This window comes from Grampus griseus, assembly GCF_964374135.1.
Source record: "Grampus griseus genome assembly, chromosome: 11".
NCBI lineage: Eukaryota > Metazoa > Chordata > Mammalia > Artiodactyla > Delphinidae > Grampus > Grampus griseus.
The window spans coordinates 55,095,340-55,158,188 of record NC_139005.1 but is presented as its reverse complement, the minus strand read 5'-3'; the positions used below and the strand labels follow the sequence as shown (position 1 = coordinate 55,158,188).

At 38.6% G+C, this 62,849-nt stretch overlaps 2 protein-coding genes across 5 annotated transcripts in view; both read right to left on the bottom strand.

The window, feature by feature from the left end:
- Positions 1-2,198: 2,198 nt before the first annotated feature.
- On the bottom strand, positions 2,199-28,174 carry MDM2 (MDM2 proto-oncogene). Of its 3 annotated transcripts, none has more exons than XM_082665576.1 (12): positions 27,827-28,174; positions 27,257-27,325; positions 27,051-27,135; positions 24,270-24,344; positions 22,038-22,171; positions 19,742-19,791; positions 16,260-16,327; positions 16,034-16,130; positions 12,038-12,198; positions 8,184-8,339; positions 7,070-7,147; positions 2,199-5,398 (listed from the first exon to the last, which is right to left on the bottom strand). In XM_082665576.1, exons 3-12 carry the CDS (start codon positions 27,129-27,131, stop codon positions 4,823-4,825), a joined length of 1,476 nt encoding a protein of 491 aa, XP_082521702.1. In that variant the 5' UTR covers positions 27,132-27,135; positions 27,257-27,325; positions 27,827-28,174; the 3' UTR covers positions 2,199-4,822. The 3 variants fall into 3 exon arrangements, with proteins under 3 accessions (XP_082521702.1, XP_082521701.1, XP_082521703.1); XM_082665575.1 differs by having other exon boundaries at positions 27,890-28,174; XM_082665577.1 differs by having other exon boundaries at positions 27,997-28,174.
- A 32,703-nt stretch (positions 28,175-60,877) lies between these two features.
- SLC35E3 (solute carrier family 35 member E3) overlaps positions 60,878-62,849 on the bottom strand; it is a 17,133-nt gene continuing 15,161 nt past the window's right edge. For both annotated transcript variants that reach the window (XM_082667004.1, XM_082667005.1), the window contains one exon: positions 60,878-62,849. This exon is cut by the window's right edge and continues 565 nt beyond it. The gene's annotated coding sequence lies outside the window, so the exon portion shown is untranslated.

Below are 62,849 nucleotides of genomic sequence, written 5' to 3'. Positions count from 1 at the left end.
CTAATTCTAAAATTTGTATGGAAACACACACACACAAAACCCTGAACAGCCAAAACAATCTTGAGAAAAAAGAACAAAGCTGGAGGTCTCACGCTCCTTGGTTTAAACTATACTACAAAGCTAGTCATCAAAATAGTATGGTACTGCCACAAAAACAGACACATAGATCAATGGAACAGAATACAGAGTCCAGAAAGAAACCCACACACTTATGGTCAATTAATCTATGACAAAGGAGGCAAGAATGTACAATGGGAAAAAGACAGCCTCTTCAATAAGTGGTGTTGAGAAATCGAGACAACTATATGCAAAAGAAACTGGACTAGGCTCTCACACCATTCACTAAAATAAATTCAAAATAGATTAAGGACTTAAATGTAAGACCTGAAACCATAAAACTTCTAGAAGAAAACAGTAGTTTGCTGTTTGACATTGGTCTTAGTGATTTTTTTTTTTTTCTTTTGGATGTGTGTCCTCAGGCAAGGGAAACAAAAAGCAAAAAATCAACAAATGGGACTACATCAAACTAAAAAGCTTTTGCACAGCTAGAGAAACTATCATCAAAATGAAAAGACAACCTATTGAACGGGAGAAGATACTTGCAAATGATATATTTGACACGGGGATAAAACCCAAAATATATTGATATAAAGAAGTCATACAACTAAGCATCAAAAAAACAATCCTATTAAAAAATGGGCAGAAGACCTTAACAGACATTTCTCCAGAGAAGACATACAGATGGCCAACAGGTACATGAAAAGACGCTCAACATCCCTAATCATCAGGGAAATGCAAATCAAAATCACAATTGAGATACGCGTCACACCTGTCAGAATGGCTATTATCAAGAAAACAAATAAGTGTTGGTGAGGAATCCTTGTACATTGTTGGTGGGCATGTAAATTGCTGCAGCCATTACAGAAAACAGTACAGAGTTCCCTCAAAAAACTAAAAACATAGCTACCATATGATCCAGCAATCCCACTCCAGGGCATATATCTAGAAAAAACCAAAGGCACTAATTGAAAAATTTACATGCAGCAGAACTTCGCTGGTGGTCCAGTGGTTAAGACTCCACACTTCCAACGCAGGGGTCACAGCTTCAATCCCTGGTCAGAGAACTAAAATCCCACATGCCTTGTGGTGCAGCCAAAAAAAAAAAAAAAATGTACATGCACCCCAACGTTCACGGCGGCACTGTTTACAACAGCAAATATATGGAAGCAACCCAAGTGTCCATTAGCAAACAATGGGTAAAGAAGATGTAGTACACACAAACACACACACACACGGAATATTAGCCATAAAAAAGAATAAAATCTTAACATTTGCAACAATATGTATGGACCTAGAGAGTATTATGCTAAGTGATAAGTCAGACAGAGAAGGACAAATACGTTTACTTATAAGTGGAATCTATAAAACGAACACAACAAAACAGAAAGTTACAGATACAGAGAACAGGTGGTTGCCAGAGAGAAGGGAGGTAAAAGGAGGAAAGAAATAAGTGAGGGACATTAAGAGGTACAAACCTTCAGTTGCAAAGTATTTAAATGAGTCATGGTGTAAAATTTACACTGTGTGGATTATAGGCAATAACTATGTAATACCTTTGCATAGCAACATATCATAACGAGACTTACTGTGGTAATCATTCGAAAATGTACAGAAATACCAAACCACTCTTGTATAACATGAACAAATCAATAGTACTGTAGGTCTTTATACTTACAAAAAATCCAAATAAATAGAAAAAGAGATCAGATTTTTGGTTACCAGAGGTGGGGAGTGGGGGGAGAGGGAAATGGATAGAGGCAATAAAATGGTACAAACTTCCAGTTATAAGTACTAAAGATATAATGTACAACATGATATATATAATTAACTGTGGTATGTTATGTATGAAAGAGAATAAACCCTGAGTTGTCATCACAAGAACAAAAATTTTGTCTTTAGTGTTGTATCTATGAGATAATGTTCACTAAACTAATCGTAATAATCATTTCATGAATGTAAACAAGTCAAATCATTATGCTGTACACCTTAAACTTATACAATACTGTATGTCAATTACCTCAATACTGGAAGAAAAAACTCATTATTATGGGAAAATTGCCTATAAGATCCAATAATCACATTTTTTAAACAATTCTTAAACATTTAATCTTTTATTTGTAAATCAATAAAACGCATGCTACACCTAAAAATTTAGACAATCAAGACTGCATTAGTAATGCATATATATATGGTGAATGAAACTCTATTTGCACCGATTTGAACGTCTTGTAAACAGCAGAATCATTGAATAATATACAGTTGTCCCTCAGTATCCATGGCGGATTGGTTCCAAGATGCACCCCCCCCCCAACCCCGGGACACCAAAATCTTCGATGCTCAAGTCCCTTATATAAAATGGTATGGTATTTGCATATAACCTATGCACATCCTCCCACATACTTTAAATCTCTAGATTTAAATACCTGACACAATGCAAATGCTATGTAGTTGCCAGTGCACAGCAAATTCAAGTGTTCTTTTTGAAACTTTCTGGAATCTTTTTCCTGAATATTTCCAAACCAGTGGTTGGTTAAATCCATGGATGCTGAATCCACAGGTATGGAGGGCTGACTATACAGTGTTTATAATCTCATTTTTATTTCTCTGTCCTCAGAGAGGATCAATTCTACTTAGTTCTAGTTGAAGTATTATAAATCCCAAATTAATAAAGCTTTACTCTATTTGAGGACCACTCTTTGGCTAAGGTGCTGATCCCTTCAGCCGTTACTTACATATCTATATATGGGTAAGTCATATGTGTGTGTGGTTTTTGTTTTTAAAGTTTAACACAATGTTCTGTAACTGACACACCAACATGTTGTGCAAAACTATCCCTCAGTTCTGTTCTAAACTCATAGCTCAGTTAATTTTATTGTCCTCACCCGAGTATGTACAACTGACATATACTGGAGAAATACACTGGGACCTTAAATCAAAGTTGTTATTTTCCACTATTTTGTTGAAGATTTAATATAAATCAAGATGTTAATCTATACAGTTTGAGAGTTATTTCAGAATTTTATGTTCTGATCCCATCATTCTTATAGGATGTCATTCTTATAATTTTTGGACAATTTAGAGAAGTTAGGACAATTTCAGCTAGTATAAAAACAAACAGTCCTCCTGTTTATTATATCCCTTATCATATCAAAGAGACTGGAGAATGAGAAATATCTAAGTGCTACTTACATAGCACCAAAACGATCTACCTAGTTCTTTTATCTAGAAAGAATACGGTAAGTCCCCTGCAACGAACGAGTTCAGTTCCGAGAGCCCGTTCGTAAGACCAATTTGTTCATAAGTCCAACAAAATTAGCCTAGGTACCTAACACAACTAACACAATCGGCTATATAGTACTGTACTGTAATAGGTTTATAATATTTTCACACAAATAATGCATAAAAAACAAACACAAAAAATAAAGAAAACATTTTTAATCTTACAGTACAGTACCTTGAAAAGTACAGTAGTACAGTACAACAGCTGGCATACAGGGGCTGGCATCAAGTGAACAGGCAAGAAGAGTTACTGACTGAAGGAGGGAGAAGAGGTGGGAGATGACAGAGCTGAAGGATTGTCAGCAACAGGAGATGGAGGGCAAGCTGCAATTTCACTCACACCTGACGTTGATGGCACAGGTTCTGGTTCCTCGCTGGATTCAATTCTACCTACCCTCTTGAAAAACCGATCCCATGATGTCTGGGTAGTAGCTCTTTTTTTCTCCTCATAGATAACACGGTAGCACTGGATTGCATTCTGAACGGCTGCTGCAACCTTCGTGTACCACTCTACGTTCGGGTCCTGTGCCTCAAAAACTAACAGTGCCTCCTCAAATAAAGAAAAAACCCTTGCCATTTTCTGCATCGTGAATCTCTTTGGTTCTTCTGATACTTCTTCCTCTTGTCACTCCACTCTCAATTATTTGCACTTTTGTTTCCATCAGCAGTATCAGCTACCTCACTGCTGCTTTTATGCTTGCCTCCAGACATCCTGGGCTTGAGATAAAGATACTATACTACTGTACTCTACACAGTAAAGTACACAAAAGCACAACCATTTGTAGGGGATGCACGCACATGACAACGTACTCCACTCACGTGAACTTTCGTGACTGGACATGCCAGCTCACATTCGCATCTTTGAAAGTTGGCAATTTGAAGGTTCGTATGCAGGGGACTTATTTTTAAGAGGCTCTGAAAGACTAGAGAAACTAAGGATTGGAAAGTTTAAGAGTATGTAAAATTTAAATATTAAATCTTTCACACGAACTTTTCCTCCTTACATGAAAGGTACTGAATAAGTTACATTTAAATGTCCTACTTATATATTTTTTAAAAGGTCAGATACTTCTCATTTAAGAGAAAGTGGAAATTATCTTAAATAACGAGCGGTAGGAATTTCCCTGATGGTACAGTGGTTAAGACTCTGCACTACCACTGCAGGGGGCGTAGGTTTGATCCCTGGTTGGGGAACTAAGATCCACATGCAGAGCGGTGCAGCCCAAAAAAAAAAAAAAAGGGGTAGAGGGGTAAAGGATGAACTCTATATCCAATCCAAATTACATTAAAACCCAAATATAAAATATCAACAGAAGGGGCATTTTCCTAAAAGGAAGTAACTATTCACTATTGGGAGAAACCTACATGTAGTAAGATACTTTCTTGCTTTGATACAGCTAAAAAAATAAAAATAAATTTCATGTCTAAATTTTGGGGCTTATATAGTTAGAAATATATAATTCTACTTTTATAGGTAGTTCAACTAGGGGAAATAAGTTAGCACAATCATTTGAATTGGTTGTCTGCATACGGGGCAGGGCTTATTCCTTTTCTTTAGCTTCTTTGCACATGTAAAGCATGCCATAAGATGTCCTGTTTTGCCATGGACTATGCAACCATTTTTAGGTCGACCTTGGCAAATCACACAAGGTTCAATGGCATTAAGAGGAAAACTAGATTCCACACTTTCTTCTTTGTCTTGTGTTTCTTCCCTCTCCAACTCTTTGACATCTTCTTGGCTACTATAAATGATACTATTAGAAGTTGATGGCTGAGAATAGTCCTCACTTTCTTGGGATAGGGAGGCTTGTGTGATCTTATCATCATTTTCCTCAACACATGATTCTTTGGAATCATTCACTGTAGATTTCTTACAGTCAGGGACATCAAAGCCCTCTTCTACTTGTGCTGAGTTTTCTAGTTTGGCTTTCTCAGACATTTTCCCTTTATCTTTCCCTTTATCTTCAGGAAGCCAATTTTCACGAAGGGCCCAACATCTGTTGCAATGAGGTGGAAGGGGAGGATTCATTTCACTGCATGAAGTACACTTCCAATAGTCCTTCAAGGAAACAAGACAGTTAGCTTCCGTAACCCTTCAATAACCAGTCACAGCAACGCTAGCAACTTGTTCAATATGTCTAAGGTAAAATGTATCATACAGCTCAATTTTCAGCATTTCATGTCTTATATAAAGCACTCAACAGTCTTTCCTCAAGCATGAGCTTGTAAATACATTTTTTTCCCAGCCAAACTATGCTAAAAATTCTAAAATGAAAAACGTATTCACCATGACCTTAACCATGTACCTGTAAAGTTATCTGTTCAAGGACAGAGTTGGTTCATTTAGTTAAAGCAAGTGCTATGGGATCTTCTCTGTAATGAAGCCTGTACCCACTCCACTCCCTTAAAGGCTCAAACCTGATACTGTGCCCAGTCCACCAAATCAATCTAGACAAAACTATCAACCAGTCTGCCATTGACTAAGACTCTCTTAGAAGTGCTCTAAAACCAGGGCTCAACTGGGTGTTCCCTAACTACACCCACAAAGGAAATGCTAAAACATTCTTTTCAGCAATCACAGCCAGATAAACTCTGCCATCCTTGTCACTATCCAGAATGTATGCCCCTTACTTGTCTATCCTTTTCTGTGTTCTCATCTCTGTAACTGCTCATTGCTTCATCCTTATTCCAACTTATTTCTCAAACCTTTCCACCCACTATGCAATCTGGATAACAAATTCCCCCACATCCCAAGCCTCTTTACTGAACATATCCCTTATCTCCCTGCCTTACGAGAAGCATGGTTCTTGCCTGAGGACACTGTGCATGTAAAACTTGCCATAAGAGGTCCTTCCTATCTTGCCATGAATAATGTAACCATTTTTAAGTTGCCTGACAAATGACATAAGATATTAGCAATAAGGGTGGAAACTTCATTCTCCCACAATGGTTCTTTCAAGTTGTAAAAGCAGGTATCTACTAAATGATAAAACCAAAGACAGGTCTTGTAATACAGGAAGAAAGTGCTTCAAGAGTCCGATAAATTACAAGATCTATGTCTAAAACATTTCACTCAGCCTGACATCAAATGACTCAACTAGTTACTTGAATTTAATATAGCAAAATATTTTCCTAAGATTTTACAATTTCTCCTCCTTTTTAGTATTTGGATAATTAATAATTGTTTCTATCTCAGAAAGAGAAAACTGAGATTTCCTATCCAAATATAACAAAAAGCAGTATTTAAGAACAAAAATTAAAGCAATAATATTTGGTTAAAAAAACACACATCCAATACCTGAGGAACCCTGTGAAGCATGAAATGTAAATGTTTAAGTCCAGATTTCTTTAATAGAAAATCCCACCACATGTTCTAATACAAATCAATATGATATTCATATTTGATAAGATTGGCAAAATATTGGTAACTGTTAGACCTGAGTGATAAGTACAACGGAGATACATTATACTATTCTCTATGCTGTACATACCCAAAATTTTCCATAATGAAGTTCTTCAAAAGTTCAAATTCCAACACAAAAAACTAAAAAGTATAGCAACAGATCCCAACCCAATAAAAGAACAAAAATATTTTAAACCATTAAAACTTAAAAAAAAAATGTTAACTTTATAAAAACTACCTCATGTCAAGAAGTAGACTAGACATACTTTTCTAATCTTGACTTCAATGTTATTTTTTGATTCCTTGAAAAAGTAAATGCATACTTACAGCTAAGGAAATTTCAGGATCTTCTTCAAATGAATCTGTATCACTCTCCCCTGCCTGATACACAGTAACTCGATACACCTAAGAAAAAGAAAAACAAAAAAAACCATTACCATCAATTCATCACCTTTTTTCTTCAACCAGTAAGGCTTCTTAGTGATAAGTGATAAGTCCTAAACAAACAACATGTACTCAGTCATTCCTCCGTATCTGTGGGCAGACTGGTTCCAGGACCCATAAGGATACCTAAATCTGCAGATGCCCAAGTCCCTTATGTAAGATGGCATAGTATTTGCATACAATCTATGCACATCCTCCCCTACACTTCAAATCATCTCTAGATTACTTATAATACCTAATAAATGCTATATGAAAAGTTGTAAATACAACGTAAACGCTATGTAAATAGTTGATGGCCCACAGCAAATTCAAGTTTTGCATTTTGAAACTTCCTGGAATTTTTTTTTTTTTACTCGAATATTTCCAATCTGCACTTGGTTGAATCCACCAATGTGGAACTCGCAAATACGGGGGTCCAATTATGTTATATATGAGATATCTGAGACAAAGGTGTCATGGAATGAGTGAATATAAAGGGGGGGAAATGGAGGATGGTAAAATCCTCACCCACTATGGTAAAAAGTCAACATACAGGAATGTTTAAAATAAATAAAGTAAAATATTCAGTACAAGCATTTCTGTTTTATAAATATGGAAGTATTAAATTAGTGAAATAGCTAGAAATGTTGAAGCTCGTCACTTCCAGGAAACAGATCTGCTGGTAGTATGTGACTTTTAACTGCATGCATGCTTTACTTTTTCATAAATTAAAAATGAAAAAGGAGAATTGAATTAAATATTTTTAAAAACGAGTAGACTAATATAAGAATGCTCATTAAGGCCTACTGACTTCTTGACATTACATTTTTAAAAATATAAATAAGACAACAAGGAATTACAAAGCCTCAAGTCCACAAACCAATATTCTAGTTTGAATAAATCAAGAGTCAAAGATTGTGATGTGAAATCTGAATACATTATTATTTCAATCTCATCAGTCAACGAATATGGAAAGTATTTAAGAACTTTAGAATATAATCAGAGAAAAAAAAACTACCTCATCATCTTCATCTGAGAGTTCTTGTCCTTCTTCACTAAGGCTATAATCTTCTGAATCCAGAGACTCAACTTCAAATTCTACACTGAATTGATCTGAAACTGAATCCTGATCCAACCAATCACCTGAATGTTCACTTACACCAGCATCAAGATCCTAAAATCGAGGGGGAAAAAAAGCGACTTAATGTACATTACCTGTTGGCCTGCAACAGCTTAACTCTTCCCTGTGCACCTAATTCCCCCTCAGTTCCATCCTGCACACTGACACTAGGTTAAGCTTCTGGGTTATGATTAGATAAATATTTTCTCTGTTCAAAACCCCATTATATAAAAGAAAAGGCCAAATTCCCTTGGCATTCAAGGTACATACAGGAAGTCTATATTAACATTTTCATATTATCTCCAACTAGACACCCCCCTATCCCCACTAAACAAGAACATTAACCAGATCTAAACTGTTTCCTAAACCAAACTTCAACTTCCACACCTTCCCTCTAGCTGGAATAACTTGATAGTTTTCAAATTCTGCTCATCCTTTTTTGCCAAAGCCTTTGTCAATACTATAACTAGAAGAGCACTCCCCACCTTTAATTATCTGTGCTACTTATATTATTGAGTATTATATATTTGCACACACAAATTTTGCAAAACATAATTTTGTACACGTTTCTTATCTGAATTATACATACTTTAAGAGTTAAGACCATGTCTCAATCATCTTTATATCTTCCAACTGGTAGAATGCTAGTAGCTACAACATATACAATAATTATGATTTATGTTTAATGAACTTTGAGAATAATTTCTTTGGAAGAGCTTTCAGATATAATTTTTCAAATCTATTTTTAAAATTCTGTATCTGCTCATGTGATTCATTTTAAAACTGATTAATAGTATAAGAACCTAAGAGAACCTTCAGTCCCATAATATTTGCCATCAGTGGCTAAGGGTAGGAACATACACAAAGCAGAAGGCTAGAACTAGAAAAAGTATTTTGGTCTAGTAGTCAGGATACATACATTCTTATTCTAGATTTGCCACTAAGTAACTTTCAACCTAGACATATTTAGCTTGTAAAGGCCACAGCTATTTCATCTATGACACATGAGTTTGGATTAAATGATCTCTAATATTCCCATCATTTATAAAAACAAAAACAAGGTATTTATTTTACAACCACTGAGGTCAAAAGACTGTTTTAAACCGTGATGATAGGAAAGTAGTAGTAAAAGCAACATTCATTGAACTGCAGTTCTAATTCCTAAAAAAAGGCTGTATTAACAATCACATTAAAATCGCAAGTCAAGCTAGAATACAATAACAGCTCTAATAACCTAAGAAACTGGACACTTCAATTAACTAGGCTTTAGTGTACTATGTTTAGAATAAGGGGGTAAAAATCACAATAAACATTAAGTTTCAGAAAGCATCTTCTATGGCAGGAGTCAGCAAACTGTGCCTCACCACCCATCTATTTTTATAAATAAAGTTTTACTGAACACACCCGTGCCCGTTGTCTGTTAGACTTGTTGTCTATGGCCGTTTTTGCCTCACAGCCGTAGAGTTGAGTAGCTGAAACAGATACCATATGGCCTGCAAAGCCCCAAATAGTTACTATCCATCCCCTTACAGAAAAAGTTTGCCCACTCCTATTCTAGGGTTCTATGAAGAAAGCAAAATTAAAAGTAGTTTTCAGGACTTCCCTGGTGGTGCAGTAGTTAAGAATCCGCCTGCCAGTGCAGGGGACACGGGTTCGAGCCCTGGTCCAGGAAGATCCCACATGCTGCAGAGTAACTACGCCCGTGTGCCACAACTACTGAGCCTGCACTCCAGAGCCCGTGAGCCACAACTACTGAAGCCCGCGCACCTAGAGCCTGTGCTCCACAACAAGAGAAGCCACAGCAATGAGAAGCCCGCACATAGCCCCAGCTCACCGCAACTAGAGAAAGGCCTCGCACAGCAGTGAAGACCCAACGCAGCCAAAAATAAACAAATAAATTAAAAAAAAGAAAGTTTTCAAAAGTTTAGCTAATGTTCAAAAAAGAAAAACCTAAAAACTCTTAAATACTGTATATTTAAAAAGTATCAGACAGGCTTGATCTGGAAAGATCTTAAAATCCCTGTTTTTCTGAATTCCAATTGTGACAATTATTAGTTATGTGATCTTAAACAAGTTATTTGAAACACCCAAGTCTTAGTTTTCCCATCTATAAATGGAGTTTGAGGCTGCTGAGGTGATAAAATATGTTAATTGCCTGGTATAGAGCCTAGAATATAGCCTTAGTTCCCCCAATGTATTAAACCCAAAAGAAAGAAAAGATGGGAGGCAAATGCACTTTCCTTTAACTCCCTTCACAAATTGGTGAATGACAAGACCAAATAATGTGACGTGCTAAAATGAAGGAAAAAAATTAGCCTTACCAAAAGCTTTCACAACTAGGGACTTTGCCTCAAAAACAATAGATCTTTAACAGAGAGGATTTTTAGAAGAGAGCGTAGAATAGGACTAACAAAAAGAAATACCCTCTATACTGCTTTGATAACAAGGCAGTGTCCCAGGTAGAAAGAACAAGGACTTTTAATACCATTTAGCTAGAATTCTGAAACAACTTTAATAGACTGTAAGTTTAAATGGCGCATAGTCGTCGTATTAAAACCATTTGTAAGGAATAAAATTATCCAAACATGAAGTTGGTGAGACATCAAGTTTTATTTAATTGGATTCAATTTTTAGATCACACATATTTGTTCTCAAGACCCTGTATTTTTTTCATAGCATTTATTCAGTATTTTAATTATTTGTTTGATTGCTGATGACCTATCTCCCAATGAGGGCAGGGATCATAACTACCTTGACCACCACTGTATCTCCAGTGCCAAATGGAACCTGGCATAGAAAAGACACAAATATCTACTGAATGAAGAACTTGCTCTTGGAGGAGCTCACCATGCCATCTAGTGGCCTACATGAGTAACAGCTCTATTAAGTACTAACTCCAGAAGGCACCTCTGCATCCATAAAATCACTGCTTTGGAAGAAAAAAATGTAAAGATAATGAAGAATAATACATAAAAAGAATATGGTTACTATCACATTTTGTTCAATCCTTTACATCTTCTAGAGAACTATAAAATAATCACTAATATCCAGAATAATCGCCATGAAATGTTGCCATATCACAAATAAAGAGTCCAATTTTAATAACATTTTAAAGACAAATGTATAATGACAAGAAAGAAAACATTCCATTTGTCAAGCATTCTTGTTAGCAAAAACTTCTTTACAAAACCTCCTTCAGTGATATCTCTTAAGAATGTTAATGCTGACTAATACTTTGGAATTTTGTATCAATGATCAAAAAGTACTGATACTTTCCCATCATGCATGCAATAATATACCAATATTTCACAGTCTTATTAAAAAGACCTCCCCTGATGTCTAGACCTACATATGGCAAATGTGGATATCAGGCTATGTTCACTTATTTGCTGAGAGCTGTAATAAGATATATTTACTCTAAATATGCAAAACAAAATTGCTTAGAATCTTAAGATATCTTTGGTGCAGTGGCCCACAAAGGTTCTCCAATATGTAGGGTGACATTAATAACTAACATAGGCACTAATTTTACCAACACACTCCAGTGCAACTCCATTATCTTCCACCCTTCTCCGCAAACCCGGGGTTGGGAGTGGGGAAGATCTATACAGTTTCATTTGAAAGAAAATTTTACCAAGTGTATAGCAGCAATCACATATCATACATGTGCATTCTATCTGGATGCTTATTAGGACTGCCAGAACTAGACTAAAAATAAGAGAGTCCTGTTTTATTTAAAATGAAAGGATTACCGGATTTGATGGAGTCCCTGTCGATTCACTGCTACTGCTTCTTTCACAACATATCTCCCTTATTACACACAGAGCAAGGCTTTCATCAAAGGAAAGGGAAATATTATCAGATTTGTGGCGCTTTCTTTGTCGTTCACCAGGTAATTCATCTGAATTTTCTTCTGAATATGTAAAGAAAAACAAGTTAATTAAATTGCTGTACTATAATGTATTTAGAAATTGAGCTGTCTTAAGTTACCTATCTGTACTAAAATTGTTTCAATGAAATTAAACAGAGAAAAATAGTGAATTACTACTGTTTCAAAAGTCAACACTCTTATTGGATCTGTCCAACTTAGAGTTATAGCAAAACACTACATTTTTAAAAGCTTTAAAGCTTGTTTCAGAACTTTATCAACTCACAATTAATTTAATCCATCTAGACCTTTTATTAACCAGTCTACAATTTTTCTGTCAAAATCAGAATTTAGGATATAAGATTTCACTTTTTTTCCTGGAAAGAACCAACTGTTTAACTTACTTAGAAGGTATTCCTAATGTTTCAATTTCCTTAGTATCCAGTATTTTCAACAGGAATCAAAACCAGTTAAAACTGGTCCATTTTATTTTATTTATTTTTTGGCCACACGGCATGAGGGATCTTAGTTCTCCAACCAGGGATCGAACCTGCACCCCCTGCAGTGGAAGCACGGAGTCTTAACCAGTGGACGGCCAGGAAGTCCCTGGTCCATTTTATTTTAAATAAGAAATTATCTCTGACTTAAAGTGAGAATGTTACCAAATCTGTCAGGAACATAAATGAAGAGTCCTACCTTACACCAGACATAAAAATGAATTCCAAGTGGATTAAAATACCAAATACAAGAAACAAAACCATCCAACTACTTATATAAGAGAATATACCAGGGTGGGAAAGTATGATGTGACACTACAAAGCCCTCAAGAAAAAGACTATCAAGATTAAGTTAGTTACTTAAGGCTTACATGGCAAAATAAAATACTATAAAAAAGAAGCTAAAAGGCAAATGTCAGACTGAAAAAAAATCTGCAACACATAATAAAAAATGATTAATACCCACTTTATATAAAGGCCTCCTACCAACCAAGTAAAAGACAAACTTAATTTAAAAAAGAGTCAAAGATATGAAAGGGCAATGCATAAAACACAAATGACTAATAAACATGAAAAAATGGCTTACCTCTCAGTGATCAAGGAAATGCAAATTGAAATGAGATACCATGTTTCACTCATGAGAATGACAGAAATTAAAATGAGAGACAGTCTCAGAGATTTGGGAGAAAGGACTTTTTATACACTACTGGTAAAAACGCAAAACAGTGTAACATTTTATGGGCAGTTTCTCTATCCTAGACAAATATCTGCATAATCATTTAAGGATTTATGAGCAAGGGTGCTCACTGCAGCCTTATATGTTAAGTATCTAACAGGGTTATGAGATTAAATAAAATATAATCCATATGCCTGAAACAGGTACAACTCACACCTTTGCTCACTCCATTTCCCTCTCTTGATCTTCCTAGTCAGAAGTTATCTCTTCTTGCTCTGAATTCCCAAAACACGCTTATATCCTCTAATTTTGTATTTATCTCTACAAGATCACTAGTTCTTGATATAAGTTCTTAATGTCTGTATTCCCTATAAAAGGTGATCTTGGTTGAAAGATGTGGGCTAGAAGGCCAAAACCATGCTGCTGATGTGTATTTTTTAACTCTATTAATAACATTTGGGGCTTTTTTCTGATTATTAAAGTATTGTATTACTCACAGTAGAAATTTTTAAAAAACAGACAAAAATTTAAATGTAAATCATCTATAATATTACCACTGAGATAACTACTAGTAACATTTTAGCATAATAATTTTCCAGCTGTCATTTAAAAAATTTACTTCCGTCTAAAAAACATATTTATATCACACTATATGTACAACTTGGGGTTGTTTTCTTTTTTTTTTTTTTTTTTGGCCGTACCACATGGCTTGCAAGATCTTAGTTCCCCACCCGGGGATCAAAACCAGGCCCCTGCAGTGAAAGCACTGAGTCCTAACCACTGGACTTCCAGGGATTTCCCAGGGGTTGTTTTCTCTTAAACATTCTTTTACATTACTTTTAATGGCTGCAGAATATGGTATCCATAATATAGGTTCATCATAATTGAACCATTCAGTCCACAAATCCAAGCACCTTCTTTCTGTCTGGCACAGTGCGAGGCAGTGGGTATACAAAAATGAAGTCAGCCATCATCCCTACCACCAGAGGAAGTTTACGTTCAAACATCAAGGCATCCAAAATACTATCATTTACAAGCTATAACGAGTGCTATGAAGGAAACAAGCAGGGTGCTAAGGGAAAGAATAACAAGAGGGGATCCACTTTTCCAGGTGGTTAGGGACAGCCTCTCTGAGAAAGTAATAATTAAGCAAAAATAGAAAAATGAGGAGCTGGTCTTACAAGACTGAGGTAGAAGAACTTCTGGCAGAAAAAAACTGTGCAAACAGCCTTACAGCAGGAAAGAATTCTGACTTGTTTGAGGAACCAATCAGTGCAGTTAAAACACAGTGAAGGTGGGGAAAAAAGCCAAAACCCAGATTAAAGGTAGAACAGGGCCTTGTAAGCCAACATAAAAGTGTGGGTTTTATTTGAAGGTCAATGGTAAATAAACAAAGTGGGGAAGTGACACAATCCAATTCACCTTTTATGATCCCTTTTGGTACTGTGATGAAGGACAGAAAGAGCAAGTAACTAGAAACAGAAAATCAGAAGCTGCTGCAGTGGTCTCGGTAAGAGATGACAATGGCCTGGACTAGAGTGATGACATTCTCTAGCATCATATATGTTTTCAACTATGAATAATGCTATAATTAATATCTCTACATATAATCTTTGCATTTCTGATTATATCCTTAGGATAGATTCCTAGAACTGGATTACTGTGATAACGGTAAGAAAGCCAAGCCTTTTTATAATTCATAAAGGTTAACCAATTTACACGAATTGATACACCAACAGTGCATCAGTGCCAACACATAGTTAGCAAGGATAAGTTAAAAAAAAATCATCTTTCCTAATTTGAAAGACCAGAAAAGACACCTTTTTTGCATTTTTTGTTATCTATAAAGCTAAATCACTAAAATCCACTCCTCATATTTATCAGTCATTTCTATTTACTATGAAAAAAATTTTTTTTACAAGTTGGATTTTTAATATTTTTCTTATTGACTTTTGGAAACTTATAATAAGGATATTAACACTGTCAAATTTAAAGTGAATTTATTTCAGTATGTTGTAATTTTTTTCATTTATCTTCTCAACTCATTTAGTATTCATTTTGGCATAAGGCACAGATATAACTTGATATTTTTCCCCCCAAATAACCATTTGTTCTACTCCCATGTATTACTCTGCACTTGCTGCCCTTTGCCCTCATGTACAAAACTCTACTCTGGATTTATCTATCCTACTTCACTGATTTGCCAAACTCTTTTTTTTCTACTGAATCATAGTTTTAGTTATCATGACTTTCATCAGGCAACAGCCTCCTCCTGTTCTCTCTGTTAAAAATGCTCTCAGCTATTTTCTTTACCTCGTCTTCATTTCTAAGATGCTATTTCTCTGTTTTTAAACTCACTGGTGTGTTTTATTTATTAGAAACAACAAATACTTTAACTGTTAAGGTGACTAAGAATGATGACTAAAATAGAGTTTATATCCTTGTCCTCTGTTACCACGCACAGCAAAAAGCTGGCTAACTATAAAATCCAGCAGGACACAGTAAAATTGTGCCTGCTGTAGTCAACCAGAAAAATGTTGCTAAGAAAGCAATTTTAAAACCAAATAAATCATATAAAAATAAGAAACTCAAATTCATTCATCTAAACCAAAAAAGCACAATTTCATTAAGCCTAAATGTACTAATTTCAGTAAAGAATGAACACTGAAAAGCTGTTTGAAAGTGCCAATTAAATACTCATATATACCTGTCTCACTAACTGCTCTCCTTCTAGATGAGGTAGATGGTCTAGAAACCAAATCTGAAGATGAAGGTTTCTCTTCCTGTAGCTCTTGCACAAGGTCCTAAGCATTCAAGGGAGAAAAAAACAAAAAATAAACCCACAAACTTATAACACGAAGAAGCTAAAAATTCACTGTTTTTAACACTCCGAATTTTCAAGAAACATCATAGTAGAATGAGTTCAAGATTACCTTTTGAACATTCCCACCTTCAAGGTGACACCTGTTTTCACTCACAGATGTGCCTGAATCTGATGGTTCTGACAGAAAATAAAAACAAAGAATCACAAACTAGGAAAGCAAGGGTTATTCAATAGATGTTATCCAGAACAAACTCCTCATACAATTTAACCTTTTAACCAACACTGAACGTGTAGTCTCCAAGTGCCATCCTGTGCTGAATACTAGAGACGTAAATGGATAATTCAATTTTAATATAGAAGATACATAAGAATAGTTATAAAGTACAATAAAATAAGCACACTAAAAGAAGTATTATAAGATAAGTTAATGGAGAAGACGAAGCAATGGTTATTTGGTAGAGATGCGGCAAGGTCTGAGTAACAAGGAATCAGGAGAGGTTTCATAGTAGAATATGTGGAAGTACGACTGGGAAAGGCTATTCCAGACTGAGGAAACACTGTGAAAAAAGCATTCAGAAGTGAACTACCAGTGTTTGTTGCAGGAACTACAGGTACTTCATTACTATGGGAATGTAAGCAGGATCATAAAGGATCCTGCCTGTCTTGCTAAACAGCACAAAGATATCAACAAGCAATATTCCTGCCACCAATCCCAAATCACTGCATCCTCCCCAGCTAATACTTCACATTCCTCCCTAAGGCACTGCTGCAGCCACGCACCATAAAAAAGGTTTAATCTAAGAGATAAAATTGATTTGCTAGTTCACAGCAAGTATTTTACCCAGCGAGCAATAAGGAACCCCTAAATGGTCACTATAAGCAGAAGAGTGACAACTCCCTCTGCCAAAATAGAAGAAAAAGAGAACAGAGGCAGGGAAACCAGTATTAGCAACTGCAATAACATAAATGAAAAGCATTAAAGTCTAAACTAAGACACGGAAAAAAGATCAATTCCAGAGAAATTAAAAAGGTAAAAACCAACAAGAACCTGGTGTCTGACATACAAGGCAAAGGAGAAAGGAGTCAAGAATTCCAAGATTCTACCTTGGGTGGATAAATGGGTGGTATAATTCAAAACTTCAGATGATGAACAGATTTGGATGGGAAGATAAACTGAAAAGTGGATAAAACTTTCAGGTACGTAGGTTTAGTCTGTATGTAGATGTACAGACTTGGAGCTCAAGTCAAAATTTCAAATGTGGGATATATACCATCACCTAAGATCATAATCAAATACCTTTTACTACTCCCTTGAAAATATTTTCGTCTTAACACTGAAGCCCGGTCTGAGTATTAACATTTTGAAATTATATGCATTATCATAACAGTTTATTTATTTTTTATATTATGGGCAAGGTATTATACTGATTTAAGCTGTCCATATAAATAGGTTATATTTTGTTTTAGTATAAGAGATGTTACAAAACAGATGTAATAAAAAGGAAGCACTAAGTGTGACAAGTTTGAGAACAATGATACAGGAGTTCTGAAGTTAATTATATTAAACTAAAACCTGAAACAAACTCAGAATGGAAATAACATAAGTAATCTACAGGTCACCATCTCATTAGTAAAATCTTCCTAGCAATCAACCAAGATTTAAATGAATGAATGAATACATCAGGGATAATAATACTTCAGAAAACTGAAAATACTACAAGAGATACTACAGTTGTTTATCTGCCTTCATTTGATCTCATAAAGGGCTTTGTAAAACAAAATGTCAAGTCACCAGCCTAATAATTACTTCTATTCTGGGATAAGACAGTGATGTGCTTTTCTGGGTCTTAAATCCTAACTCTGGAAGAATAAGTATTCAATTCAATAAATTTACTAAACGTCGTATTAATAAACACTGTACTGTGTACTGCAGACTGCAAACCTGAAGAGGACACACTTGTGTAAGTAAGTGTAACAAAGTAATATAACAATAAAATCTAGATACGAAATAATGGGAGCACTAAGGAGTGGTCAGTTCGTTCTGGAAAATGAACAAGCTGAGAATAGTTCTTTTTTTTTGCAGTATGCGGGCCTCTCACTGTTGTGGCCTCTCCCGTTGTGGAGCACAGGCTCTGGACGCGCAGGCCCAGCAGCCATGGCTCATGGGCCTAGCCGCTCTGCAGCACGTGGGATCTTCCTAGACCGGGTCACGAACCCGTGTCCTCTGCATCGGCAGGCGGACTCTCAACCACTGAGCCACCAGGGAAGCCCTGAGAACAGTTCTTAATTATAGACCAAGAATGGACTTCGGGCTTCCCTGGTGGTGCAGTGGTTAAGAACCCACCTGCCAATGCAGGGGACATGGGTTCAAGGCCTGGTTCGGGAAGATCCCACATGCTGCGGAGCAACTGAGCCTGTGCGCCATAACTGCTGAGCCTGCACTCTGGAGTCCACGAGCCACAACTACCGAACCCCGCGCACCTAGAGCCCGTGCTCCACCACAAGAGAAGCCACCACAATGAGAAGGCCATGCACTGCAACGAAGAGTGGTCCGTGCTCGCCGCAACTAGAGAAAGCACGCACGCAGCAAGAAAGACCCAATGCAACCAAAAATAAATAATAAATTTAAAAAAAAAAGAATGGATTTTAAGAAGCCTGTGGTGCAACTACTGAAGTCTGCACACCTAGAGCCCATGCTCCGCAACAAGAGAAGAAACCGCAATGAGAAGCCCGCATGTCGCAACTAGAGAAAGCCCACGTGCAGCAATAAAGATCCAATACAACCAAAAATAAATAAAGTAAAAACAAATAAATTTTTTTAAAAAAGCCTATGGTGTATTGGAGCCAGCTCCTACCGGCACTCCCAAGCAAACTGTGTTCATCTCTTCCCAACTCCGTGTTTGCGGCTGAAAATGGTCATGCTGAGCGTATTTATATTATGGAAACCAGTAACCACAAATCAAGGCTCTTCCCCTGGAGAGTGGATTGATAAACATTTACCGGCCTATCACTGTGTATGTTTAGGTGTATCGTTATGGAATAAGAACCTAGCACTTTCATCAGATTATCAACAGGATATGGAACCCAAAAATAACCAGTTAAGAACTACAAGTCTAAAGGAAGGGAAGTAAAATGGCACTCACCTGAACAAACTGGTAAACAAAGTTTTGTCTATTATAAAAAACACACAAGACAAGGACCCTTCCATTCAAATGGCCCTACCTAGGTATCTGTATTACTTCCCTAAGCCTTTGAATACGTTTCAAGGTTTGCTCCTATCGCTACTATGCAGAAGATTTTGAAATTATCTACCTTTCAAAGCAAATTCTAACCTGATATCCCAAGGCTTAAATTTATGTAACAGGATATTTAAATATCCACTGCAAATAAATGTGCATAAGAAACTTAGTATTATGTTGTTTTAGCTCATATGTATTTCTTCCTGTTAAATTTATCATACCCTTACTATAATTAAATATACAATGAGAGCAACTTTTAAAGCAAATCACAATTATAAGATGTCTGCACATCCACAGAATGTCTTTAATATATTTTTACAGTACATGCTTATGGAATTCAAAATGAACTTACCCTGCTGATTGACTATCACCAAGTTTCTATAAATCATTGTATATATTTTCCTTGTAGAGAGAAAAAAAACATGTACATTTTAAAATAAAAATGTATTTAACTAGACTTAACAAGACTTTTAAATGCATATTAGTATAAACTATCATGCTACAACCCAAAGTTTAAATCACTACATTCAAGTACTGATAAGCTTCTAGACACTAAAAACCACCATAGTAATTATTTGCACAATGATTACACGCAGCCACATTTAATAATCACTAAAGTCTCCCTAGTGCAAAGATTTCACATCTCCATTTCCTGAAACATGCCTTGTTGAGACTTTAGCAAAAGTCCCCAGAGAACTGGTGCGAACACACGAGGCAGGTTAACATACGTATTTTCAAACAGAAAAGAATTTATCTAGCTCCGGGCACAGACGAAGACTGCCTAAAAAAATAGCAGGTTATGCAAAACCCATTATATAGGAACTTCATTATAGTTTTTTTTTTTTTTTCGGTATGCAGGCCTCTCACTGCTGTGGCCTCTCCCGCCGCGGAGCACCGGACGCGCAGGCTCAGCGGCCATGGTTCATGGGCCCAGCTGCTCCGCGGCATGTGGGATCCTCCTGGACCAGGGCACGAACCCGTGTCCGCTGCATCGGCAGGCAGACTCAAAACCACTGCGCCACCAGGGAAGCCCTCATTATAGTTTTGACTTTTATCAACCTTAGACCAATCATCTAATGGATTTTCTTTCTTGATCTGAAAATTTATTAAAAGATAGAGCAGTATACGGTCATTTAATACAGCCTGAGTACCAGTCACTGTTCTGGAAATCGGGGAAAACAAAGAATGAAATAAAAACAAATCTCTGCCCTCCTGGAGCATAAGGAAACAATTCACTTATGCCAATACTCAGTGAAGTCATGGTACATTTTTCATCAACTAATGACTTTAGAGAACATTTATTGGTCACAAGATATCATTTCTAAGTCTCAAGGTTAAGGGGAAAGTGCCAATCCCAACTAATTTTTTTCACCCTTGGGACTGATGATACAGCTCCTTAAACTCACAAAAAAATCAATATTCCTACTCGTATCTTTTCCCCAAGTCAGTAGTTTCCCCAGTGTTTAACCTCTCAACACATTAGAATTCAAGTCAAAGATAATTTTAAATTTGTGCTTTCCGTATCAGAAATTACAGCTCCAAACATTATCAAGATTCAATACTCAGATGGTGCAAAATTATCAATATAGTTATTTCTTAAACTTATAAAATTAGAGCTTATATCCCAAGGCCAAGTATAAAATAACATAAATATTAAACAGATATCGTCTGTCAATGGAAAGAAGCTTGTATGTTAATTTAAAAGCAGGATGAAATTAAATATAGTATGTTCACAACAGGGTTAAAACACATCTGTGCATAATACATTGTAAAAATGACAAGTAAAAATACCTTTCGATGACAAATTAGTCTTTTTTTCCCCTATCATTAGCTTTCTGTCTTTTCTTAATATTCAATAATGAACATATACATATAATAATGAAGTTATTTTAAAGTTATAAATATCCCACTTAATTATCTTTTTAGCTATAATATTATTGAGCATTAAACACTAGTAGAATCTAGGTAAACGTTTCAGGTGAAAAGTATTCTTCTCATTAAGATACACTACAAAGAGACTAACAAAAATGAAACAAGGAATTCCAAATGTAAAGTAAGAATGACTGAAAAAAAAAAAAAGTCTAGAAAAAAAGTTCTCGGCAGAGTAATTCTAGAAATGCTATCTGGGTTAAATTCAGTTGATTAAGTGCCATAATGGTATATGACAAAGAAAAAGATCTTCAAAGTAACTAGGGCTCAAATTTAAGCAGTTACCACAGGGTATCATAAAGACTGTCTTTGGAAGTGACTGCAATAATAATATTTTTTTAATATGCAGTTACTGTAGCTAATATTTAAATGCTTTCCATGCTGTAGCTAATATTTAACTGCTTACACATTGCCTCTTTATAACCTCCACATAAGGTATTTACATTGTTCCTACTTCATATTCAGGGGAAACTTAAGGCTTAAAGAGGGTAAGTCAATTTACCTAGTCTGACAGCTAGTAAATGACTAAGCTGGGTCTCAGACCCAGGCTTGTAAGATTCCAGAACTCAGGTTCTCAAGTAACATGCTATTTTACTAAGAAATTAAATTTCAGCATCTTTTATATATAATAACAATTTTCTCTGCCAAAAGGGAGTGAGGATGGAGGTGAACTGAAATGTTTGCCCAGCTGGCATTTTACAGTAGACTAAAGAACTTACCTGTGCTCTTTCACAGAGAAGCTTGGCACTCCAAACAAATCCCCTAGAAGATCATTTGAACAATACACAATATGCTGTTGTTTCTCATCATATAATCGTTTAGTCATAATATACTGGCCAAGATAAAATATAACCTGAAATAGAAATATGATTTCTGAGCATTAAAGAAAATTAAATGTTTCAAATACATTCAATAACATCTCATTTATCTGAAGAGGGTTAAACAACCAGCAACCACATCAATAACCATCTAAATAACAACCATTCTGTACTCCTAAATAAAAAAATAAAGCTGATTTTATATCTTTTTCTTTTAATTTGACTGAAGTAGAGACACTGCTTCTGATTTACTTAAACTTTAAAATGTGTCTTCTCTTTATTTGGCAGACTTTAACTTTGCCCAAATATCTAGGTACTACTTATTAGGAAGAAAGGAAAAGGCAGCAAAATGCAAAACCACTGATCACAATGAAAAGTTGCAGAATCAAAAACATCAACTAAAATATAGCAGTGACCTGGAGTCATTTAGTCCTGCACACCATATACCTCAACAACCTCTGAGGTCATCACAGATGAGAAGACAATGACGAATTACATCTACAGAAGAGTTTGGGAGAATTCAGTGAATGAAATAAACCCTTAAAGATATCATTATAATCTACACAATAAATAATCAAAATAATGACCCTGAATCATGCACATACAGTTAAATTATATTTTGTGTGCTCCATTAAAACAAAGTAGGCAATACATTTTTAAGACATCCACATACAAACCTATTAACAACCACCTAAACACATATGGTGTTTTACAGTTTACAATGTACTTTTTCAAGTACTGTCTCCTTCTGATATTTCATAGAATTGTTATCAGCATATGAGAAATAAGAAACTGACCCGATCTTCTGACTTCTAGCCCAGTGTGCTTTCTACTACCCCATACTAGCTTTCATTACTCTCCCACATACCACAGAACAAAGATTTTACAACTGAACACTGTGTCAGACAATATATACATCACTGTTACACGGTTTAATATTAGCATTCTAAGTCTTTATGATGACCTTGATCAATTTTCTCCTTATTTCTACCTACTACTAGTCATACGTTTTTGTTTCCTTAACTGGTTATATAATGATAATATAAGGTTAAACCCAAGTTAACATCCCAAAAACACCATTTACCTTGACACTTCCCTGCAAGCTCCGTCTATAGACTTAAATGGCTAAGCAGGCTTCAGACTTAAAGGAATATTCCTATGTGACCATGGATGGAAGAGATGGTAGACAGTGGAAAGGAAGAAGGAGAAGAACCTAGACTCTTTCTACCAAACGTCCCATAAGGAAACTTCTGAATGTGGCTAAAAAGGAAAAGGGTCTGGAATCTTTTCTTGCCCACTATGCTGATGTAAGTAAGGTCCTTCAGTGTTTTAAGTAATCTGAGCCCCATAAACTAAGTGTGAGAGATGGGGAAGAGGCACATTTCATTCACATCGAAATTTTCCCTAAGATGGCCCATCTCTCAATGAAGAACATGCTTCTGTGCACAAATTTAAAGCTAGAGAACAATACATTGAAATGTATCCATTAAATAGAACATATGTTCACAAATCAGCTCACCTCTATCCCAGAAAGATCAGTATACTGTACTCATGTACCTCTAGTGCAGAAGTTCTTAACCTGGGATCCATGAATGCCCAATAAGTCCTTGGATAGAATTCAGGGGGTCCATTAATTTGGATGGGAAAAAAATGTTTGTCTGTATTTTCACTAATTTTTAACTGAAATTTAGCTTGCCCTTCAATTATGAACATAGGCAACAAATCACAAAGTATTAACAATAACTGTGATTTTGTCACCAATAAAATCACAAGCATTTTTCATATCATACATACTATGCTTGATGTAAACATCTCAAAATATCAGTTATGATCCTCACTACTTCCAAATTACATTTATTAGATCTGCTGCTAAATCTTAAGACTTTACCAGTGCGTCAAGTGGGTTCACAGCACAAAATGGCTAAGAACCCCTAAAGAGCTTCCCTTTGTCTGAGTTCCGGGCTGACAAATGAAATTCGAGTATAAACTGAATTTTCAGCTTCAAATTATAGTCCAAATGACCACAATACTTAACATTCCTGCTTACTGAAAATCCCTCCATATGACCAATTTCTCCCCACGGCTATACGTAACTAGTAAGACATTAAGTTATCTTAACTTAGTTCAGCTTACCTCTTTCATAGTATAGGTGTCCTTCTGTGCACCAACAGACTTCAACAACTTCAAAAGCAATGGCTTTGGTCTAACCTATAAAGAACACAGAGTTGCTATTATACTTCCAAATTATTCCGGAACTATAAGCCTGCAGAAAACTCATCCATAAAGAATTTCAATAAAGGTAGCAAACACAATGTTATCTCACAACATTAGAGACCTCAAAAACTAAGTCATAATGTTTTCACTAAATGTAATAAACTATGTAAACTGAATACCACAGACTGTGTTTGGGAAGAAAATGCTGGGATATAATTATTATGCAAATAATCACAGAACCCTCAAGTATCATCAGTTGCCATCAAAAACAGTACCCATTCCAGGGCAGTGAAAATTATTCTTTTTCCTCCAGCTATTTCTATCATCTGCTTATTACCTTACAAACTCAACGGTAAATGGAATACCCCAATGAGCTTACTATAAACTAAATTACAAAATACGAGAGAAAAGAGTAAATCTTTATGGTGGGTCCTTTTACCAATCTTTTCTTTCTACAGATTAGGTTCCTGAACGCTGGCGAACTTTAACCCAAGCTGACAAGGATAATTAAGAACAGATCTGGAGACTGAGACTCACATCCCTCAACTGCAAGCCAGCATTTTCTTCCTACTATAATATCATGCTGCCTTTTAGTTGGTCTACATTCCAAATATCTACTTGACAAACATTTATTGAGCTTCTGCCATGCACCAGACAGCACTGGATATTGCACACACACACAAATGACAAATAAGACATATGACCTGTATTGAAGGAGCCAGCCAACTAGATCAGGGTTTAATGTTTTTCTTTAAAGAGCCAGACAGTAAACAGTTTATAGCTTTTCTCGCCAGATAGTATGACTCAGAAGCATAAATTATATGTAAACCAATGGATGTGGCTCCATTTTGGTAAAACTTTATTCACAAAAGTAGGCAGCAGGCCAAATTTGGCCCATAGGCTGTAGTTTGCCTGCCTCTGACCTAGAGGCTTTTCAAGTTGTACTGAGAAAATATCTGGCAAGGGGGCAGGGATGTAATGTGTTTATGCTCTTTCTCCCTATCTGTTGCCGTATCAAAATCTTCAAAACTCAAGTATCTATACAGCTACACAGCCACCCCTATACAGACTGGTGCCTCTGCACTCCCTTCAATATACTCCCATCCTGTCTAACTTTGAAATCTGACAGCAACCCAGTTCGGGATCTAACCCTCAGAACAAGATTTAAGAAAACTGCCTATTTCCAGCTAATCAACATAATATTATTTAATAACTGAAAGTTTTAAAATACACAATAAATGTAGTATTGAATCATTAATTGTTCTGATCATATGTTTTTTCCTATGTGCTTACATATACGCTTTACTTTCAGGCTATTTAAAGAATGAATTATCCCAGAAAACATAAAAAGTTACTTTTTTTCCTTCTAAAATTTTATATATACTATATTAACTTCAAACTACATAAAACAACCCAAAGTCAAAGTCTCCAATGGAAAGCCATCAGCTTTTTATTAAGACTTAAAAGACATGCATTAATAAGAAAACTACTATAAAAGACAATATCATTATTAATCTTACATTTAAGAACAGAAAGATAAATTCTAGATGTAAAAATAAAAAATGCTAGAAGAAAATACAGCAGTTTATCTGTATAATCTTGGGATGGGAGAGTTCTTCCAAAACATCATATGAAATTCAAAAGCTAGCAAAAGTCAAATTTTACTTTATAAAAATGTTCTCAATGAGAAAAAGAATAAGCAAAGTTAATTTTTAACATTTGTAAATGATAAAAATTAAATACACTTGAAACACAGAGAACTATTACAAATTATTAAGAAAAATACAATAAGCCTAGAAGTGTATAGATAAGACCAAGCAAGCCCCAAAAGAAACAAATGATTTAACCAATGATGTGATGCCCAACCTCACCAAAGATTAGGGAAATACACACTTACACAATAATATAATACCTTTTGCCAAAAAAGGGCAAAATAACAGTGATAACATTCAGTTTTGACAGAGAGGAAAACTATTACACATAACACTTGTGTTAGGATACATATGCAAAGCAGCACCATCTGTAATACTCAAAAACTAAAGGCAATTTTAGAAAACCTATCAGTAAAGGCATAAATTTCTTAAATGGTACACTAATGCTGTGGATTACCATGCAGCTGTTAAAAAAGAATTCTGTAGGTTTTATTGATTGACATAAATGCTATTTGCTTAACATCTCTAGTATAATCCTATTTTAGTAAAACAAACTGAACCGCGACAGATTAAAACTCACATGTGCATATATATATGTGGGTATGCACATAGATAAAGATCTAAAAAGGAGATATGACAGATATGGTCAAAACAGAAGACTGGAATTTTCAGCTTTTACTTTATACTTTTCTGTAATGCCTAACATCTTTACAACAAGCATGAATTATTTCTGACTTCTACAAAAGTTAAATACTGACAGGTCAAAACAGAAAAAAAAAAAAGTCACATAATAAACATAACTTCAGCATCCATACTTAAGAAGATAATGAAACTGACTTTTAATTCAGTGTGGTAAAAAGCTAAGAAAATAAATATTGATTCTTACAGATAACTTTTGCTCCACAGTCATGCCTGAGTGGCAGGAATTTAAGCTATGTACTACAACTTCACTTAAAGAGCCATGTTATAACTGGGGTCTGTGAAATCTAGTTGATCACCTCATAAAATAAATTTTTGCTAAAGTTACACTGGAGACAAAAATACCAACCAGGGTCTCTTGTTCCGAAGCTGGAATCTGTGAGGTGCTTACAGCACCATCAGTAGACACAGACATGTTGGTATTGCACATTTGCCTACGAGTACGAAAAGAAAACACACGATAAAAACTTGAAATACTGAAATACCTGTTTAAAAAAAAGACAAATCATATAGAAATAAGATAAATAATGCTTTTATTAGCAAGTGGGTCCTTACCTACATCAGCAGAAAATGCTACAGGTCGGTGACCACAGGTTCTCTCTCTCAAACAGCCAGTGAATACAGCTGGGAAAAAGCATGATTTAAATAGCCCCAGCTGGAGACAAGTCAGGGCTTAGCTCCTTCTACTACCGACGCGGAACGTGTCCGAACTTGACCAGCCCCACAGAAAAAGCTGAGTCAACCTGCCCCCAGAACCAGCCCAATCTCGCCCAGACGTAGCGCCCGGCAGATACTAGCTACCAAACAGGCACCTGTCATTATTCTAACACCCACCCCCGCCCCCGGCAGCCCCCCCCCGCGCACTTGACCTTTACCCCCGTGCCCGCGGAACCCCCTCCCAAACCCCCACCCGCTGGGAGCGCGGCCCCGAAAACCCGCCCTCCTCCCGAGTGGCGACAACCTCGCCTCCTTCCAACAAAACCTCCACAGACCCACATGCCCGGCGCCCCCCACCACGAAATGCACAAAGGCTGCGCGCGGGGCACAGGCGGGGGGTGAGAGCGACCGGGGAGACCCAAGTCACAAAGCGAACCCAGAACTGCCCACGCGCTTCCAGGCCGATACCTGCTGCTCACTAATTGGGGTTTGCCGCGCCTGGAGTCGGCGGGGTGGGTGAGGGAGCCGTACCTCGAGGCTTCCTAGTTCCCGTCACGGGGCGCGCGGAAGCCCGACGCCTTGGGCCTCGGCGACCATTCCACTCGCCGGGCCCAGGCCGCCGGGGCGCTCGAACTCACTAGGTCCGAAGGAGAAGGAGGCTCCTAGCGGCAAAAGCGGCAGGACCTCGGTCAGAGGGGTAAGAGCTACCCCTCAGGCTAGGCTTCTTGCTCCATTTTCCTTCCAGTCACACCGGGCCGCACAGGCCCCCAAAGGTGCCGAGCTGGCCGAGGTACGGCGGATGCACGCCCCCTGCCGTCCGAGCGCAGCGCGCCGGAAGCCGCGGCCCATCCGGGCTTTTGGGCGCGCAAGCCCCGCCGCCCCCGCCCATTGGGGGCGGGGCTGGGCCCAACAGCCTCGGTGAAGGGGGAGGTCCAGGAACTGGGCAAGCGTCCTCGGCCGGTGGGGAGGGGCCGCCGGGCGCGCACGACCCGCCGGAGTCTGTATCGCTTTTTCACGGTTGGAGTTGATCCCTGGTTCTTCCCGCCGCCGCCTGGTTTGGGGCGCCAAGCTTGGGACTTCTTTGAACCTTGGCGCTATTTTTGTATTTCTGTGTTTGCACCTCCCTACCGCAATGGAAACTCAGGCAAATACGCATCTAAGTGCCGCTACCAAAAAAGAAACCACAATTAACAGCTGTGCGATATATTAAGCCCGCACCGCCAACAGCTGGAGTTGTTTTTTTTTAAGTATGATTAAAAATAGCACAGTATGGGCTTGTTCAGGGATGCATAGAGTATTCTAGTTGGAGGAATAAAAGGCCGGTGGTTACCGTTAGAGATGGGTGAGGTAAAGAACGGTTACTCTTAACTTTATGCTTTTAGAGTGTTTGGGTTTCTTTTGTTTATATGATGAATGTATTCATTACCGTTAAAAATATCTGTTTCTATATTAGGCATTCAGTACTGAAAGACTCACCTACTTGCCCCTTTTGGCACATAGGCATGGCAGTCTCAAAAATGAGCCAGGACATGAGAATTGAGTTGGCTCACCCCAAAAAGCACAGTCATCGCAAAAACAGCTTCTTCTTTGGCAAGGAAGTGACTAGTTCCTTGTGAACGGAGAACTTTTTGATAAAGTTATATCTTTCCTTTCTCCCACACCCTAGTCTACTAGAAAGCAATCTTCCTTAAACATAGTGGTCGCTCAATTAATTTAATTACTAACATTATCTTCAGGGATTTGATTTGGCTTTTTAAAAAAATCTCCTCTTTGTCAAATCAAATATAGTGAGGTTTCTGGTTGTAAAAGCGTGTGCTTGACACAGGATAAAAGAAAATCTCAAGAGATGGAGAAAATAGCATAAAAAGGTAAATTAAACAAGTTGGCATTTGTTAATGCCAAGTGAAGGAACAGCTATGTCCTACAAGAGTTCAAAGACAGGATTGCTCAGTGAATACCCAGGCGGTTCACAAAGACCTCAGAGACGTTTAGATATATCTTGTGCCTTGAAGGATGGTAAGACTTAAGACAGAGAATATTCCAGGCACAAGAAAAATATTCTCCAGAAAGTCCAGAAGTGAAAATGTTGTTTTGTTTCTGTTTGTTTTTTTTTTTTTGCCATGCCTCGCAGCACGTGGGATCTCAGTTCCCCGACCTTGGATTGAACCTGCGCCCCCTGCAGTGGAAGCATGGAGTCTTAACCACTGGACTGTCAGGGAAGTCCTCAGAAGTGAAAATGTAAAGGACCATTTGAGAAACAATAAGTTTGACTTACAACCAAGGAAAAGAAAAACCAAGAAAAAGAAAAAATTTTCAGAATTTGGAGGTTCCTTAAATGTCAAGCAAAGGAATTTGGGCTTTGGACAGGGTAGGCAATGGACAGAGGGGAAGAATGTAAACAAGTGAGTTGCTTCAAACTGTTTTTAACTTTTTAACAGCATCACCATGACCAAATTCATGAATAGGCTGGCCAGCCTCCTCTGGACCAACTTTCCCCTTTCTCTTTGGCCCTGTGTTCTGAAAAAATCCTCCTGGCAGAATTAGTAGAGGAGAAACAAAAGGGCAGAACTGATAGGATTAGTCTTTTTCTTCTAATGGAACCAAAAAAGAAGGGCAGAAATGAAGTGATAGGATTTGGAGTGTTGGGGGGAGAGATGAATGAGGCAAGGATTCTATCTTTCAAGGAATTGATACTGAAAATTTACCGAGTGTACCAAGCACTCCCCAAGGCCCCTGTTGGTGAACAAGATGGTCATATTACCTGCCATCATAGAACCTAGCAGGATGACTCTGAATTTCCACCCAAAGAGAATAATGATATTGCTGACCGAAAGTCTAGAGGAAATGCAGTTGAGGAGTTGTTCGAGTTTTAGATGATGTACCACAGAATGAAGAGTTCAGTGGTAGAAAATGTAGAACTGAAGCTCAGGCTGGAGACAGAGCTATCAAGGTGATGGTTGGCTCCACACTTAAGACCTGATGAGATCCCCAAAGGAGAGAAGAGACTAGACTGGGATAAGGCAGCAGGAGAACAAACAGCAGAGAATGAGAGGAATGACCAGAAGGCCAACCAACACAGGACCATATGGTGGTGTCTCAAAACCACAGGAGCCAAGTAATGGTACTGAATACTGCAGAAGTCAAAGAAAACGAAGTATGAGAAAACACACTGGATCTGGTCACTCTAAAAACAGTTCCTGTTGTTTGTGACTTTACCGTTATGAAAAGATGCAGACCAGCTGCTGCTGTTGCCCTGCATTCCACTGCCGTCCTATGTCACTCTGCCCTTGCTGTGCTTCCTGGAGGCTTCTCTGGGGGCATCTTCTGCTTAATATTTCGTAGCATTGTTCTTGACACCCTCTTTTGTTCTAAGAGATAGAGATACCTTGAGCATCTTTATGTTCTTGGCACTTAAACTCTGCACAGTAGACTTTTATGCTGGTCCAAGAGCCATTTCATACTTGCATTTATTAATGACAACTGACTAATCTTTAAAGAATGGTAGAAAATAAACAAGATTTATCTCAGAAACAATGTTTAGAATGCTAAAAGTTTTGCAATATTTATGAGACCATCTAAAATTACAGAATTAGTTCAAATTCCTCATGTATTTGCAGACATCTGGAGATAGTGTCATTTAAAAAGCAAAAACCCAAAAGACACAGACCTACTAGAGAATGGACTTGAGGATATGGGGAGGGGGAAGGGTAAGCTGTGACAAAGTGAGAGAGTGGCATGGACATATATACACTACCAAACGTAAAATAAATAGCTAGTGGGAAGCAGCTGCATAGCACAGGGAGATCAGCTCTGTGCTTTGTGACCACCTAGAAGGGTGGGATAGGGAGGCTGGGAGGGAGGGAGACTCAAGAGGGAAGAGATGGGAACATATGTATATGTATAACTGATTCACTTTGTTATAAAGCAGAAACTAACACACCATTGTAAAGCAATTATACTCCAATAAAGATGTAAAGTAAAAAAAAAAAAGCAAAAACCTTGCAAATGTGGCTATAAATACAGGGTTTTTATTTCTATTTGGAGAATTAATCAACTAACTTTTTGTTTATTTTGGCACGATTCAAGGATGCAGAAATATTCACAAAACAATTAATATCCAATGTAACCACTGCCTATAATACATATTTGTCATTTCTGCTTTGGATAGATTTAAAAAAGGGAACATAAAAAAAGTTGAAATTCCCCTATTCTCATTCCTAATCCCATTCCCCTCCCTCTCTTGAGACAATCATAATTATCAACTTGATGTTTATCTACTGAGTCCACGTTTTTTTATACATTGACTCTATAAACAGTAAGCACAATAGACCATATATACATACGTATAAAAGGAATTGCTGGCCCATAGGGTATTAATCTTTATGGTAAGTTTCAATATCTAACAGGGAAAGCTGTCCTTATCTTTTTCACTATTGTTTTGGCTCTTCTTGAATGTCACTTTTAGAATCAGTTTGTCTAATTCATAAAAAAGAATCTTACTGGGATTTTGATTCGAATTGCATTGGATTAATAGATTAAATTGACATCTTTTCAGTTTGGATTCTTCCCAAATGAGAACATATCGTATTGTTCCTTTCTTTTCAGGTCTCCATTTTACATCCTTTAATAATGTTTTATCATTTTCTCCCTAGGTCTCTAGTATCTTTGCCTATTTTTTCTGAGGTAATTTATAATTTTTATTGCTATTATAAATTATATCTTTTTTCTGTTTTATTTCTAGTTGGTTATTTTTGACACATGGGACAATTATTGATTTTTGTATTTTGATCTTAGAGCCAGCAACACTGCTGCATTTTGTTTTATAAATATAACTAGCTTTTCAGTAGATGCTTTTGAATTTTCTATGTAAATAATAATCTCATCTGTAAAAATCATCAATTTGTCTCTTCCTTTCTTATGTATATATATGTGTGTGTGTGTGTATATTTTATATATATATATATATATATATATATATATATATATATATATATATGCAGTTGTTTTTTGTTTTGCCAGGCCGCGTGGCTTGCAGATCTTAGTTCCCCGACCAGGGATCAAACCTGGGCCCTGGACAGTGAAAGCACGGAGTCCTAACCCCTGGACCGCCAGGGAATTCCCTTATTTTCTTGTCTTAAAATCATTATAAAAATTATTACTTCAGGGAATAGTAGCAATGATAGTGGGCATCCTTGTCTTATGCTGGACTTCAATAAAAAATGCTTTTAAAGTTTGATGTTTGCTGTAAGTTTTAGGTAGTTGCCCTTTATTACACTATAAAACTTTCCTTCTATTCACAGGTCTTTTAATTTTTAAAATATATGAATAAGTGTTCAGTTTTATCAAATACTTCTTTATGCATCTGGAGATGATCAAGTGTTTTTCTCCTTAATCTGTTAATATGGTAAGATTATAGTGATAGATCTGATAATACTGAATCATGCTTGTATTTACTCAGATAAACTCTACTTAGTTATTAGTTACTTAGGGCTTTTTGTCTCTTTTTTAAAGACACTGATGAATTAAATTTGTAACAAGAATTGTGCAACAGGATAATATGGAGCATAACTGATATCCTGTCCTCAGAGGTTACCAGAGGCTACAGTCCTTAGAGGATTTCAGTGGGGATATTGTCCTGTTGAGAATAGTTACTCAGTTCTCCAAGACTAAGTTCAAATTAGGCCCAGTTCTTGACTTGAGACTCTGGTTCCCACAGGGGCAATACAGGTTCAGCCAGTTTGATAACCTTTACCATTGAGAGTTTAAAGGGAGGATCATGAAAAAGAGGTCACCTTTTGGAGGAACAGAGAGTTTATAACATCCCATACCCCCAACTAAATCTGAAACTTGTGATCGTATCTTGTCTGGAAGTTGATGAACCACTCAACTGGCAGAAGAGACATAGTGAGTTTGAGTAGCATCCTCTGCCTTGCTGTGGAAAGTTTGAAGGAGTTTCTCACAGGTCAGTGGTCCCTAAGAAGATGGAAGGGATGTTAGGAGTTTTACTGGTAGCCCCTAAGATGGACACAGCCTTGTAATAGAACCCTGGCAGCAAAAGACTGTAGGATATGTATGGTGGAATGTGCTCAGTTGGGGCAAAAGAAATTGAACTTCGTTCAGATCCCCCCTGTCCAACTTCCCGCCAGGACCAAGCCATAGGACCCCTTTGGAGAACTAGCTTTTGGACACCTGCCACATGGAGGGAACTGATGTGATGCCAACTGGTATTAAACAGGAATCCAGGACAACCAACAGAAAGGGGACAGAAATGTCTCCATCATTTAGCTGGGATTGTTCATATAAAGGAACCATGATTATGTACAACTCATATAAGGGAAACAAACTTCAAGGGCAGTCATTTTCCCCTCCTTCCACCTTCCCAACCCAATACCAAAGGAGTAATGTAGTGGTTCTCTATTGCTGTGTAACAAATCACCACGAACAGAGTGGCTTAAAGTAACACAAGTGTATTAGCTCTCAGATCTATGTATCAGAAGTCCAAGTGAACTCAGCTGGGTTTCTGTGCTCCAGGTCTCACAAAGTCGAACTCAAGATTGGCCAGCTTGAGCTCTCATCTGGAGGCTCTAGAAAAGAACCTGCTTTCTAGTTCATTCAGATTTGGGCCCATATTCAGATTGTGTTGATTATAGAACCGCGGCCCCCTTTTCCTTGCTGATAGTGGGGGCCACTCTTGCTTCCTGGAGGCTGCCTGCATTCCTTGACACATGGCTCCCTTCATCTTAAAGGTGGCAACAGTATTTTGAGTCGCCCTTATAGAGGCATATCTCATTTTATTGTGCTTTGCTTTATTGCATTTCACAGATGTTGCCTTTTTTTTGGTTACAAATCAAAGGTTTGTGGCAATCCTGCATTGAGCAAGTCTATCAGCACCATTTTTCCCACAGCATTTGCTCACTTCATGTCTGGGTGTCATGTTTTGGTAATTCTGGCACTATTTCAAACTTTTTCATTATTATTATATATGTTATGGTGACCTGTGATCAGTAATCTTTGATGTTAATATTGTCATTGTTTTGGGGCGCCACGAACCGCACCCATATAAGAAGGCAAACTTAATCGATAAATGTTGTGTGTGTTTTGACTTCTCCACCAACCAGCCATCCTCCTTTCTCTCTCCCTCTCCTTGGGCCTCCCTATTTCCTGGGACACAACAGTATTGTAATTAGGGCAATTAATAACCCTACGATGGCCTCTAAGTATTCAAATGAAAGGAAGAGTCACACATCTCTCACTTTAAATCAAATGCTAAGATTAAGATTAGTGAGGAAGGCGTGTCAAAAGCCAAGACAGGCCAAAAGCTAGACCTCTTGCACCAATCAGTTAGCCACGTTGTGAATGCAAAGTAAAAGTTCTCGAAGGAAATTAAAAGTGCTACTCCAGTGAACACACAAACAATAAGAAAGCAAAACAGCCTTATTGCTGATATGAAGAAAGTTGTAGTGGTCTAGATAGAAGATCAAACCAGGCCACAATATTCCCTTAAGCCAAAGACTAATCCAGAGCAAAGCCCTAACCCTCTTCAATTCTATGAAGGCTGAGAGAGGTAAAGAAGTTGCAGGAGAAAAGTCTGAGGCTGGCAGAGGTTGGTTCCTGAGGTTAAAGGAAAGAAGCTGTCTCCATAACATCAAAGTGCAAGGTGAAGCAGCAAGTGCTGATGTAGATGCTGCAACAAGTTATCTAGAAGATCTAACTAAGATCATTAATGAAAGTGGCTACACTAAACAACAGATTTTCAGTACAGATGAAACAGCCTTCTATTGGAAGAAGATGCCATCTAGGACTTTCATAGCTAAAGAGGAGAAGTCAATGCCTGGCTTCAGAGCTTCAAAGGACAGGCTGAATCTCTTGCTAGGAGTTAATGCAGCTGGTGACTTGAAGCCAGTGCTTATTTACCATTCTGAAAATCCTGGGGCCCTTCAGAATTATGCTAAATCTACTCTGCCTGTGCTCTATAAATGGAACAACAGTGCCTGGATGACAGCACATTTGTTTACAACACGGTTTACTGAATATTTTAAGCCCACTGCTGAGACCTGCTTGCTCAGAAAAAAAGATTCCTTTCCAAACATTATCACTCACTGACAATGCACTTCATCACCGAAGAGCTCTGATGGAGATGTACAAGGAGATTCATGTTGTTTTCATGCCTGCTAACCCAACATCCATTCTGCAGTCCATGGATCAAGGAGTCATTTTGACTTTCAAGTCTTATTATTTAAGAACTACATTTCATAAGGCTTTAGCTGCTATAGATAGTGATTCCTCACAATGAATCTGGGCAAAGCCAATTGAAAATCTTTTGGAAAGAATTCGCCATTCTAGATGCCATTAAGAACATTCATGATTCATGAGATAAGGTCAAAATACCAAAATTAACAGGAGTTTGAAAGAAGTTGATTCCAACTCTCATGGATGACCTTGAGGGGTTCAAGACTTCAGTGGAAGAAGTAACTGCAGATGTGGTGGAAAAAGCAAGAGAACTGGAATTAGAAGTGGGAGCCCGAAGATGTGACTGCATTGCTGCAGTCTCATGCTAAAACTTGAACAGATGAGGAGTTGCTTCTTACGGATCAACAGAGTGGTTTCTTGAGATGGAATGAAGATGCTGTGAAGATAATTGAAATGACAACAAAGGATTTAGAAAATGCTATCAAACAGCATTGTGTGCTGCAGAGAAATCGTTCATGAAGAGAAGAGTCAGCAATGTGGTAAACCTCACTGTGGGCGTATTTTAAGAAACTGCCACAGCCATCCTAACCTTCAGCAACCTTACCCGTCAGCAGCCATCAACATCGAGTCAAGACCCTCCACCAGCAAAAAGACTACAAGTCACTGAAGTCTTACACGATGGTTAGCAGTTTTTAGGAATAAAGTATTTTTAAATTAAGGTTTGTACATTGATTTTTAGACATAATGCTACTGCACACAATACTCTACAGTATAGTGTAAACATAATGTTTATACTCAGTGGGAAACTAAAACATTTATGTGACTCATTTTAATGCAATATTCACTTTTCTGCAGTGCTCTGGAACTGAACCCACCATGTTTCCAAGGTATGCCTGTACTTTGAATCTCTGACTCACCCCTCTGCTACCAGCCAGAGAAAACTCTGAGCTTCCAGGCCCCTATGGGACTTCCCTGGTGGCACAGTGGTTAAGAATCTGCCTGCCAATGCAGGGGACATGGGTTCAATCCCTGGTCCAGGAAGATGCCACATGCCGCGGAGCAACTAAGCTCATGCGCCACAACTACTGAGCCTGCGCTCTAGAACCCACGAGCCACAACTACTGAGCCCACGTGCCGCAACTACTGAAGACCGCGCGCCTAGAGCCTGTGCTCGGCAACAAGAGAAGCCACTGCAGTGAGAAACCTGAGCACCACAACAAAGAGTAGCCCCCACTCGCTGCAACTAGAGAAAGCCCACGCACAGCAACCCAACGCAGCCAAAAATAAAATAAAATTAAAAAAAAAAAGGCTCCTATGATTAGAATTGGCCAACCCAGACAATCTCCCTTTTGCCATGCGATGTAACATAATCATGGCCCTGCTGACAACTTGATTTCAGATCTGGCCTCCAGAACCCTGAGACAATAAATTTCTGTTGTGCTGAGACCATCTAATTTGTGGCACTTTGCTAAGACAGCCATAGCAAACTAATATAGTTAGTTTCCGAGACTTACCACTCAGAATTATGACTACTGTATTTTGTATTGAGTGAAAAATTATGGTACAACTCAGAACTGAAAAATCTGGCTTAGGCAGAGATAAGTGTCTTTGAATGACAGGTCCACACGGATTTCAAATTAAAATCTCACGAAAGTAGTACTGCCTTGCAGGACTGTGAAGTAGTCTTTGATGGCATTAAAATCATTCTCCCAGGGCAAGTTGGGGTGGTGGTTGCCATGCTCAGTGGATGCCTTGAGTGGGTCAGAGAATTCCTGCCCTGGAGGTCAGCAGTCTCTGCTTGACTACTCACTTTAAACTGTTGCTGGTTGCTGAGGTGTTTGCTGTTGTCTAGCATCTACAACTGGCTCCAGATGATTCCACTGTTGATGCTCAAAGTGGTTAAAAAGACACTGTGCCTTCTCCATGAAGAGGAACTGCCTCATAGGCACATGGACCTTCAAGTTTTTCCTCATGTGGCCAAACCTAGAAGGGGAAGCCAACTTCTATTTGTCTAGCTCCTAATTCAGGTCACCCTAACACTTGTGGGCTTCTTTTTTTTTAATGCCATGATATTTTCTGTTTCTTGATTGTGAGCCAACACTATCACTTACACAGATTATGTCAGACATTTTGGGTCAAACTGTTCCCTAGAACCCAAAATAAACAGCAGAAAGTTAAACCAAAAAAGCACGAATGACCCACCTTGCAGTACATGCTCAACAGAGGATAGCTCAGGATACTCATTGGCTGAGAGTCTTGGCAGCATAGTACACTTACTCTCATTGGCTGGAGCAAACAGGACAACTGCCTTACCAGCTCTAATTGGCTGTGACCATAGACGGCACTGAAAGGATGAGGGAAATAGATCTGTAAACAATATTGTAATGGATTATTATATAACTAATGAGGTTGAAAATTTAACTCACCCCAGCTCAGACAGGCAAATAAAAAATAACACTTTAATTTTGCCTACAATTATTTCTGAGGCTGTACTTGGGATTTAATAGGAAAATTAATTAAATGTCCAATATTATTTAAATCTGGTTATTTAAATCATTTGAACAGTGTCCAGTCTCTTTTATTTTACTATTTTTAAAGGTAAGTCATAATTATTTTTTTTATTCTTGAAGTATAGTTGATTTACAATGTTGTGTTAGTTTCAGGTGTGCAGCAAAAGTAATTCAGTTACACATACATATATATCTTTTTTTCATATTCTTTTCCCTTATAGGTTATTACAAAATATTGAGTATGGTTCCCTGTGCTATACAGTAGGTCCTTGCTCCTTATCTCTTTTATATATAGTAGTGTGTAATCCCAAACTCCTCATTTATCCTCCCCCATTTCCCCTTTGGTAACCGTAAGTTTGTTTTCTATGTCTGTGGATCTATTTCTGTTTTGTATATAAGTTCATTTATATATATATATTTTTTAGATTCCACATATAAGCGATATCATATGATATTTGTCTTTGTCTGACTTACTTCACTTAATACGATAATCTCTAGTTCCATCCATGTTGCTGCGGTGTCCAGTCTCTTTTAAATAGAAATGTTCATAGGAGCTTGTTGTATTTAACAGTTTATCCTAAGAATTTCAATGATTAGTCATGCAATAAATAGTCTGGTTTTAAAAAATAAATAGGTAGGTAGGTAGATAAATAGAAATGCTCATCTTTCTTTTAGATCTCCCTCATCCCTTGCTTTTCTAAGTTGGTATTCTAGTATTGGGGTGGGAGTGGAGGTGGTCCTGGCACGTGTTGTTCTGTCAATTCTGCTCACATCTGTTGCTTTCCAGCTGGCTGATGTCCTTTGACCACCTGGTTATTCCACAGTCTGTTAGTTTCTGATGCCACAATCTAGAGCTTATAGCCCCAACCCTACTAATAAAGTCTAACCCTATTCCCTTGCTCTGTGAGCCCCTTGGCTTTATCACTTACTCACTGCTTAGATTTGGGGGCTCCCTGTTTATTTCTGGTACAAAAGAAAACATCTCTTTCTTGATTTCAAGTTATGCTATATATGTACTTGTGTGTATTTAAATTTATATTTATATGTATTTAAATTTTATTTGATGTTTTATGCAGCATCTCTAAGTGTTTGAAGGGAGTATACATATTTCATCTACAGCAGTTATTAATCAGAAAACAGACTAAATTTTGAAAAATAAAATTAAAATAAGTAATACACAAATTATCTTTGTTAAAAAAGGGGGCATCATTATAGATAAGATCAAATCCCCGTCAAGTCCCACCCACACTCCCATCCCTCATAGAAATGTATCTGTAACTTGCTTTTTCACCCAATTGCATGCTGTGGAGAGCTATCCAGGTTGGCACAGACCTACCATACCCTTTAACTCAAACCACCACATACACAGTTTGAGTGTACACGTTATAAGCCATTCTTCTATTCATGATTCAGTGTTTCCTGTTTCTCCCTATGAGGAACTCTGCAATGGACATGCTTGTACATGTTTTCTTGTGCACAAGTGCCAGTGTTTTTCAAAAGTAGAGACTAATATCTGGAATGGCTGGCTCACAGCATATGTATATTTTTATTTTATTCAATATTGCCAAATTTCCCTGTTCAACATGGCTCTGTCAGTTTTATATTCCCATTAGCAGTGTGTATGTATGTCTTTTCACACCCATGTCAACCCGTTTTATTAATGGCTTTAATTTTTGACAGTATAATGGTTGAAAATTATCTCAATATTCTAAATATAATCAAATTTTTTTGATAATTGGTGACATTCAGCTTCTTTTTATATGTCCATTGGCCAATTGTATTTATTTTTCTATAAATAACTTATCCTATGATTTTTTTCCATGTTCCCATTGGTTTATTTGAGTTTTCCATTTTTGTAGGTGTGTCTTATGGATCTAAAAACTAATCTTTTCTGCATTATATGTATGGCAAATATTATCTCCTAATCTGTTGCTTGTCTCTGAACTACACTTAAACATATTGGACATATTATTGAAGGCTTATGATGCCTTTTGTAGTAGAGAACTTTTACATGCTGTTCAAATTTATCCGTCTTGATGCAGTCAAACATATCAATTTACTCCTTTACGTCTTTTGCATTTAGGGCCTAGTTTAAAACGACTTCTAGCTTCCCAGCCATAAACATATTCTCCTACGTTTTCTTCTGATATATTTACGGTTTTGTTTCTTTACATTTGGGTCTTTAGTCCCTCTAGAATTTATTTTCCTGAATGGTGTTAGGTAGAGAACCTAACTTTAGCAAAACAAATGATCAACTGTCCCAAAGCCATTTACTGAGTTGTTAGAACTTCCCCACTGAAACTGACTCCATCTTTATTGTACATACCACTCTAACTTGGGTGAAATAGCCATCTGCAGGCATAACCCACACTATGAAAAGGCTTACACGTCGACTGCTGAAACTAGGCAAATGCACCAGACTTATTTAAGAGAGCAGGATGTATCCTTAAAATGAGAATAGTAACTTAGTTATTTCAGAGCCTCTCTGGAATAATACAGTTGTCCCTTGGAATCCACGGGGGATGGGTTCCAGGACAGCCCCACACCAAATTCCATGGATGCTCAAGTCCCTTATATAAAATTCTGTATTTGCATATTATCTATGTGCATCCTCCCACATAACTTTAAATCATCTCTATATTACTTGTAATACTTAATACAATATCAACTATGTGTAAACAGTTGTACATACAATCTGATTGCTATGTAAAAAGTTGCCAGTGCACGGCAAATTCAAGTTTTGCTGTTTGGAACTTTCTGGAATTTTTTTCCCTGAATATTTTCCATCTGAGGTTGGTTGAATCCCCGGATGCAGAACCTGTGAATACGGAGGGCCAACTCTATATAGTAAAGGAGGGTTACATTTATATACAGGAAGCATATAAAAAGGAGAAACAAATAGTAAGAATTTGATCAATTCACTAGAGAAATACATAAAATTTTCCAGGCCTTTCCATAGTTTGAAAGAAATAGCTTTCTACATTAGTCTACTCCTTTCTCTCTGATTATATGCCCATTAAACTTTCAACTAGCTTATCCAGTTTCATAGGTACCTTGATGCAAAAGGAGGGGATGCCCATAAAGAAGAAATGAGTAAATCTATCTTTCTGAACTGAAAAATTGATACTCTGTTGTACAAATCAGTCCTTTAAGAGACTTTAATCGTGTAGTTTAAACAGGTCAAGCCATACAGTTTTCTGGAATTCTAATTCTGTGGTTTTATCTCCAGTGCTTGCATAGTGCCTGGTATATAGAAAATACTCAGTACATTTTTTGAATGAATGGATGGCTAAAACCATCACTGTTGCTTGGTTAGGTTAACAGCTGAAATGCTATGACTTATAGTCGTTTCCCCTCCTAGTATTACCGTGTAAATGATTTCTTTCAGCAGTAGAATACAGGTCTGCAGCTTGAAGTAGAGCTCATCACATTCAAGGCAGACCGCAAATACCTCATTCATTTACTCACTCATACAATAAAAATTAACTAAGTACCCATTAACCACGGTGCTACGCTCTGGGGAATACAATTAAAAAAACAAAACCCACCACAGTTCTTGTATTTAACCAGAGTGGAAGGTAGAGGGAACTGCAATTGCAGGTAGTTGAAGTTCTAAGCAGCAGATTGAACACAGTGGGAAAACCAAGCTATCTGCACTCAGAAATGAGAGAAGACTAGCAGTCCTTAACTGGAGAGGACCATGGACCTCCAGGGTCCCACTCATTCAGCTTAGGTTCATGTGTCAAGTACAAAGTTAAAAACTCCAGGCCTTCCCAGAAGACTGGGGAATCACACAGATTAGCGGACCAAGAACTGTTGGACATTTAGGTGCTTTCCAATTTTTTGCTATTATCAATAGTTCTGTGATAAACTTCCCTAGACAAAAATCCTTGTGCACATCTTAACTTCCTGCAAGTAGATTCTTTGTGTCAAAGAAAAGCTATGTCAATTTACAGTTTTATGAGCACTATAAGAGGGTACTTGTTTTCCCATACCCTTGATTACTAAATTTGGAAAGATATGGAGTTCTAGGTCTCTGTGAAAATGAAAACAAAATGTTTGCCAATTTTATATGTTGAAAATTTCCATTTACCTTTTCATTTCAGAACTATTTTCATCAGTTAAAAAAATTTGTATGGTGTTTATAGAAAAAGGAATTCACTTTACATTATATTACAATGATTGCTGGAGTCTTGTTTGTTTGTATTAAAATTCCTGAGTTGATGGGACTTCCCTGGCGGTCCAGTGGTTAAGACTCCATGCTTCCAATGCAGGGGGCGTGGGTTCAATCCCTGGTCAAGGAACTAAGATCCCACATGCCACTCGACCGGCCAAGAGAAAAAAAAAAAAAAAAAATTCCTGAGTCGAAGCAGAAGTGCGCTTTAACTTGTGGGTTTAAGGCAGAGGTGTCTTAGGAGGAAAAAAGATGGAAAAGGTTAAGACAAAAATGTAATACGATAAGAAATGGAGACAAAAAGAGCAAAAGTGAGAAAGGAAAATGATGGAGACATGAGAGGGCCTGACTCCTGCCACCATGTGCCCTGCTTGTACTCGCCCACTTTCTTGTGTAGTTGCCCTGTCTGATGTTTTCGGTTCAAACATTGAGCAACTACAGCTTCCTTTATCATTAGAGGAGGAAATGAAAGAGCAAGCATAATTACAGGCTGAGGAGTAATTACTGGAGCCAAAATGAGAAATCAGCACAGAATGTTTCTTTAAAGGGAAAATCCACATGTTGAGACTTGTTAAATCATCAGGATTCTAGGGCTCTGACCCTCTGACGTTAGTCATTCCTTCCTTTTCAACGGTTCCCTCCCTAGTTTTCTAACTGGTCGTTGTGTTGTTAATAAACACAGCAGGGCCCTTCAAATCTCTTTGAAAAGTCTGAGAATGAATTCAAATTCTAATAAGCAGCATTTCTGAACGTTGAAAAAGAAATCAGTTGACTACTTATTTTATTTCTTTCTTCCTCTTAGGATTTTCCCCCTTTAAGGGAATTCACTGAACTAAAATTTAAAACTTTGAAGAGGCTTTAGTTTTAAGATGACAGAAGAGGAAGTTTCTCTATAAATAAGTTTAAGGTTTAGAAAACCAACGGTAGCAATGGCTCCCTCTAACTACCAGAAAATGCTACAATCTAACCGTGGTTTTGTTTTCGACCTTAGAGGCTGTCATTTCTTTTAAAAATCTTGGTCAGGCTGTTTTCTATCTTTCATCACCTTACTTAAAGTGTCCTCATCACTTCTAAGTTATTTAGAGACATAAAACTAAATACGTCACATAAAAATAGGAACAGGGACTTCGCTGGTGGCACAGTAGTTAAGAATCTGCCTGCCAGTGCAGGGGACACGGGTTCGATCCCTGGTCTGGGAAGATCTCACATGCCGCGGAGCAACTAAGCCCACGAGCCACAACTACTGAAGCCCGTGTGCCTAGAGCCCGTGCTTGGCAACAAGAGAAGCCACCACAATGAGAAGCCAGCGCACCACAAAGAAGAGAAGCCCCTGCTCGCCGCAACTAGAGAAAGCTCGCGCACAACAACGAAGACCCAACGCAGCCAAAATTAAATAAATAAAATATAAATAAAAATAGGAACAAAAATTAATAGAGTAATTTCAAAAAGTACATTTCTGACTATTTTTTAAAGTAGGGCTGGGGTAGGGGGATTAGGGAGATGTTGGTCAAAGGGTAAAAACCTGCAGTTAGAAGATGAGTAGGTTCCAGGGATCTAATGCACAGCACTGTGATTATAGTTAACAATATTGTAGTATATATTTCAAAGCTGCCAGGAGACTGGATCATAAATGTTCTCACCACGAAAAAGAAATGATGATTATGTGAGGTGATGGAGGTATTAGCTAATGCTATGGTGGCAATCATACTGCAATATATGTATCAAATCACATGTTGTACCTTAAACTGACACAGTTTTATATGTCAATTATATCTCAATAAAAATAAAAAATAAAAGCAAGTTAAAAAAAAACCCAAAACAAAAAAAACAAAATACAGGATAGACCAATGGATATCTATTTAACAGAGTATTCCATCACTGAAAACTTTCCAAACAATAAGTGCTGGAGAGGGTGTGGAGAAAATGGAACCCTCCTGCACTGTTGGTGGTAATGTAAATTGGTACAACCACTATGGAGAACAGAATGGAGGTTCCTTAAAAAACTAAAAATAGTAGCAAGCCCACTTCTGGACATGTATCTGGAGAAAACCATAATTCGAAAAGATATATGCACCACAATGTTCCTTGCAGCACTATTTACAATAGCCAAGACATGGAAGCAACCTAAGTGTCCATCGACAGAGGAATGGATAAAGATGTGGTACATATATCCGTATACAATGGAATATTACTCAGCCATGAAACAAGAATGAAATGATGCCATTTACAGCAACAGGGATGGACCTAGAGATGATCATACTAAGTGAAGTAAGTCAGACAGAGAAAGACATACATCATATGATACCACTCATATGTGGAATCTAATTTTTCTAAAAAAGATACAAATGAACTTATTTACAAAACAGAAACAGACTCACAGACACAGAAAACAAACTTAATGGTTACCAAAGGGGAAAACGTTGTGGGGGTGATAAATCAGCAGCTGGGGATGAACACACGCACACTACTATATATAAGACACATAACCCACGAGGACCCACTGCATAGCACAGGGAACTCTGCTCAGTACTCTGTAATGACCTATGTGGGAAAAGAATCTGAAAAAGAATGAAAATATGTATGTGTAGAACTGAATCACTTTGCTGTACAACTGAAACTAACACAACATTGTAAATCAACTACACTCCGATAAAATTTATAAAGAAAGAGTATTGTAAACCTAAAGAAATAGGAATCCAGTTCAAGAGGCAAAGCGTCTATTCGGGATCAAAGAATTGCAATTGGGGGTACCCAGATTTAGACAGAAACCCAAATAGGGTCTTGATTGCTGGAGAAGGGCTCAGGGTTTTTACGGGGAAAAGAGATGAAGATGAGGTAAGTTGTTTTTTAAGAGGAGTTCGTTGGTGTAAGATGAGGTAATCGATCAGGTGAAGTGTTCATTGGCAAAAGATGAGGAAAAGCTGGCGGTCTCTAGGTCAAAGTCCATTGATATGTCCTGGTCCTTTCAGCAGAATATTCTCGTTTCTTTGCTGACTTCTTGGATTGTTGGCAGTTTGGTCCAGTTCAGAAGTCAGAAAAACAGGACGTGCAAGGCAGTTCCTCTGGAATACCTGCTCCAGATCTATTTTAAATGGCTCCACTTATGTCATCTTCCATGGTATCAATTTACTTGATTTGTGATATGTTTCTACATCAGTGGATGTTTAAAAACATTTATTTCTAAAATTTCAGTAAAGCCAATATGACTTCAATTGTGGAAACAAGTCCCTTAAAATTTAAACACCAATTTTAAAAAAAGTAGAGTCCTTATCACAATTAAAAATAAATAAATAAGGTTAAAAAAATAAAAAGGAAAGTAGGATCTAGATCAGAACTGTGTCTGGCATAGCCATTTAGCAATAATGTGGAAAGGAAAGCGACCATGACCAGCTGTGTCAGGAGTCTCTTGCACTGCCACTGCAGCCCTCTCAGCCAGGCATCAAAATATTTTAAGAAGGAATTTGGCTGCGGTCCTTAACTCATTTTTTTAAAAGAAATATTTATACAGTGCAAGATGTCTGAAAGACAGCCTGATCAAAACATACAAAGTCCCTGCCTTTTTGGAGCTTGCAGGGCAGTGAAGGAGAAAGGCTAGAAACAAACAAGTAAATATATAATTGCAAATTGGGATGAAGATTTGGAAGGAAAAGAAATGGGTTCTTAAAAGAGAGACTAACAGAGGGGCATCTGGATGTAGATGTAGACACAGCCTTCCTGAGATCTGCATTAGGGGAAGCTATCTAAGCAGAGGGTGGGGAGAGCTTTGCAGGAGACAGAAAGAAGCTCCGACAGAGACACCATGAGTAATGATCACTTGATTACTCAGAGAGCTGCAGCATTTGGGGACATGTTAATATTTTCTTCTTCATATATGTGTCACTGCACAACAGTTTAGTATTTTGCATAGGGCTATGTTCTCTGGCCTTTAGACTGACAGCTCTGCACAGTGTGTTGCATGCAAAGGACCCTTGACTCACGCTACCCACTGAATAAAGGACTATTTCTTTGAGTCTGCCTAGTTGGGAAAGTCCCCTTGGTTAGATTGCTTCACCCATGGATTTTGCATTCCTAGCATCTAACAGAGTGTCTGCCATAATCAGTGCTCAATAAATATTTGTGGAATAGTGAATAAAAGACCAAGTGGATGAATAAATCTTCTACTACATTCAAATGTCTATTTCCATGTGTCCAGTGAAACCACTTATTTAGTCATTCAGTCATTAAATGAATAATCAATGAACAGGGCGTGCCAGGCATTGTGCCAGGGCTGGGGGTACAAAAGTGAGCAGAAACAGACAAGACCTTGCCCTCGTGGAGCTTATAGTCTACATATTACAAAAGTCAGAGGTAGAAAATTAATCAAGCACATATTGTATTTTCTTTATTGTCAGGAGAGACTAGACACAGTGTCACACGTTGATTTAGTCACATAATTTCCAGAAGCCCAGAGCAGGGTTCCTTAGTGAGTTGAAGCCAGAGTCTACTATTCAGGCTAAGGTACAGATGGTGAAACCCTGGACTGGGGTTGGCCTCTTATAAGAAACATGGTTCTGTTGCAATCCAGAGGACAGAGTGCCCACAACCAGGGAGTAAGTCTGATTTCAAGTGACAGCGACTTTTGGAGCCAGGTTCCACCCTTCGCCCAGTGCCTGCAGATTGGGGTGGCGATGAACTGAGAAGAAGCAAAGCAGAGAAGATTCCACAAAGAGAGGATTAGAGAGATGCCACGGGTCAGCACCAACATCTCAAGAATGTGCCATGGGTGGTCTCACTGCCCTTGTTTCCAGGAAGGTTGCCCTTTCCCATCAAAGCTGACAGTTAGGTCCCCTTACTGAAGGCTGGGGTGGAGGTGAGGGAGTGGAGGGGTATCTCAGGCCAGGTTTGCTCCTAGGAAGGGAATTACAACCTTCCTACTTCTCTGCATAGATTTGGCAGTAGGACACCATCCTTTTGTAACCTCCCTATCAGACCACCACGGAGGTTAGACTAGTCACTCAACAACCAATCTGCACAGAGGAACTTGTGCTGAGTAGACTGCTCAGCTTCAAAGCTCACTGCTCTTTGTTTATATCGCATTTAGAATAAAACAAAAGCTTCATAAAGAATCAATGTATCTCGGACTGCTCACATTAAGAGAGAAAAAACTTTTTTTAATAAATTTATTTTTGGCTGCGTTGGGACTTTGTTGCTGGCCACCGGCTCTCTCTAGTTGCGGTGAGCAGGGGCTGCTCTTCGTTGCGGTGTGTGGGCTTCTCATTGCGGTGGCTTCTCTTGTCGCGGAGCACGGGCTCGAGGCGCGCGGGCTCGGTAATTGTGGCTCGCAGGCTCTAGAGTGGAGGCTCAGTAGTTGTGGCGCATGGGCTTAGTTGCTCCGCGGCATGTGGGAGCTTCCCGGACCAGGGCTCGAACCCGTGTCCTCTGCATTGGCAGGAGGATTCTTAACCACTGCGTCATCGGGGAAGTCCGAGAGAGAAATTTTTAGGAGAATTGTTCAGAGAAACTCCTTTCACTGAGCTGATGGCTACTGTTCCTTCCTCAAATGATAGATTCCTGTCTGTGACTTGATAGCTTCTAGTTCTCCAGACCCAAAGTAAAGAGGGATACATCAGATATACCACACACACACACACACACACACACACACACACACACACTATGCATTTATGTGCACTAACAAGAAAGTTTTACCTATTGAGTGATTGTTTTCTAAAAAAGAGGCTCTAAAGATTACAAGTATAGTTTCCATGGCCATACTGCCTGGTGTTCTAGCTCTGACACCAACTCTCCCATTCTCTGCATGCCTCAGTTTCCTCATCTATAGAATGGGGATAACAGGATTATTGCAAGGATTAAATAAGTTAATACATATACTGTTATTATTGTTTATGATAATAACATGGGAATCCCCCCTAAAGGAATTTTAAGGGCCATAAAAAATACTGCTGTTATCCAGTCCTGACTGCCTTCTTTCTCGTCTCTCTCAAATGCTAAGCTCTTTCCTGCCTCAGAATTTTGGCCCTTGCTGTATCATCTTAGAAACCTCTTCCCCAGTCTTGTGCATGGCAGACCCCCTTTCATCCTTGAGCTCTGGGCTCAGATGTCACCTCCTCAGAGGGGCCTTCTTAAAAGCAGCCCCTCCTCTATCCCTCGAGACTATCACATTCTCCCTTTTTTTTTTTTAATTTGGCTGTACTGCACAGCATGCGGGATCTTAGTTTCCCAACAAGGGATCGAACCCGTGCTCCCCTGCAGTGGAAGCGCAGAGTCCTCACCACTGGACCGCCAGGGAAGTCCCCTACATTCTCCTTGTTTATGCTCTTCACAGAGTCGATCATGCTCTGAAGTCACCCCTGTTTACTTCTCTACTTGTCGATCGTCTTCCATCACTGGAACTTAAGCTCCACAGGGGCAGTGATGTTGTTGTCTTGTCTGCCATGACATCCTGAAGGCCTCGGGCAGTGGTTCTCAAAGTATGGTCCATGGACCCCCTGGAAGGGTCTTGTAAGGTCAAAAGTCTCTTCATAATAATAGTAAGACTTCCTTTGCTTTTTCACCGTGTTGACTTCTGCCCTGATGGTGCAAAGGCAATGGTGGGTAAAACTGTTGGCCCCTTGGCATGAAGTCAAGGCCGCGGCACCAGCTTTACTAGCAGTCATTATATTCTTCTTCACCTCCATGTACTCACAGGAAAAAAAAAGCCAGTTTCACTTACAAGTCACTTAAGAATGTCCTCGAAGAAGCAGTCAAAATTATTTATTTTATTTAGTCATTACCCTTGAGTACGTGACTTTTCAGGATTCTGTATGATAAAATGGAAAGTACACATAAAACACTCTGGCTGTACACTGAAGTATGTACATTGGTTATTTTCAGGAAGAACTCACTCCTGATTGAGTTATGAGCTGGAGTAAAGTGCTTTTTTCATGGACATAATTTTCAGTGGAAAGAACAACAATATATCAGGGACAGGAACACGGAACTAAAGATGTGGTTTTGAGAATTACCAGCTTAGAACTGATAGTGAAAGACAATGTCTAATAAGTATCTGACACTGGTTTACCCACTGGCTAACAGACAAGTTTTCTGCTCTCAAGGAGCTTCCTTTTTGTTTTTTTAAATTTATTTTTAAATTCTTTTATTTTTGTCTGTGTTGGGTCTTGGTTGCTGCATGCGGGCTTTCTCTAGTTGTGGCGAGCGGGGGCTACTCTTCGTTGCGGTGCGCGGGCTTCTCGTTGCGGTGGCTTCTCTTGTCGCGGAGCACAGGCTCTAGGCGTGCGGGCTTCAGTAGTTGTGGCTCGCGGGTTCTAAGGCACAGGCTCAGTAGTTGTGGCGCACGGGCTTAGTTGCTCCGTGGCATGTGGGATCTTCCCAGACCAGGGCTCGAACCCGTGTCCCCTGCATTGGCAGGCGGATGCTTAACCACTGAGCCACCAGGGAAGCCCCTCTCAAGGAGCTTCTAAGAGAATAAAGAAAGAGTAGAGGTCAGGATTGAGGTTTGCTGAATATTCGAAGCTAGGGGCAAGGAAGAAAAAGAGAAGTCAACAGGAAACCACTTAGGAAATGCATTAGTTAAAGAAACATTTCTGCAAGCAGTATTGCTTATTATTAGCAAAGCAGAGCGGTTACGGGCTACACGCCAAAATGTTCAGACAATCCTCTTATAACTGTAACTGTAATGGTTTTATCCAGCAAAATGAGATTCTACTCACACTAATACTACTTTAAAGGATCTTGCTTTTCTTCCTTTAATAGAGAATCCTTGCTTGCCCAGAGAATTCTCAATACGAGAACATCCTGAATTAATGGGCAAGTGTCAATACCACAGGTATCCCTAATTATGAACACTTTGTCAGATTCACAATAAGAATGACAATTAATTTTTCATCCCTGTGTCACATACATCGTTGTATTCATTCCAAAAGTGACTTAAGTAGATGTATAACTGATTCGCTTTGCTGTACAGCAGAAACTAACACAACATTGTAAATCAACTATACTCCAATAAAAGTGAGTTTTTTAAAAAGTGACTTACATTTAGAGTGCAATCACAAATCTTAAACTTTTAAAAATAATCCTCTTAATAAACTCAACTTGCATTTTTCTTCCCCAAAGACACTGGCCACAACCAGAGTTTAAACAAGACTTTCTCCCGTCGTCCATGTTGTGACTGTGCATGCATTCTGGGTTAGCCCAGAGTCTGAGGTTGTTGAGCCTGAATCAGTGCCCTATGAGGCAGATGCTGGAGAAAACAAGTCTCATTTTCATAGGCTGAGGGCAGCAAACTGCATTCCTTCAACCTCAAGTGTCATGGAGAAAACTCTTCCAATTAGAAAAGAAGGCTCCCGGAAAAGCATATGGAACATATTTAATTTTATTTAAAATTTTAGAAATTATGCATTGAGATTTTAAAATAAAATTTTAGAACTAATTTAAATAGAAGGAGTAACAGATCTAGGACAACCAGCTGTTCCACATTAGGAATAATATTAGAAATTGGGGCCAGAGAAGTGGCCCAAAATGTCCCTCTTGGTCACTCCATGTTTAGCAGCAACCCCTATTTATTTATTAATCACATGTATGTATGTAGGTATGTATTCATTCTTTTAATCTTCCTGAGAAGTTCTGCAAATGGCTTCACCATTTCCCTCCTCCTGAGCTGTTTTCCTCACGCTTTGCTTACATCTTTTCTGGTTCCAGACACATATCTTGGGTCAGAGAGTCCACTCCTAAGACTTCTAATCTCACCTGTAGTGACTTCCAAAGCCTCCTTGAAGCCACAAGATCACCTGGTTCAACACCTGTACCTTGAAATCTGATCATTCAAGATTCCAGTCCAGGGGGACTTCCCTGGTGGCACAGTGGTTAAGACTCTGTGCTTCCGAGATAAACCCACGCACACATGGTCACCTTATCTTTGATAAAGGAGGCAGGAATGTACAGTGGAGAAAGGACAGCCTCTTCAATAAGTGGTGCTGGGAAAACTGGACAGGTACCTGTAAAAGTATGAGATTAGATCACTCCCTAACACCATACACAAAAATAAGCTCAAAATGGATTAAAGACCTAAATGTAAGGCCAGACACTATCAAACTCTTAGAGGAAAACATAGGCAGAACACTCTATGACATAAATCACAGCAAGATCCTTTTTGACCCACCTCCTAGAAAATGGAAATAAAAAAAAAATAAACAAATGGGACCTAATGAAACTTAAAAGCTTTTGCACAGCAAGGGAAACCATAAACAAGATGAAAAGACAATCCTCAGAATGGGAGAAAATAGTTGCAAACGAAGCAACTGACAGTGGATTAATCTCCAAAATATACAAGCAGCTCATGCAGCTCAATAACAGAAAAACAAACCACCCAATCCAAAAATGGGCAGAAGACCTAAATAGACATTTCTCCAAAGAAGATATACAGACTGCCAACAAACATATGAAAGAATGCTCAACATCATTAATCATTAGAGAAATGCAAATCAAAACTACAATGAGATATCTTCTCACACCAGTCAGAATGGCCATCATCAAAAAATCTAGAAAGAATAAATGCTGGAGAGGGTGTGGAGAAAAGGGAACACTTTTGCACTGCTGGTGGGAATGTGAATTGGTACAGCCACTATGGAGAACAGTATGGAGGTTCCTTAAAAAACTACAAATAGAACTACCATATGACTCAGCAATCCCACTACTGGGCATATACCCTGAGAAAACCATAATTCAAAAAGAGTCATGTACCACAATGTTCATTGCAGCTCTATTTACAATAGCCAGGACATGGAAGCAAACTAAGTGTCCATAGACAGATGAATGGATAAAGAAGATGTGGCACATATATACAATGGAATATTACTCAGCCATAAAAAGAAACGAAATTGAGCTATTTGTAATGAGGTGGATAGACCTAGAGTCTGTCATACAGAGTGAAGTAAGTCAGAAAGAGAAAGACAAATACCGTATGCTAACACATAAATATGGAATTTAAGGGAAAAAATGTCATGAAGAACCTAGGGGTAAGACAGGAATAAAGACACAGACCTACTAGAGAATGGACTTGAGGATATGGGGAGGGGGAAGGGTGAGCTGTGACAAAGCAAGAGAGAGGCATGGACATATATACACTACGAAACGTAAGGTAGATAGCTAGTGGGAAGCAGCCGCATAGCACAGGGAGATCAGCTCGGTGCTTTGTGACCGCCTGGAGGGGTGGGATAGGGAGGGTGGGAGGGAGGGAGATGCAAGAGGGAAGAGATATGGGAACATACGTATATGTATAACTGGTTCACTTTGTTATAAAGCAGAAAGCTAACACACCATTGTAAAGCAATTATACTCCAATAAAGATGTAAAAAAAAAGACTCTGTGCTCCCAATGCAGGGGGCCTGGTTAGGGAACTAGATCCCTGGTTAGAGAACTAGATCCCACATGCATGCCACAACTAAGAGTTCACACGGCACAACTAAGGAGCCCACGAGTGCGACTGCGGAGCCTACCTGCCAACAACTAATGAGCCCACGTGCCGCAACTAAGGAGCCTGTGAGCCGCAACTAAGACCTGGGGCAACCAAATAAATAAAATAAATATATAAAAAAAGATTCTAGTCCATTCTCAGCATTAAGTATCCCAAAACAATAAAAGATGGCTTAAATTGTTTGTTTATTTATTTTTAGGCCATGCAACACGGCTTGTGGGATCTTGGTTCCCTGACCAGGGATTGAACCACTGGGCCACCAGGGAATTCCCTGTTTTTATTATTTTAATAAATGCACACAAAACAAAAAACTCTTCAACCTACCAACCATTTATAATACCATCTCTGTTAATCTTTACTGTTAAAGGTAAAGGTTCCACAAGCACTTGAAAAGAATGTGTGTCCTCTGCTTGTTGAGAAAAGGGTCCTCATGAAACCTATTAGACAACTTTACTCTCAGGCCACTTGCTCTATCCGCTTCTGATAGAGGTGTGTTAAAAATCTCGATTATCCTTTTAATTTTATTATTGCTTGTTATGTTGTTCATGATTGCTTTCTCTCTGTTACACTTTTTCTTTGCTTTTTTTCCCCCCCTCTTTTCCAACTTTCTGTTGAAGAGATGCAAGGGAGGATCTGGATGCCTTGTTCCAAACTCCTGCTCTGATGGAAAAAAACCCAGTAACTTCTGGCACACATGTACTTTTTGAAAGTGGAGAAATAGATTTAGCCCCTCATGCACTCTCCTGCTTTGCCTACGTGAAGTCCAGAAGTTTGTCAAAGGATGACGAGTCCTCATCCTTCACCTGTCACCTCTGCGTTTCTGGCCCTTCCTGAATGGGAGAATGGAATACAGGAGCAATGAAAGACAGGGAGACCGGGAGGGTGAGGCAGAGCACAGGCAGCTCCTGTAGTTTTTAGTGGATAATTCAACCTTGGATTTTAGGGATAGCTCTTTTATTCCTCCTTCTCTCTCTCTCTCTCTCTGCTTTCCTTCCTCTAAAGTAACATTGAGGTTTAGGGGGAATTCTTCAGGGAATTAATAAAAGCTGCTGCAGGGAAATGCATTCATTCATCTGTCAAGTATTTAAGTGCCTGCATTTGTATATATCAATGAATAAAACAGATCCCTATCTTTGTGAAGCTTACACTCTGGTGTGGGGACGGACAGTAAACCATAAATATATGACTATGTTAAAATGGTACAGTATAAAGTTACAAGTTCTATGGAAAAAAGAAAAAAGTATAGGGCAGGGTACGGAGAGTCCAGATTGCTGGGAGTGAGGGTGAGGTAGGCCTCATGGAAAACGTGAGGTTTTGAGGAAAGACTAGAAGGAAGTGAGTTAGCCACACAGACAACAAAGAAAGAGCTTCCCAGGTAGAGCTGGAGCAAACACCCCAAGCTGTGAGCACGCCTGCAGCGTGCAGGGACAGAGTGCAAGGGCCAATGGCGGGGGGGGGGGGGCAGAGGAGGGGCTGAAGGGTGAGAGGAGATAAGGTCATATGCTACATAGCCCTGAGGCCGCTCCTTGGATTTGGATTTTTGAGTAAAATGGGGGCATCACTGCTGGGTTTCAAGCAAAGGGGTGACACGACAGGACCTCTCTGGCTGCTGTATTGTGAACTGTGGGGAGTTAGGGTAAAAGTGGGGAGATCCTTTAGGAGGCCATTGCAATATAAGTGGAAATGGATGAAGAGGTTGGATTCTGGATCTGTTGGGAAGGTAGAGCCAACCAGCCTGCCAGACTGGGCAAGAAGGTAAGAAAAAGAGAAATGTCAAGAATGACTGAGATTTTTCATCCGAGCAAACGGTAAGGGAATGTTGCAGGAGGAGTGGGTTTGGGGTGGGGGAAGATCAGTCTGGTTTTGGGTGTGTCGGTTTGAGATATCTATTGGACTGCCCGGCGGAGATGCTGAAGAGGTCATCAGACTAACGAGTTGTGTATGAGATGCTCCAAACTTTCCACCGCACCTGCTCTTCTTGTCCCTCCACTAAACTCCAAGACTCTAGTGGGCAGGGGAGGTCTGGGAATTCAAAGCCCCTAAGAGAAGACCTGCAGTAAGCCAAGTAACCGAGAGGAGGCCAGGCTTTAATCACAAAGCTCCTCATAACCAACTCACCTCATGGCCCAAACTCCGGCCATCTCCTTCGTATTCTCCCCACATGGGTGGAGGCAATCCTGCACGAACTGTTTGAAGACCAGCTTTTTACTTTCAGTCCACTGCAGAGTGATACTTTTGTAAAAGACAAAATCAAATGCCTGGCTATCATAGCAGTACCAAACTGCTATAGAAGTTTCTCAACACTTATTCTCAATTTCTGTACTTACTTTGTTTGAACAGGTAACAAACTGCTCATGGGCTGGCACTGGTCCACAGACCATCCCTTGAATGGCACTGGCCCGCATGATCCAGGAGTAGTTCATAAACCCTGCGATGGTCATTCTTTGAGTGAACTTCCTTTCTAGCAGGTTCTAGATGTTCATCTTGACTTCCTGATTTCTCTGACCCCTTAGGGCAGGGAAATTCAGACTGTCCCACTTGGATGTGCATCTTCACACCGCGAAGAAGGGGGAGACCAAGGTTGGGTTAGAATGGAGATAAACATGACAACATTCAAGAACCCATGATGAGAGGCCATACTTCTCCAGAGCCACACAGTGCTGTGTCAGGGGAAAAGTGGACAGAAGTTTTAGCTCATAGTTTCCTTGGCAAAATCCCTGAGTTTCAGAACAGCATTGAGCTTTTTCGAGGTGTAAGAAATTCGCAGGCTTGACACCCCTGTGAGGAATGCTGTTTGAGTACAAGCGCTGCATGTCCTCAAGATGTTCTTTGATTACAGAAGATCTGTTTGACTGAATTCTCCATGACAATCATTCTGCGATAATAAGCAGACATTTCCTTTCAGCACAGAGGTTCTCACCAACGTCCATAGCCCTGTGTGTGGGCACTGGGAGACCCTCTAGTGAAGCTCCCTCTTCCTATGGTTTTATGGAGGTCCTGGACCATTATTAGAGTGAGTTTTTCCTAGGTCTTCTTATTGAATATCTGTAGAACCTTCAAATTGATGCCTGGCTCCAAGACCTAGGCATGACCTTGTAGTCATTGGTGATACTGCTTCCTTCATCTACCAACTCAACTTGAAGAACTGGGGGAAGTAGTGGGGATGAGGTAGTGACTGAAGAGGTGTAAGGTTGCTGGGGCAAGGGGAGCATTGGGTAATTGGGGATGACCACAGTCAGGGAACACAAAGAGGATGGTGGAGGGCAAGGTAGGCCACCTCCCACTTGGTTGGAAAGTTTATTCCTGGTTGGAACTGGTTCACTCACCCCAAGCCAGCAATAGCCCCATGTTTGGACCCCATTCGTGAGTCCCCAGGTCCATCAGATCATTCCCTCTCTTCCATCCACCTCACTCGCTGGGGTTGGTGCTCTATGGAATGCAAGGATGGCTGGCATCAGGCTAGCCACTAGCCTATTTTCACTTTTAACCAGTTAACGTTTACTTATTGCTTCCTGGATTGTAAAATCTATCAGATAGATCAAGTCCTCCATTTTTACCCCTTTTTACCCTCAAAAGTTCACTGGCATACTTTTAGCTGCAAGTATCAATTAAAAGTGGCTTAAACAAATCAGGGTTTATTTCCATCTAGAATAAGAAGACTGGAGATAGGCAGCTGATGACATTGCTTAAGCAGCTCAGCACTTCTGGATCAGGTTCCTTCACCGCTCCTTTACCACTCAGCACAATTCTAGATATCCACATTCTGTGGATGTGGCAACATGGTAATAAGAGAATTTAGCATGTCTAGCCTCTAGAGGGTAGGTGAACAAAAACAGGGATAGGTATTTGGTTAGGAAACCAACTGTGTCTTCCATAGCATTTTTGCCTATTTTTCTCCGTATAATGTTTTGGTAAATTGTATAAAGCATTCTGTTTCTAACAAATATGGCCAAGGCGTCACTCCATAATTCTCTAAGAACTCCAGTCCCAAGGTTAGTCTTGCTTCCAAACTCCAGGCAGAGAAAAACCTGGAGAGTCTGCTCATTCCTGTGGTAAACTGCAGTTCTGGATATCCCAGGAGATCTCAACAGACTAGTTGATTTCGAGCCTCCCATCTCTTGGGTTAAGGCCCACCCATCACTCTCCTGCACGGAACTGCTGTCTCTAATTTTAAACTGAGAAAACAGGAAACTGACTTTTTGCAGGGAGTGTAAGAACAAACAGGAAAAAAATGAAGACATTTGGTTGATACAGATCGTTTGATTCTAAAAGGGAAAATAATCTCATGTAGGTAACAAAAAAATTCAAAATTTAGAAGTGAATATGAATCTAAAACGGCTCTTAAAAAATAAAGTCCTATTTATTTATTAAAAAAAATTTTTTTTGACCGTGCTGTGTGGTAATTGTGGTATTGGTATTTCCTAACCAAATACCTATTCCTGTTTTTGTTCCCTGACCAGGGATCAAACCCATGTCCCCTGCAGTGGAAGCATGGAGTCCTAACCACTAGACTGCCAGGGAATTCCGATAAAGTTCTTTTTAAAAAAGGCATAGTCCTGGTTGGTTAAATAAATATGCAGGCTTGCTCTTGTGGTATACCTAGTATTTATGAGATAGTTTTAGTTAAATAGAAAAATGTGAATTACTATGCTTTGGGCGATGTGCTGTTTGCCAAATTAAAAACAGTATAGCAAAAAACATCCTCCAAATACCCATAAATAATTAGTTGAATTGGCAATAATTCACCTCCTAGTGATTTCATGTGAAGTGTAAAGCAGACTGGATAAATCAAATGAAACCATGTCTTCTAATACAACAAATATGAAAATTAATGTTTTGCATAGACTTTTAAAAAACAATATATGAGTAATGAAGTGCATATGAACAAGAAAACAGTTCACATAAGGACCAAACAAAACCTTTCTCATTAATTTAATCTAACATGCTCTCAATGTAAGTGAATGAGAAATTACAATTTTAATCTGAAAAAGCAGAATCAGGGGATTTTGAAGATGGAGGGTCCCTTGGAAATCACTTGGATCCAAACCCTCATTTTATAAATGAACAAACTGAGACCTAAGAGGCAAGGGAGTTGTCCAAAGCCAAAGGCCACCCTGGTCAAAAAGCCAGAGTCTGGACTGGAAGCCACGATCCTGATGTCTAAGCCAGCCCTGCTCCCAAACAGACTGGCCTTTCTCTTGGCAGGTTTCTTTCCCCTTTGTTAACCTCAGCAGTGACAGAGACAAGAAAATGCGTAACTAATCACCCGTTAGTGGGCTTGCAAGATGGTTTTTTTCAAAGTATGCTGGTGGTTCGCAAAAGTTAACTGTTGATTTTATTAATAGCAACCCACATTTCAAGTATATTCAGGAGCCAAAAACAAAACTCCTTTTCAGAGTAAAAGATCATCACTGTTACAGAAGTATGTGCACTTCCTCCAGGGTTACGCAGGGATATTTGGTGCTTTACAATTTTAATCCTATAATAATAAATTAGCATTATGAAAAAAGTCGTAGACTCACACACAAAAAGCCCCCATTCATGTCAAGCAACATTCAATATTGCTTGAAATATTGCAGTTCTGCAATAGCAACAGAATTGTCTATACCCTGGGATCCATTTCCTTAACTCTCACACACTGACCACTCAGCTTTCTCCAACCCACTTTTTGCCTCCATCACGCCACTGAAACAGCCTTACTAAGGTCCACAGTAAACTGTCAATAAATACAGTGGTTATTTTTCTGTGCATGTCTACCCTGACCTCTCAACAAAACTGTCACCTTTGGCCATCCTCTCTCCCATTATATCATCATCCTTGTTTTCCTCCTACCTCTTTGACTCTTCCTTTTCAGTTTCCTTTGCAGAATTACCTACCACTGCCAGTAAATGCTGGAGTTCCTGAAGGCTCAGTTGTAGACTTTTTGCATTATACTGTCTTCCTAGGTAAGCTCATCCTGGTCTATGCTTTCGTCCTCATCAGGCATACTCCAGTAACTACCCATTTATCTCCACTGCAACCAAAACCTCCTGTCCCCAAGAAGACATACAGATGGCTAATAGGCACATGAAAAGACGTTCAATATTGCTAATTATTAGAGAGATGCAAATCAAAACAACAATGAGATATCATCTCACACCTGTCAGAATAACCATCATTGAAAAGTCTACAAATAACAAGTATTGGTGAGGGTGTGAAGAAAAGGGAACCCTTGTGCACTGTTGATGGGACTGTAAGTTGGTGCAGCCATTATAGAAAACAGTATGGTTCCTCAAAAAACTAAAAATAGAACTCCCATAGGATCCAGCAATTCCACGCCTGGGTACATATCCAGAAAAAAATGAAAACTCTAATTTGAAAAGATCCACAAATCCCAATGTTCATAGCAGTACTATTTACAGTAGCCAAGATATGGAAGCAACCTAAGTGTCCATCAACAGATGAATGGATAAAGAGGTGGTGCGTGTGTATACACACACACACACACACACACAAACACACACACAGAGACATACAGAAAATGGAATATTACTCAGCCATAAAAAAGAATGAAATTCTGCCATTTGTAGCAATGTGGATGGACCTAGAGAATATTATGCTTAGTGAAATAAGTCAGAAAAAAAAAGAATGTATATAGCAAAACAGAAACAGACTCACGGATATAGAAAACAAACTAGTGTTTACCAGTGGGGAGAGGGAAGCGGGGAGGAGCTCCTTAGGGGTATGGGATTAAAAGAAAGAAACTACTATGTATAAAATAGACAAGCAACAAGGGTATATTGTATAGCACAGGGAATTATAGCTATAACCTTGTAATAACTTTTAATGGAATATAATCTGTAAAAATACTGAATCACCAAGCTGTAAACCTGAAACTAATATTGTAAATCAACTATACCTCAATTAAAAAGAAAACACTCCTGACTTCTAGACTTGTGTATTTGATTACTTGATTAATAATTGGATTTCTCAAAGATGCCTCAAAATCGAGATGGCTACGTAGGAACTCGGGCTCCACCCTCCCCACCCCAACCGTCTTCTCACGTTTCCTACCTCAGAGAGTGGCACCATCCTCTATCGAGCTGCCCAAATCAAACACGTGTGATTCTTGACTTCATCCCCTCCCATGCCCTCCATTTCCAATCCATCTCAAGTCTACTTGATCCCGTCTACTAAATCCTCTTGATCTACCCACTTCGTCATCTCACCACCACCCCTTCAAGCTATCACGTCTCCTAGCATCTCTCTGGTTCTCTTCCAACTGTTTCAAAACAAAGGGGTCGACCGTGATGACGTTCAGAACACTCTCTTCTTGCTCTTACTGGATGCCTAGCAATGTCTACAAGGTATTCTATGGTCCGAGCCTGGCCTTCCTTTCCAGTCTCGTGTCATACCACATCTCCCCTTCCCTAAATGTAGCCGCTATGCTCCATCCTTTTTGCAGTTCTTTAAACTCATCATAAACTCCTCCAACCAATGGGCCTTTGTATGTGCTATTCCCTTTTATCAGAATGCAATCCCCCTCTTTGCTTAGCTAACTTCTATATGCCCATCAGATTTCAGTTGAGTTGTTCTTTCCTCGTGGACGCCTTTGCTGACAGCCAATCCTAGGCCAGATTCTTTTGTTACATGCTCCAGAGAACCAAGTTCCTTTTACTATTTGAGTTTGTACTAATAAACTCACATTTTAATTTAATTAATGTCTATCTTTTCTGCTAGACCAATGTTTCTTAAGATCACAGGGAACACAGGAGTGTCTTTGCAGTGTCTAGCACAGTATTTGGCACAAAATGTATGTTCAATAAAACTTTTTGAATGAATGAAATGATCATTGTATTCCTGATGTTAGCAAGTATAATCCAGTTCAAGTTTGGAAACAGAAATGCAAAACAGAATCTATCTAATAAATCTGGTCTTCATTCGTTTAATCAGACTTTCTCCTTTGGCCATTCTGCATATTCATTCACCCAACAACTACTCACCGATGGGGTCAATGTGGAGTGTCGATTAGTGCTGTCGCTTTTAAGTAGATTTTTTTAGAAAAGATTTGATTTGAAACTAGCAAGATTTAAAAAGTATTTTTAAAAATGCAACAGGAAAAAGCTTGCTTCATTTCATAGAAAAAGATTTCTCCTTTATGTTATTTTAAAAGGGAGATGAGGATTGTTTCATTAGATGCTGCATATTTGGGGGTTGGACAGGCCACTGTTACCCCCACATATACACAGATGCCATCCTTCTTCTGCCGGTCCTAACATGCGACTTGAAAGTAAAAACATCAGGTTCTCTTTATTTATAACAGGTAACAGCTGAAGTCCAGTCATCGAACATACAATAAAAAACAAATGCAGTTACATCCGTAACAAAAGGACAGCCAGCATGCTTTCTTCCATAGCACTGCATTTCTGGTTTGTCTCTATGGTTGGTCCTTATGGTCTGGTACAATTTTCCCCCAGGAATTTCCTTTTCAATGGGAAGATGGTCTTCAGGGCAAAAACTGTTTATCAGACTCTAGTTCCAGGAGTACCTATTTTATTCACTTATAAATATGTACCCTCCCATGCTGTCTTGTTCCAACCTTCCTTGCATTCCTATTGACATCAGTCATTTATTATAACTCTCCCCCAACATTGATTGTAAATCCCCTCCCCAAGTTGTATTTACAGTTAAGAAGAATTTGTACATGGCACAAATCGACTCAGCTGTTAGTGCACAGAAGTCGCATAATCCTCTGAAATACTTTTCTCCAGCTTTGGGGAAATAATTATATGTTAATTTAAACATACACAGAGAACATTTCTTAGACAAACATAACTCCTGAGGTCCATCTGGCAAGACAATCTGCTTTGTATTTCTTAGCACAATAAAATGTATCTTTGGAAACAGAGAAGAACCAAATGTATTTAAAACAAAAACAGAAAACCACACATAAAAATCACACAACAGACTGACTGATACATTGAAATTCTGTCAAAATAAGATTTTCAGTGAGGCTTTTCACTTCAAACAGGCCAGGAAAAAAATAATCCTAAACGGCATATTTTATACACGTGGCTCTTTGTCCTCCTAAGTGTTGTGTTCTCACCTGAAGTTTCTAAACAATGTTTAGAAAAAGAATTATTTATTACAAGAGGGATTACCTGTTTCAGTCAATTTATGGTGAGAGGTTATCAACAACTGCTTTGAATTCTCAAATGTCAAAAGTTGGAAGGCAGAAGTAGATTTTGCAATTAAATAGGTGGCACAATTATTTCCTTAAGTATCATGTATTCCCCCCATAACATTTTTTTTAATTATCCCTTTAAAAAACTCATGGAACTCGTTAAATATTGACTGTTTCTCTACTTCTCTCTCAAATCTTCCCTCGTATCTTCATCAAGCTTCTGCTTAGTCTTTGAGTACATTTGCCTTGACTTGCTGCTCAAGGATTTTCCTCAGCCCCCTTAGAAAGGCTGACATAGTTCACTCCAAATCCTTCAGTGCCAAAGAAAGCTCTGCGGATGCCTCACACGTGGCGGGTAGGGAATGACAACAGGAAGGTAGTCTTAAGAAATTACCAACACGAAATGCTCAGAGGCCAGAAGAACAGTCACCAGGATAAGAAGAAACCTGCTCAATTCCTCCCGTAGTCCTTTCTTTGAGCCATTTAAACATGGAGCTATTTTGATTTTAAATTCATGTATAGTTTCTAGAGTCCACCGAGAGCTCAAAACAAGAAAATACCTACAGAAACTGTAGTTTTTTTGATAACATCTAAGTTCTTACATCAATTTTCTACTAGAGAAATGGTACTTTTAGAACCGGATTTTGGCTTATGGTCCCCTTTACTACACTTTGCTTTCTAGAAATGTTATTTCATATCTATAAATGAAAAAAGCAGGAAGTTATACTAAAACAACGAAAATATCAATAGAAATGCTAGCTTTAAATTCTGACTTGAATACTTTGGCCTAAATTATAACTGGGCTCACATTGGGGACCACCTAAGAGCAAGTAGGGGAGTCCTACGTGCCCTTCCTTAAAAACCACTACACGTTTGTAGTACAGTGATCTGAATTCCTTTGTCACCATTACAGAACTTTAATTTCATGTACTTCATTTGATATAACCAAACATTCTGTGTACTTCACAGAATCATCTTTGAAA

Coding starts and splice junctions, on each gene's coding strand:
- MDM2 (XM_082665576.1), bottom strand. CDS start 27,131: ATGTGCAATACCAACATGTCTGTGTCTACTGATGGTGCTGTAAGCACC. Junction 8,340..12,037: donor CAGGGACTCCATCAAATCCG/GTAATCCTTTCA, acceptor CCTCGATTTTAG/GATCTTGATGCTGGTGTAAG. Junction 7,148..8,183: donor TCTCAGATGAAGATGATGAG/GTAGTTTTTTTT, acceptor TCTTTTTCTTAG/GTGTATCGAGTTACTGTGTA.